At 46.6% G+C, this 61,707-nt stretch overlaps 1 protein-coding gene and 1 long non-coding RNA gene across 5 annotated transcripts; one reads left to right on the plus strand and one right to left on the minus strand.

The window, feature by feature from the left end:
- Nucleotides 1-14,389: 14,389 nt before the first annotated feature.
- LOC140896943 (uncharacterized) lies at nucleotides 14,390-18,080 on the minus strand. Of its 2 annotated transcripts, XR_012154648.2 has the most exons (3): nucleotides 17,826-18,080; nucleotides 15,907-16,076; nucleotides 14,390-14,971 (listed from the first exon to the last, which is right to left on the minus strand). It is a non-coding gene; the product is annotated as an uncharacterized LOC140896943 (long non-coding RNA). The 2 variants fall into 2 exon arrangements; XR_012154647.2 differs by lacking the exon at nucleotides 17,826-18,080 and having other exon boundaries at nucleotides 15,907-17,126.
- Nucleotides 18,081-18,168: 88 nt separating this feature from the next.
- On the plus strand, nucleotides 18,169-58,841 carry PIGU (phosphatidylinositol glycan anchor biosynthesis class U). Of its 3 annotated transcripts, none has more exons than XM_073309870.1 (12): nucleotides 18,169-18,398; nucleotides 21,506-21,570; nucleotides 22,938-22,997; nucleotides 24,394-24,456; nucleotides 26,413-26,522; nucleotides 28,620-28,720; nucleotides 31,423-31,520; nucleotides 34,532-34,686; nucleotides 35,861-36,004; nucleotides 41,558-41,682; nucleotides 44,311-44,453; nucleotides 50,435-51,613. In XM_073309870.1, the coding sequence occupies exons 1-12, from the start codon at nucleotides 18,269-18,271 to the stop codon at nucleotides 50,468-50,470; spliced, it is 1,230 nt and encodes a 409-aa protein (XP_073165971.1). In that variant the 5' UTR covers nucleotides 18,169-18,268; the 3' UTR covers nucleotides 50,471-51,613. The 3 variants fall into 3 exon arrangements, with proteins under 3 accessions (XP_073165971.1, XP_073165970.1, XP_073165972.1); XM_073309869.1 differs by lacking the exon at nucleotides 50,435-51,613 and adding an exon at nucleotides 58,292-58,841 and having other exon boundaries at nucleotides 18,170-18,398; XM_073309871.2 differs by lacking the exons at nucleotides 18,169-18,398; nucleotides 50,435-51,613 and adding exons at nucleotides 18,591-19,670; nucleotides 58,292-58,841.
- The last annotated feature ends 2,866 nt before the right edge of the window (nucleotides 58,842-61,707 follow it).

Raw genomic sequence — 61,707 nt, forward strand, 5'->3', positions numbered from 1 at the left:
AATGAATTGGGTCATGTGAACGCAAATATTTTCAAAGTGTATTAATTTGGACAAGATGTGGATTAACCCCTCCCACCCCACCTTCCTGGCAAACTCTCAGTTACTGTTCTGCGAGCCAGGGTGTGACTCCACAACACACCAACATGCCTGCTACACCTGAGCTGCTCTCCGGGACTTTCACTGTGCTGGAGCAGGGTCTACGCAGGACGTCACTGGGCAGGAAGCTGGCCCACAGTAGATTCACACCCTGGCTCGCAGCGCAGCAACTTGCCATGTAGACAAGCCCCCTGTCTCTCTTTGCTTTGCTGTAGAGCTCCCCCTCTTCCTCATGCCTGGAAGTTTCCTGCTGGAGTATTAAATAAACAGCCCACACATCCTCCCATCTTATGCCCTCCACTTATTTTCCTTTTAAAAGATGAATGCATACTTAACACCAAATGATAGATCCAGACAAATCACCAGCTTCCTCGCTCCTCTATGTCTGGGCATTTTGTGACCTTCAGAAGGGTTGGTCTCGGCTCTCAAAGGTGTAACCTCCCATTCTGTAGGTTTAGTTCAGTTTGGAAGGGTCCCCTCGCTATGGCTGTGGGGTGAGTACCATTGCTAGTGAAAGCTCATGGCAGCTGGGTTTGGAAGCAGCTGAAGGAGCTTCCTACTCCTGCTCTACTGATCACTTTGATCAGCCGCATCCATGGATGGCTGCTACTTCAACCATTCTATATCCGCTCTGGCTTGGACCAGGGGGCTGCTATCCCCAATGACGATAGCTGGAAGTGTCCCATATTGTCCGTCCTCCAGTTCGGTCAGAATTGGATCTCTTGGCTTAAGCTTGGCTATGCTTTGGGCTGCACTCTGGTGGTTTTAAGATGAGACTAAGACCTGTGGGATTTGGCATCTCTCTGCATTGTATTCTTTGAGGCGGGACAATTAGAGGAAGATTTCTCTCTCAAGGTGGCACCGTGGTTCTGGTCTGGCGGCCGGTAAGAAGAAGAGCTGCGCTTTCTCTGGTTGCTGAGGTGAGGTGAGGAGGGGCGCACAGCTCAGCGGAGCTAGGACTGAGTCTTTTTGTTATAGAAGTCTCTTAGCGTGCTCTCTGCATCAGCCCATTCCCTTAGGGGGACTGGAAGGAATTGCGTTTCTGACAAAGGGGTTTTCGCTGCCATGCATCTGTCTTCCAGCCAGGACGGCATGAAAGCTTGGAGGCCACATCTGGGCCCACTAAAAAGGATCAGCTACTGTTTCTGCCTTTTCTCCGTGGCAGGAGATATGGCTCCATTCAAAATTTCCCTTGCTGTTTTTGGACCTCCTCCCCACGCTCATAGCCCTGGTCTCTCTCTCCTCTCCCCCTGCACCTCTTCAATTTTGGGCTATAGTTTAGACACTATGCAAAATAAGGGCCAGATCCTGCAAAGCAAGCAGCCATTGCTCAGCTTGGGGCTGAAAGCAACACACGTACGGCTTGCAGGCTCGGCCCTGAAGACCTATTGTACTGCATCATTTCAAAGAAAATCGTTGGCTCCTGGAGTTTCTCTCTGTATTAATGTAATTGCCAATTGTGCATCCACCTGGGGTCCACATGGCCTCCACAGTGCTCTCAATGGCAAAGATGTCTGGTATCTAGAGAGAGACCTGGGCCAGTCAATCAGGCTTATTGATCAGGGACTTGATATGGCTCTACACAAAGAGAAGATGTACCAGTAACTCTAACGGTTTTCCGAGGAGCTGTTTTGTCCACTCCAACTCAGCAGGGCTTGAAGCATTCATCAGTGCTGTGGTCCCACCAAGGTAGTGGGTCATCATTGAAAGGTCCAGATGAGATAAAAGCCCCTTGTGATGGGAAGGCAGCACTCCAAAGCCATAGCAGGGCATTCAAAGGGGCTGTCCTTGGCTATTACTGCTGCCAGGAAGCCTTTTTTCCCCAGTGGCAACCAGCCAATTTTCAAAAATCTGATTCCCTTTCATAGCAGGTAACAGCTTCCTCCAGGCTGGATGAGGAGCAGGCTGTACGGAGGCTGGATGGAGATCACAATAACGCTCAAGCACTCTGCATGAGGGATCAAGTTGCAGCTTTCAACAGGTGGATGCCTTGTCTATGCTGATGAACACTGGACCCAAAATTCAGCATTGCAGCCCACCCTGTGGGAGCAGTAGGGGAAACTGTAGAACAGGCAGGGCTCAGGCATACTGACCACTAGGCTATGAATAAGAATTTACCGCAACCAAGGGTTCATTAAACACCACGGTGCCGTTGTGGGAGCACTGAGGATGCACTGCAGCTGGAGAAGTAGCAGGGTGCTAATTAAGTGACTAGGTGAGAATTTGAAAGATGGCAGAGAGGCTGGTATTGTGATGTGAGCGCTTGTCAGAGCAGAACACCGAGAACACATTCAAGATGTGTGGGTGGGCTGAGGATGAGCCTGTGTGGCATTGAGGCAGCTTGAAGTTTTGTTAGCCTTCAACTGGGTACATGGTTCCAGAGGCGTTCTGATTTCCCTCCGCATTTCTTTTCCTTCCCATGGGAGATACAGCTCTGTCTGTCTCAGCCACGTGTTCCCATCCTGGCTTGTGAACACTAAGGAAAAGGAACTTTCAGTTTTAACAGATGCAGTGCCTGTTTCTCTTCCATCAGTCAACTTCCCTTGGCATCAAATAAGAGCCCCACTGCGGCCAACGCTGAATTCCTTCTGTAGAAGAAAAAGATCCTATGTAGCTTAAAACCTTCATTTATGGTGGAATGGCACACACATCCCAGACGTACATCTTAACCTTCCCTTCCGTTTCTGCTCCCTACATCCAGTGCCGTGCAGTGGATGACCCTCCACCTGAATAAAGGTTTCTACAACCCGGGGGCTGTATATCAGTGGTGAGCATAGTAGTTGCCATGCATGGTAATCTGCACTCAGGTACCGTGCTGCTGGGAGATCAAATAGACAGACAGACAAACAGTTCTGGGAAACTTCTGGATGAAAGATGCTATGGGAAGATAAAGTATTGTTACAACACTGGGATGACAGTCCTATAAATAACAAGGAGTCCTTGTGGCACCTTAGAGACTAGCAAATTTATTTGGGCATAAGCTTTTGTGGGCTAAAACCCACTTCATCAGATGCATGGAGTGAAAAATACAGTAATCAGTATATATATACAGCACACGAAAAGATGGAAGTTGCCTTACCAAGTGTGGGGGGTCAGTGCTAACCAGGCCAATTCAATTAAGGTGAAAGTAGCCTATTCTCAACAGTTGGCAAGAAGGGGTGAATATCAAGAGAGGGAAAATTACTTCTATAGTGCTAACGAGGCCAATGCAATCAAGGTGAATATCGCTCATTTCCAACAGTTGACAAGAAGGTGTGAGTATCAGCAGAGGGAAAATTACTTTTTGTAGTGACCCATCCACTCTGTCTTTATTCAGGCCTAATTTGATGGTGTCCAGTTTGCAAATTAATTCCAGCTCTGCAATTTCTCGTTGAAGTCTGTTTTTGTTTTTTTGTTGTTGAAGAATTGCCATGTTTAAGTCTGTTATTGAATGTCCAGGGAGATTGAAGTGCTCTCCTACTGGTTTTTGAATGTTACAATTCTTGATGTCTGATTTGTGTCCATTTATTCTTCTGCGTAGAGACTGTCCGGTTTGGCCAACATCCATGGCAGAGGGGCATTGCTGGCACATGATGGCATATATCACATTGGTAGATGTGCAGGTGAATGAGCCCCTGATGGTGTGGCTGATGTGGTTAGGTACTATGATGGTGTCCCCTGAATAGATATGTGGACAGAGTTGGCCACAGGGTTTGTTGCAGGGATTGGTTCCTGAGTTAGTGTTTTTGTTGCGTGGTGTGTAGTTGCTGGTGAGGTACCCCAGAAGGGTACCCAGAAGTCACCTACTACAGGAGAGGTCCAACAAAGAAAGTAACAGAAAGCCACTAGCCATCACCTTCAGCCCCCAACTAAAACCTCTCCAGCGCATCATCAAGGATCTACAACCTATCCTGAAGGACGATCCCTTACTCTCACAGACAGTGGGAGAAAGGCCAGTCCTCGCTTACAGGCAGCCCCCCAACCTGAAGCAAATACTCACCAGCAACTACACACCACACAACAAAAGCACTAACCCAGTTTTTTATGCTTTTGTTAAAAAAAAAAAGTTACACTCTGAATAAACTGCCTATTATGTAAATGGATTGCACAATACTGACCTGAAAGAGAATTATTCATGCACTGGGTAGTGTGGTTAAGAAGCGAGAGAGAGATGAATAGCATATTGAAAAGGTGTATTTGTGTTTGCAGGCTATCTAGATTACTCATACTTCAGTACTCTGCTCAATATATTTCTTTTTCCATCCATCCCTTCCACTCACGTAATGCCTGAAAAACTAATTACATTTTGCTAATCGTTGAAGAATATCTTGATGCTCTGTTCATTGACTTTAATGGTGTAAGATCAGGACCTAAATAATGGGCTGATTAATTAGTCCTTCATAGCAGAATAATATAACCCCTACTGTGATAGACTCAGGCCAGTTGGGTACAGCAGAGTATTCGAAGGCAGATATACTGGACACTGGATAAGCAGTTTTCTGTTCCCTGACTGACCAGAGCAGGGGCTGCTTCAGGCTATGGTGGACACATGACTCCAATTAGCCTGCAAAGAGTCAGTTGAAGCAGTTAGGCTAATGTGAACACCTGACTCTAATTAAGGCCCCTCTGATACTATAAAAGGGCTCACTCCAGTCAGGCCGAAGAGAGCCGGGGAACCAGAAGAGAGGAAGTGCAGCTGAAGGGCTGGGTAATGAAGACACCCTCAAAGCACTGGAAAGGGAGCCCTAAGGTAAGGGTGAAGAAGGTGTTAAGAGAGAGAAGTGGGGGAGCTGTGGGGAAGTGGCCAAGGGAAATGTAACAACTCTGGCAGTGAAAGGTCGGCTGCCAACAGCTGCTACCAGTAGGGTCCCTGGGCCGGAACCCGGAGTAGAGGATGGGCCCAGGTTCCCCCCAACCTGCCACTACAGAAACACCATCTGGGAGGGGAAGACAGGCCCCTGTCAGGACAGGAAGCTAAACTGTTCTTGAATATAGCTCGTAGGGACAACAGAGACTGTGGGAGTTCTCTCACCAACCTTCTTGCTGGCTTATGATGAAAAGGGCTCAGTAGACTGTACCCTGGCCCTAGAGAGAGAAGGGCTACGTGGAGGGTCACAGTGAGCCTCTGAGGCTAGCGTAAATTGCCTGGAAGCACGGGACCCACGGGGACAAGGTCGGAGCTCTGCCACACTGCACACACGCACAATGCAGGGAATGCACGACTTTGATAGCAGAACACTATAACTGCCCATACTGCATACAAGGACTGCACAGTAACAGTGTATTTTCATTTGGAACAGAAGAGTAACGAAACGTAACTTTTTGGAAAGATTCAGATTCAAACACTGAGTCGTGCCCTGGGATCACAACACCATGACCATCTTGCAAAATGTTTTTTCGAAAACCCTGGAGCAAGAATGTAATAGAAATGAAAACTCATCCTGTTCCAATCTGATTACCAGTGGGATTCCGGAACATGAGTAAAAAGAAAAGGAATACTTGTGGCACCTTAGAGACTAACCAATTTTTTTGAGCATGAGCTTTCGTGAGCTACAGCTCACTTCATCGGATGCATGCCGTGGAAACTGCAGCAGACTTTATTTATACACAGAGAATATGAAAAAATACCTCCTCCCACCCCACTGTCCTGCTGGTAATAGCTTATCTAAAGTGATCATCAGGTGGGCCATTTCCAGCACAAATCCAGGTTTTCTCACCCTCCACCCCCCCACACAAATTCACTCTCCTGCTGGTGATAGCCCATCCAAAGTGACAACTCTTTACACAATGTGCATGATTGGCCCAACTTTATTATCATGCACATTGTGTAAAGAGTTGTCACTTTGGATGGGCTATCACCAGCAGGAGAGTGAATTTGTGTGGGGGGGTGGAGGGTGAGAGAACCTGGATTTGTGCTGGAAATGGCCCACCTGATGATCACTTTAGATAAGCTATTACCAGCAGGACAGTGGGGTGGGAGGAGGTATTTTTTCATATTCTCTGTGTATAAATAAAGTCTGCTGCAGTTTCCACGGCATGCATCCGATGAAGTGAGCTGTAGCTCACGAAAGCTCATGCTCAAATAAATTGGTTAGTCTCTAAGGTGCCACAAGTCCTCCTTTTCTTTTTGCGAATACAGACTAACACGGCTGTTACTCTGAAACGGAACATGAGTGTGTGCTGTAACTTGCAGCTTTACCCTGAGCTGATTGCGTCTACCTCGGACACGTGCCTTACAGCTCTTGCTCTTGTTTACCCTTCACTTGTGGAACTGGTAGGGTCAGTACAGCATTACTGCCTCAACTGGCACGCGTGTGTGTGTGTGTGTGTGTGTGTGACTTCTTTACATGGAAAGGTGCCCATGGCTGTCCTCAGGTGAGTCTTTGATTCAGAGACACTCACAGACTTACTCAGTGAATGTGCCCCGGGCTCTGACAAATCCTAAGGGTACATCCACACTTTGAGATGGGGGGTGTAATTTCCAGCTCGAGGAGACAGGTCTGCGCTAGCTCTGATGGAGCTAGCATGCTAAAAACAGTGCACTGTAAGCGTCGAAAATCAGCGGGTCCCAAACGCTTGCCTGGTGTCTCAGATGGGGATGTACTCTGGGCAGCCACCACCGCCCATGCTGTGCTCTATTTTTAGTGCACTAGAGCTAACCCTGGTGTGACATTTGAGATTCACCTGGGCCATTAAGGGGTTCAATCAACAGTGGCCTTGTAACTCTGGGTGCCTAGAGTGCTACACTGCTGTGGCTCACCGCCCTGACACCTATTGCTATCTGACACGCATGGAGCTCTCAGCAAGGCTTCCACTGCCCAGTTGCTCTTTGCAGGGGGACCTCAACAACCCTTCCATCCCCGAGTTGTTCCCACAACATGTCCTCCTGCGGTGCACATCCTCTCTCACTGTAGAGCTCCCAAAACCTTATCCAGTTCACGGCTCCTTTAAAGAGACGGTACGCAGCAGCCTTTTAGCTTAACTGGGGGTTAAAACACCCGCCCCTTCAATCATAGCACTGAGCTGGCTTACCGTAAAAGTCAAAGATGTTTGTTAACAAAAGGGCATAGGTTTAACTGGTACCAAGTAGAAGGAATAAGGATAGAGATGGTTACAAACAAACAAAAGTGAAAATATGCTACTAAGGCTGAAACTCAACCAAAAGAATTAGTGTCTTTTATTCACAGACGTTTCCTCACCATAGTCAATCTTCCAGCATGGCTGGGTAGTCCTTAGCCAGGATCCAAAGGTAGAGTTCACAGTTCTTGGGTTTTTTTGTCTCCTTAGGTGATGGATAACTTTGAGGTTCTCTCCCCATCTCTGTATAGTCCAGTAAACCTTAGAAATGTGTTATCTGGGATACACTTCAGAAGAAGGTTCCTTTCCTCTGCTGGGTGTAGACACCATGCTGGCTTCTCCTCCACTGGTGATTGGGGAGATTGGTCATCAATGCAGATGACCTTCCTCCAATCTCCAATACAAATGAATAGCCCACTGTTCTTGGCCACATCTCACTTGGGGTGTCAGCCCTTTTCCTTTGCCTAGTTTAAACACATTTTAGTCACATATTTCCAGCACATCTGTATCATTCTTTGTAGGTTAACTGTACACACACCATGCAAGAATATGAATGATCAGTGAGTTACTGGTTTTCCAATGCTATATTACACGTCGCGTTTCGGATAAATATCATGACCGCAGTGTGTGAGGTGCACTGAGATGGTCAGACCAGCTGAGACTCGCTGCTACATACCAGGGAACTCCTTGCCTTCTGGCATTAGGGTGCCCTCAGGGTCACAGCCAGTATGTCTCCTTTAGCTGGAAATCACACCTCCAGCCCAAAGTGTTCACATACCACACAGAAGGAGCAATCAAGCCCCTTTATGAAGATGAGACAGCTACAAACAATGGAGGGACTACCCAAGGCAGATGGCAGGTTACAACCTACAAGGACAAAGCTAAAAAGTACAGGCCACCGACTTTCCAATGTGCCGGGGGGTGCTTGACCTTCCGGCTCTGCTCCAGGCCCTGGTGCCACCCTGCCTCTTCTCACCCCTGCTCCACCCCCTTCCCCGGAGCGCAACGGGTCCTCACTTCTCCCCCTCCCTCCCAACCTCCTGCACGCAGCAAAACAACTGATCGCGGTGAGTGGGCGGTACAGGCTGGGATGGGGAGGTGCTGATCTGCAGGGCCCCCCAGCAGGCATGAAGCGCTGAGGGGGGTGGGAGGGAGCTGATGGGGGGCTGCCAATGGGTGCTCAGCACCCACCATTTTTTCCCTGTGGTTGCTCCAGCCCCGGAGCACCCACAGAGTTGGCACCTATGCTAAAAAGTTCAGCGTAAACACAGCCCAACTGCATTCACAATGGTGATGTGAAGCCCTGTGCACCACTGCGGGCACTTTTGTGTGTGGTTGTGTGGTGCGTTACAGGCATGCTCAGCAGTGTTCACCACTGCTGGCAATACCAGAGTACTCTCGTTTACACAAGGCTATTGGATTAACTAACTAATTCCTAACGAGGCTATAGTGAATAGCCTTGCCTCCAGGAGCTTTAAACTGAGATCTTCCATTGGTGGTAGAGTTAGGGGGAGCCCAAATGTAGACCAGCCACTGGCATTTTGTCTGGGCCTGCAAGCACTTCCAGCATTCCAGCCACTGATAGTAGTAAAATGATTTTAACAAAAAGCTCAGTACATACCTAGCCAATCTGTGAAACTCCTCAAATGCTTTGGGACCTTGGGATGAAAGGCGCCATTTTAATGTCCATTTTTAATAATACTGTAACATTCGTAGGTAGCAAACTTTCTGCATCAGCAAGGTACACAACAGGTTCTTCAGGAGATGAAGCACAAAATAACGTCTCCAAATGAGGGAGTTTTAAGGAGGAAGAAATTGATCTTTCCTGTACACCTGTGGCAGGAAACTGGGGCAATTCCCAAAGTCTTGTGAAAAGAACCATGGGTCTTTAATAACTGCAAGGGACCAAGGTGTTGATTAGCCCTGGGATCTCCTACTGGAGGAGTATCTGAGCAAACCTATGCTCCAGAAATAATGGCTGCATTTGTCATGAATTACTATTTTGACCTTTATCTATAGTTGGCTTTTGTGCTCCAATTAAGGAAAAACTGCTAGGGGCATGATTTTCCATCTGACTCACGGGCTCGTCTCTGGGTTATTTCTATTCCCCCTCATCTCTCAGGGGCGAGTCAGTCCCTGCTTCTGCGCAGTGCACATGGTATATCTGAGGCTGTCAAAATCAACATCGATGTGGTGGGTTTAATCATGACGCTGTATTCTGGCTATCCAGCAAAGTAGGGTTCTTTGGGGATTGCTATCCAGGAAGCTGGTTCAGAATTGTGTTATTCAGTTAGCGACCAGTTCTAGAAAGGACAAATGTGAGTCTGATCAGAAATCTCAGGGGAACATGGTTCACAAATGTGAGCACGGTGCTGTGCTGCAAACAAAACAGTCAGCATTTTCTACTCGCTCTTTACAGAATAAATCAAATCTGACTCCTAGGATTTGTCAGCCCTGATCCATCCTTGGGGCCATTTAGTCCAGTATGCTGCTTCCAGCAGTGCCCATGCAATACCCAATGCTAATAGGAGGCAAACTCTACAAATTGCTTCCACCGCCATCATGATGCACCAAGCCCTCTCTGGTCCTTGGGAGGAACGTTTCCTGCTTGACTGAGTGAACTGTGTTCCCCTGAAGCATGACAATGGATAATCCTTATTATTTTCTGGCCAGATTGTATCTGCCATTGTACAGGCACAAAAGGGGGAATGTAACCAGGATGCAGGGAGCCATCTGCTCTTTGTACACCCATGTGGGAAGCAGACGGACTATGGGGCAGATGGGTGAGCTCCGTTAGAAGTGCTCCATGCCCCAAATGGGGAGTGGCTGGAGGTTTGCAGGTCCCTGCCTACCATATTATTATTACTGTTTGTATTGTGGTAGCATCTAGGGGCTCTGATCATGAATGAGGGCCTCTCTGTTCTAGGCGCTGTACAAACACAGAACAAAGAGATGGCCCCTGCCCCAAAGGGCTAACAATCTACTTTCTACACCCATTAACGCTTGTCAGCTGGTGGTGGGGAGAAAGCATGCAGCACCCTTTTAAAGGCTCTTACCTGTGCTGACTTTGTCCCAGAAGCATTCTGCCTTTCTCAGCAACTGCAGAGGCGCAGAAATGGTGCATTTCTCCCTCTCCATCCCCACAAGTGGCCACAGTTCTACAATCTAGATCTAAGATTGTATAACTACAGTACGAATATTGTGGTCAGGATTTATAAATGTGGCCACATTATTTGACCGAGAATTCCACAGGACGACTGGATGCTATGAAAATAAGTATTTTCTTTGGCTGATTTAGTATTTACCACCATGTGAAGTATGTCTCTGTTTTCTAACATCTGAGTAGAACAGAGGGGCTGAGGTTTTTACCCTGTCTTTCAAGTTTTTTTAACAGATTACTTAAGTCCCTTCTTCTTGTTTCCGGACTAAATGATTGATCTCCTAGTTTTGGCAAAAGTACTAGAAAATGTAATCCAAAGAGCTTTCTTAACAAATATCCAGGAATATCTAACATCAGAGTTTTCCATTTGCTAGTTATAAGCCTGTAAATTAAGAAAATATATCTTACTTATTAATAAAGGGCAAACTACCCACCTTTATACATCGCTTCACAAAACACTGAGATCCAATCCTAAATCACCAGTGGTCTGTGGAAGGATGTAACAGTGCTTGGGTTTTGAGGAGATCTGAATAAAAATTGTGCTCTTTAGAATCATTTCCTTCAAACATGAAAGGGCTTGAGTACCTTGATTCAGCAAAGAAATAAAGGACATAATTTCCAAACCCCATACTGTCTCTGCAACCTAGAGATGACAGGAATTAAATGGATTACAGTGGCTGGCTGGCTGTGGCTTAGAGATCTCCTCTATGGAAGGTCTGCAGAATAAGGACACGATGCCACCTGTCGTCAAAGCAGCAGCCATACACAAAGCTCTTTCAGCCCAGGTTTATCCTACAGGCAGGTTGTTTATCAGCATCTGAAGGATAAACTAGAAAAGGTGGGATTTGGGTTTTTACCCTTGTAGATTCATTTTCTGCGTGAGGCCCCTCCACCAATTTTGGAATGAACTGTTTTTTTCCCCCACTTCCTTGTTGAGATTTTGGTGCCCCTGGAAAGAATTTGCACTGCTTTTACCAATCTAACCCAACACTACCTGGACGGAGACTCAGATGGGTTTACAGACTGGGGGGGGGGGGGTATCCCACTCAGAAACTGTATTTACAAGTAAGACCAAAATGTTTCTGGATGTGTGAGAGAGAAACACAATGGGCTATGCCTAGCAGTACCCATACCAGCACCTGGACAGCAGACCATGGAACCTCTTGGACAATGGTTCCCAAGACTCTAAGCCCAAAGGCCACAGTTCCAGAGGCACTCACATACTGGTGAATGAAGGGCTGGATGGAGATCCATGGTTGCTGCCTGGCAGAGGTGAACCCTGAGATGGCCTTGTCCTGAGCTGAGGGAAGCTATGTCCTTACTGGAATGAGCTTTCATGCCCAGGGTGAAAAGGGAAACTCAGCCAAAGAGGTTTTGTTTGTCTGTGTGACCAGCCACTCATCTCTTGTTGACCTCAATACTTTTCCTCCTTTCTGGGACCTCTGAAGGGCACCTAGTCTGCAATGGTCTCTCAACCTGTGCAGAGAGCAGTTCAGTGCTCTTATCCCACCTGAGGTATATGCCCCAGAGTCTTGTTGGGTGCAATGGGGCCAGGAGGCAGACAGATGGCAGCTGGAAGTTGATTCCTCTGAGAATCTTGTTGAACATTAAGAATAGGGAGGGTATGTCTACACTACGAAATTAGGTCGAATTTATAGAAGTCAGTTTTGTAGAAAGCGTTTTTATAAAGTCAATTCTGTGTGTCCCCACACAAATGCTCTAAGTGCATTTAGTCAGCGGAGTGCGTCCACAGTACTGAGGCAACCGTCGACTTCCAGAGCATTGCACTGTGGGTAGCTATCCCACAATTCCCGCAGTCTCTGCCACTCATTTGAATTCTGGGTAGAAATCCCCATGCCTGATGGGGCAAAAACATTGTCGTGGGTGGGTCTGGGTACATATCATCAGGCTCCCCCTTCCCTCCCTCCCTCCGTGAAAGCAATGGCAGACAATCGTTTCGCGCCTTTTTTCCTGGGTTACCCCTGCAGACGCCATACCACGGCAAGCATGGATCCCGCTCAGCTCACTGTCACCGTATGTCTCCTGGGTGCTGGCAGACGCGGTACTGCATTGCTACACAGCAGCAGCTCATTGCCTTTTGGCAGCATACTGTGCAGTATGACTGGTAGCCATCGCCGCTGTACTCCACGGTGCTCTTTTAGCCGATCTCGGTGAAGTCAGTCAGGGGCGCCTGGGCAGACATGGGAGTGACTCAGCCAGGTCATTTACCTTTTAAGTTTCGTCTCATGGAGATTCAGTCCTGCTGGCAGTCGTACTGCACTGTCTTCTGCCGAGCATCCAGGAGATGATGATGGCTAGCAGTTGTACTGCACCGTCTGCTGCCAGCAAGATGTATAAAGATAGATGAAGTGGATCAAAACAAGAAATAGACCAGATTTGTTTTTTATTCATTTGTATTCATTTTCTCCTCCCTCTGTGAAATCAACGGCCTGCTAAACCCAGGGTTTTGAGTTCTGTCCTTGGGGGCGGGGGCATTCTGTTTCTCCTTGATGCAAAGCCACTCCCTTTATTGATTTTAATTCCCTGTAAGCCAACCCTGTAAGCAATGTTGTCAGTCGCCCCTCCCTTGATCAGAGCAATGGCAGACAATCGTTTTGCGCCTTTTTTCAGCGCAGATGCCATAGCACTGGGAATATGGAACCCGCTCAGATCACCACGGCAATTATGAGCACTGCAAACACCGTACGCCTTATTCAGAAGGATATGCAGAACCATAACCTGCAAGAAAAGGAAAACCAGGAGAGGAGGAGGCAACTGCAGCGCGGTGACGAGAGTGATGAGGACATGGACATAGACTTCTCACAAAGTACGGGCCCCTGCAATGTGCCCATCATGTTGTCAGTTGGGCAGGTTCATGGCCTGGAACACCGATTCTGGGCCCAGGAAACAAGCACAGACTGGTGGGACCGCATAGTGTTACAGGTCTGGGACGATTCCCAGTGGCTGCAAAACTTTCGCATGCATAAGGGCACTTTCATGGAACTTTGTGACTTACTTTCCCCTGCCCTGAAACGCAAGAATACCAAGATGAGAGCAGCCCTCACAGTTGAGAAGCGAGTGGCGATAGCCCTGTGGAAGCTTGCAATGCCAGACAGCTACCAGTCAGTCGGGAATCAATTTGGAGTGGGCAAATCTACTGTGGGGGCTGCTGTGATGCAAGCAGCCCATGCAATCACTGAGCTGCTGATATCAAGGGTAGTGACCCTGGGAAATGTGCAGGTCATAGTGGATGGCTTTGCTGCAATGGGATTCCCTAACTGTGGTGGGGCGATAGACGGAACCCATATCCCTATCTTGGCACCGGAGCACCAAGGCAGCGAGTTCATAAACCGAAGGGTACTTTTCAATGGTGCTGCAAGCACTGGTGGATCACAAGGGACATTTCACCAACATCAATGTGGGATGGCCAGGAAAGGTACAGGATGCTCACATCTTCAGGAACTCTGGTCTGTTTCAACAGCTGCAGCAAAGGACTTACTTTCCAGACCAGAAAATAACCATTGGGGATGTTGAAATGCCTATAGTTATCCTTGGGGACCCAGCCTACCCCTTAATGCCATGGCTCATAAAGCCATACACAAGCAGCCTGGACAGTAGTCAGGAGCTGTTCAACTATAGGCTGAGCAAGTGCAGAATGGTGGTAGAATGTGCATTTGGGCGTTTAAAAGTGCGCTGGAGCAGTTTACTGAGTCGTTTAGACCTCAGCGAAACCAATATTCCCATTGTTATTACTGCTTGCTGTGCGCTCCACAATATCTGTGACAGTAAGGGGGAAATGTTTATGGCGGGTGGGAGGTTGAGGCAAATCGCCTGGCTGCTGATTATGCGCAGCCTTACACCGGGGCGGTTAGAAGAGTACAGGAGGGTGCGATGCACATCAGAGAAGCTTTGAGAACCAGTTTCAGGAATGGCCAGGCTATGGTGTGAAAGTTCTGTTTGTTTCTCCTTGACGGAAACCCCCCCGCACTCCCAGGTTCACTCTACTTTCCTGTAAGCTAAGCGCCCTCCCCTCCCCGCTTCAATCACCGCTTGCAGAGGCAATAAAGTCATTGTTGCTTCACATTCATGCATTCTTTATTTATTCATCACACAAATAGGGGGATAACTGCCAAGGTAGCTCGGGAGGGGTGGTGGAGGAGGGAAGGACAAGGCCACACAGCACTTTAAAACTTATTGAATGCCAGCCTTCTGTTGCTTGGGCAATCCTCTGGGGTGGAGTGGCTGGGTGGCCAGAGGGGGCCCCCCCCCACTGCATTCTTGGGCATCTGGGTAAGGAGGCTATGGAACTTGGGGAGGAGGGCGGTTGGATACACAGGGGCTGTAGCGGCGGTCTGTGGTCCTGCTGCCCTTCCTGCAGCTCAACGATATGCTGGAGTATATGAGTTTGATCCTCCAGAAGCCTGAGCATTGACTTCTGCCTTCTTTCAGCAAGCTGACGCCACCTACCATCTTCAGCCCGCCACCTCTCCTCGCAGTCATATTGTGTTTTCCTGCACTCTGAGATTGTCTGCCTCCACGTATTTTGCTGTGCTCTGTCAGTGTGGGAGGACAGCATGAGGTCAGAGAATATTTCATCATGAGTGCGGTTTTTTTGCCTTCTAATCTTCGCTAGCCTCTGGGAAGGAGAAACATATGCAGCTGGTGGAGGGAAAAAAAGGGAGAGTGGTAGTTAAAAAGACACATTTTATAGAACAATGGGTACACTTTCATGGTAAACCTTACTGTTAACATTACATAGCACATGTGCTTTCATTACAAGGTTGCATTTTGCCTCTTATTGAGGGTATGCCGGTTTGGTGTGAGAGATCACTCCCGCAGGGCCGGGCAACAGAATTCAGCTTGCAGGCAGCCATGGTAAGCCACAGTCTTTTGGCTTCTTTAACTTTCATAACATGTGGAAATGGTTTCAAACAGCAGCACCCTCATTTCTCATACGAAGTAGCTGTTGGGTTGGCCATTTAAAATGGGTTGGCATTTTAAAAGGAGGGGCTGCGGTTTCCGGGTTAACGTGCAGCAGAAACCCAACTAACCCCCTTCCCCACACCCAATTCTCTTGGATGATGGCTTCACCCCTCCCCCCACCATGTGGCTAACAGTGGGGAAGATTTCTGTTCAGCCACAGGCAAACAGCCCAGCAGGAACGGGCACCTCTGAATGTCTGCTTACTAAAACCACCCTATTTCAACCAGGTGGCCATGAATGATATCACTCTTCTGAGGGTAACACAGAGAGAGAAAGAATGGATGTTTTTTGAATGCCAGCAAACACCGGGACCATACGCTGCAATGCTTTGTTCTGCAATTATTCCCGACTACGTGCTACTGGCCTGGCGTGGTAAAGTGTCCTACCGAGGAGGATGGAATAAGACTGCCCTCCCCAGAAACCTTTTGCAAAGGCTTTGGGAGTACATCCAGGAGAGCTTTATGGAGATGACCCTGGAGGATTTCCGCTTCATCCCCAGACACGTTAGCAGACTTTTCCAGTAGCTTTACTGGCCGCAAATGCCAGGGCAAATTAATCATTAAACACACTTGCTTTTAAACCATGTATAATATTTACAAAGGTACACTCACCAGAGGTCCCTTCTCCGCCTTCAGGGTCCGGGAGCCCGCCTTGGGTGGGTTTGGGGGGTACAGGCTCCAGGTCAGGGTGACAAACAGATCCTGGCTGTTGGGGAAACCGGTTTCTCCGCTTCCTTGCTGTGAGTTATCTTCCTCACCCTCAAAACCCGCTTCCGTGTTGCCTTGGACAGAGTCAAAGCACAGGGTTGGGGTAGTGGTAGCTGCACTCCCTAGAATGGCATGCAGCTCATCATAGAAGCGGCATGTCTGGGGCTCTGAATCGGAGCGGCCATTTGCCTCTCTGGTTTTTTGGTAGGCTTGCCTGAGCTCCTTAATTTTCACGCAGCACTGCTGCGGGTCCCTGTTATAGCCTCTGTCCTTCATGCCACTGGAGATTTTTTTCAAATATTTTGGCATTTCGTCTTTTCAAACGGCATTCTGCCAGCACAGATTCGTCTCCCCATACAGTGATCAGATCCCGTATCTCCCGGTCGGACCATGCTGGAGCTCTTCAGCTATTCTGGGACTGCATGGTCACCTGTGCAGGTGAGCTCGCCACTCTGGCCAAACAGGAAATGAGATTCAAAAGTTCGCGGGCCTTTTCCTGTCTACCTGGCCAGCGCATCTGAGTTGAGAGCGCTGTCCAGAGCGGTCACAAGTGAGCACTCTGGGATAGCTCCCGGAGGCCAATACTGTTGAATTGCATCCAGAGTACCCCAAATTCGACCCAGCAAGGCCGATTTCAGCGCTAATCCCCTCGACGGCGTGGAGTAAAGAAATCGATTGTAAGAGCCCTTTAAGTCGAAAAAAAGGGCTTCATCGTGTGGACAGGTGCAGTGTTAAATTGAGGTAACGCTGCTAAATTTGACCTAGATTCATAGTGTAGACCAGGCCTTAGGGTTGCCAGGTGTCCAGTTTTTGACCAGAACATCTGGTCGAAAAGGGACCCTGGTGGCCGCTAACCGGCACATTCAAAGTCTGGTCAGAGGCACAGAGGGGCTAAGGCAGGCTCCTTGGATCCGCGCAGTACCCAGAAGCGGCGACATGTCCCTAGGTGTAGGAGCGGTCAGGGGGTTCCTGGTGCTGCCCCCGCCCTGAGAGCCAGCTCCACAGCTTGCCAGCTCCCATTGATCAGGAACCACAGCCAATGGGAGCTGCGGGGGCGCCGCCTGTGGGCCAAGGGCAGGGCGCAGAGCCTCCCTGACAGCCCCTGGGCCTAGGAGCCAGAGGACGTCGCCACTTCCAGGAGCCACCTCAGGTAAGTGCCACCTGGAGCCCGCCCCGCACCACAAACCCCCGCTCGCACTCCAACTCCCTCCTGGAGCCTGCACCCCAACTGCCTACCTGAGACCCCTCCCACACCCAAACTCCCTCCCAGAGCCCACACCCCCTCCTGCAACCCCTCCTGCACCCCAACCACCTGCCCCAGCCTGCAACCCCCTCCTGCATTTGGAACCCCCTCCTGCACTTTGAACCCCTCATCTCTGGCCCCACACCAGAGCCAGCACACCTGCCCCAGCCCTGAGCCCCCTCCTTCGCCCTAAATGTCTCATCCCCCTCCCTACCGCAGAGCCCTCACCCCCCCATCCCAATCTCCTGCTCCAGCCCAGAGCCCCCTCCTATACCCTGATCCTCTTATTTCTGGTCCTACCCCAGAGCTTGCATCCCCAGCCGGAGCGCTTGTCTCCTCCCGTTCCTCTGCCCCAGCCCCGTGAAAATGAGCAAGTGAGTGAAGGTAGGGGAAAGTGAGCGACAGAGGGATGGGGCAAGCAGGGGGAGGGACCTTGGAGACGGGACGGGGGCTCAGGGCAGGGGTTGGGGCAATGGTGTTTGGTTTTCTGCAAACAGAAAGTTGGCAACCCTACTGAGAGTGCTTCATCCAGAGAGGGGGAGCAGGGGTTGTGGCCATGGCAGAGGGGAGAGCCACCCACCAGGCTGCTGCAATGAGAAGCCAGGAAGAGGGCTAGAAGAGAGCAGAACCATGGGTAGACCCCTCCATGGATACGAAATGTGTATCTGCATCCGATCTGCAAGCACAGTCCACAGATAGATTTGCAGGGCTCTAACCAGGGGCACTCTCCCTGGAAGCCCCTTGAGGCTGAAGGGCTCCTCTCTGCCCTAAGTGTTGCAACCGCACTCAGCAGGGATTGGAAGCAGCTGGTCTGGGGACCCACCCACTAATTCGCATCCCTCCTAGGCTTGTCCCATTGCACTGCCCGTAGCTTGAGCGATGTCTCGGGAAGCGGAAGGCGACTGAGTAGCAGAGGATCTTGGGAGTTGTAGTCTTTTGTACGAGACTGACCCATAGGCGCCCCGCTCCTTAGCCCAAGCTGGGAACTACAACCCGCGCCGAGGTCGTTGTTCCCCCGCTAAGATGGCAGCTCCCTTGGTGCTGGGGATTGTGGTGGCCGTCACGGTCCGTGCCGTGCTGTATCGCTCCAGCCTGGCCGGGTTCATCTCCGAGCGGGTCGAGGTGGCGTCCCCTTTAAACGCCTGGAAGCGAGGTGAGACCTGCGGGGCAGCAGCCCCCCTCCTCCTCCCGGCCCCGGCGGAGCACCACCCCCCTCCTCCTCCCGGTCCCGAGGGAGCACCGCCCCCCCCGCACCTCCCCGCCCCCCGGCCCCGGGGGAGCACCGCCCCGGCCCCTCCCCCGCCCCCCTCCTTCCCCCGGCCCCGGGGGAGCACCGCCCCGCACCCCCGGCCCCGGGGGAGCAGCCCCCCAGCACCCGGCACCGCCCCGGGCTGGATGAATGGGCTGCGAGAGGCTGCCCCGGCCGGAGGCGAGCCCTGCAGGGCCGTGAGCCTCGCTGACAGGAGTGTCGGTTAACACGCGGTCCCGAGCGTGCAGCGCTTTGCAGACAAGCAGCGTGACAGGCCCCTGCCAGCAGGACTTCCTGGGCCGGGGGCGTTGGGGCTAAGCTGCGAGGGGCTAGAGCCCGGCAAGATGCGGCTCTCTCGAGCTGGAAACCGGCGCGTGTGTTTGTCGCTGGGTGCAAACCCTGGGCGTGAGAGTAGAGACGGGATCAAAGTACCCCCTGTAGGCAGGAGGCCGAGGCTCTTTGCAGAAGCCCTTGGACTGGGGCTGGCAGTCGCGGGGGTGGGGGGAGACAAGAAATCTCAGAGTAATTTCACTGTTTCTGGTTCTTCTTATAAAACCGGATTCAGTGGCCAAAAGAGGCTTGATGCCATCTCTTCTTTTCTGGTCTGGAACAGCTTGTGAGCCCCACCCCAGAATAGGCCCCTGTTTAGCGAGTTCTCCTGGAGGTGGGAGACCCTGTTCAAGTCTTTTCTCTCTCTTTGGCTACAGGGAGGGGAGGCAAATTGAACCTGGGTCTCCCACATCCCACTAGGCTTAAAGTGATAAGGTGGGCAGCACCACCACCTCCTGCTATTTTGTGTGGTGCATGATAGGTGCCTAACTCAGGGAAAGCCTATATTACAAAATTAAGTTGATTTAAGTTACATTGATATATGGTCACCGTGGGCTGACAGCCGGAGCCTGGGGTGATGTAAACAACACAGTGTCTACGCTGATGCTGCATCGACCTCACTACGTTGACCTAAGCACTATGCCTCTTGCGGAGGTGGAGTTATTAGTTTGGTGTAGTGGGTGACCCACATCAGTGGGAGCAACGTTGTAGCGTAGACGCTTACAGAGTTGTTGACCTAACTCTACAGCGTCGGCCATGGCTTGTTGTCGGAAGAAACGGCTTAGACACCTAAGCCGCCTGACTCCAGGAGAGAGGTTCCTAGTTGTGGATCACTAGCAGAAAGAGGTAGCTAACTCTGGCTGAGAGAGGAGAGTTTTAGTATATGCCCCTCTTCTTGTCCTCTTCCATTGGCTAGCCAAGGTGGGAAGCCACAAAGCTTGCTGGCTTTTATGGATTGCATTCTATAGGTGCCTGTCTCTTCCCATTCGGAGCCTAGGTGCCTAACTCAGGCTTTGTGGAGACCAATGCTATCCAAAGCTGGTTTAGCACTGGTGTGACTTCCACCAGTTCAGTGGTTTGACTTTCTTTAAAGCATCAGCAGCAATCATGTACAGCTTAATATTATTTTTCTTTAATTTTAAGAGTACAGTAAGTTTAGGCCTTAACAAGTTGTCTTAACTTCATATTTAATTTTAAATTGCTTTATTTTTCAAAGCAAAAATATATTTACTTTTATATAAAAAAGTCAGTTTTTTAATTACTAATTTTTTTTTTCATCCACCATGTCCTGAGCCCAGCATGGAGGTCATTGAGAGCACAGGAGAAACCGTCTCAATTCCAGTGCCCATGTTGCAGCATCCCTGAGCTGCAATTACAAGGAAGGTTGTGCTCAGCTCCATGCTGGAGCATGCTCAGTGCAGATGGAGTCTTTGAGAAATTTAACTGTGAAGCTCTAGCAAGTCCTTACTGAACATGTGTGATCTATGATCTTTCAAAGGCTTATAACTTGGCCAAACTTTCACTGGTTCAACAAAAGACACATCCCTGACACTAAGGCTCTGCTGCCAAATTTCAAGACCGTGCACTAAAGCATGGGGATAAGAACAGCCACACTGAGTCAAACCAGTGATCCATCTAGCCCAGTATCCTGTCTTCTAAAAGTGGCCAGTGCCAGGCGCTTTAGAGAGAATGAACAGAATAGGGCCATTTTGAGTGATTCCTTCCCCTCTCATCCAGTCCCAGCTTCTGCAAGTTGGAGGTGTAGGGACACCCGGAAAATGGAATTTCATCCTTGATTATCTTTGCTAATAGCCATTGATAAGAACACAGAGTTTCTCAAAGAAAAGGTCGCCAGAATTTTTTAATGTGGGCAAAACTACATATTTTTTTCAGAAGCCCCATTCTTGGAAACAGCTGAACCATTTTAGCTGAAATTTCCTTAAAACATTCAGCCTGAGGTATGCACCTATTAAGGAAAATTTCAGCCTGAATGCTTGAAGTTTGTCCGAATTGTAAGCAACTGGAAACGGTCTTATAATTGGAAGTGGTGGGCAGCCTTAAAAATAGGCAGTGCTACCAGCCCAACCTATAATAATTATTAATATAATATTTTTTTGTATTGTGTGCATCTGGTTCAGGACTGTAAAAGTGACTTTCAAGGCTGTCCCATGTCTCTCTAGCCAAACACAGTAGTTCCATTCAAAATGTAGTTTCCCTTCAAGATGTGCAACTTACTAATGGCTTGATGCCTGCTTAGGGAATGGAAGCTTTTATCAGCATGGACTAGGTATTAGTTTTGTGGGTGTGGCTGTTATTTCAGAAATGTAATGTGAGAAAATCAGAGACAGTAGCATGCCTTATCAATCAGACACATGAGAATTCTGTGTACAGTTAATTGAAAAACATTCCAACTGTAATATTTTTAACTGCCTGAAACAAATCATTACATCATAGCAGGTGGTGTCAGTTTTGACAAATTTGCATGGTAGAAATAAACCAGAAAACACCTAATTCTAGTTGCTCTGTCAGTTTTGTATGATTTTGTGTGATCTGTTCAGACAGAGATTCATTTTGAAATTCTTATGATCACAGATATTTTAAAAGCTATAATTCTGCCATTTGTGAGATTTGCTATATCTCCAGTCCACAGAATCCTAACGTGGATATCTTGTGTGTTTCAGTTGTTGAAGGGCTAGCTTTGCTGGATTTGGGTGTCTCACCCTATTCTGGAGATGTCTTCCATGAAGTAAGTGAACGTGTTTCATTTTTCTAGGATAATAATTCATATTATTTTATCTTATATACATACACAGTGCCTTTAAATGTCCAGCTATGTGTGTGTGTGTACTACTGTGTGAATTTCAAAAAATAAATAACTTGATTTATAAACTTCAGAATCATGTAGTTGTCTGTGTAACAAATATATGCATTGAGTAGCCCTGCTACAAAGTACCGTTCATGACAGCACAGCTGGCTGCTGCAAAATTGATTGACATTGTAACTGGTGATTATTACTGCATATGCAAAATTAAGACCAGGGGACTTCATTAGCTGCAAATATTCTGTTCACATGCAAATTTTCCTAGTAGAAAAGAGATCATAGAAATGCAGATATCGGTGTTATTGGCAGTCTGAACAGAATTGTTTTGGACAGAATTATTTTCATTTTCTAAACGTAATGCACTAGTGTATCAAGATAAGAAACAAACATCAGGTTATGACTCAATTCACAGGCGTCATCAACATATCGGTGTTGGGTTATCCGTGATCATGCATGTGCTGTGTGTCATCCAGGCTAGCACTAGTAACACTGGTACGGTTATTGGGTGGTGTGCTCCTGCATGTCCCTCCTATATTTTGCAGTAATATCAATGCCACCTTTGACATCCTGGTGCTCTTCCTGCTCCTCCATGTGAGGGCCTTTATCCTTCAAGCACTTATGCATCTGAGAAAATTTGTTCACATGGGTAGTTGTATGTGGACATTGCAGCTGGGAGGTATGATTCCTAGCATGGGCAGACAGACTCACGCTAGCTCAGCTCGAGCTAACATGCTAAACATAGCATTGTAGATGTTGTGGCATGGGCAGCAGCTTGAGCTAGCTGCTTGAACTTGGACCAGTGGATTGGGTGGGCTTGGATGCGGGCAGCTAGTCTGAGCTGCTACCTACGCAACAACATCCACGCTGCTATTTTTAGCATGCTAGCTCAGGGTGAGCTAGCGCAAGTCTGTCTACCCATGCTGGGAATCACAGATCCCAGCTGCAGTGTATATACGCCAGCAAAGCTCATATGCATAAAAGTGTAAATGCTTGCAAGATCAAGGCTATGGTCAGCTGGAGGAGAAGGGTTCAGAAATAAACCTGTGGTGCCAGCATCAGTGTAGTGACACCCTATAAACTGATTAATTCATTGCCTTCTTGGGGCAAACATTTTCTTTCCTTTTTAATGGCCTGATTTTGTGAATGCTACTGAGTATAGCTCTTAATGTTGTGAATAGTCTCAGTGAAGTAATTCATACTTCTCATGGTACTAAGAGTTTGCAGGCTTGGGGCCTGAGTTTGTAGGGGATTGATAAAATTTGACTGTGTCTTTCTCTTTCACTCTCTCTTAGACCCCGTTAATAATATACTTGTTTCATTTCCTGATTGAATATTCTGAATTGGTGTTCATGGTAAGTGTTGCTTCAATCTTATTTTAAAAAACAAAATAACCTGTTCCAGGAGGAATGCCCTTCTTTTTAAAAGCAAAAATATATTTAATTTTTTAAAATTATTGATTTTTATCCACCAAATCCTAGCCCAGCTGAGGGATCATTGAGATCAGTGAAGTGTTGAGAGTGCGCAGTTCCCAAAGCTTCCACCATTCACGTCAGTGAGAATTAAGGGCAATCAGCAGCTATGTGGATTAGGCCCCTAATGAGCCCAAGAGCTATTTAGAAAGAAAGACATGTCTATACATAAGCATGCTCAGTTTGCACCTCCCTCTCCCTCCAAATACTAATCTTCATTAGAACTTCCTGCCTGGATAAATGTCATCAAGGGGAAAAACAGGGACTTGACACAAACCCCTAACGCTGACCTGAAAAGGTAGGGGAGGGAGAGTTTTGTGCCCTATAGCAGTGGTTTTCAACATTTTTTTCATTTGCAGATCCCTAAAAAAATTTCAAATGGAGGTTTGGATCCCTTTGGAAATTTTAGATATGGTCTGCAGACTCCCAGGCTGAAAACCACTGTCCTAAATAAATAGGGTACAAACTCTGGTTTTCCACTGCAAGTGACTTTTAGTGAAGTATGTAGAGATTATATTTTCAAATTGTGAGCTTCTTATAGAAATCAATGGCAATGCTCTGGGGAGTTTAGTGGGAGTAGGAGCAGGTTCTGTCTGAGCACATTAGAGTTAAAAACACTCATGTGTAACGGTAAATTATTTTGTCTATTCCATAATACAAATAAACAAAAATCACCCAGCTAATTGCATCTATTCTCTGCAGCTCTGATGACAAAGGCAATCTAACACCTCTCACAAGGGCTAAAAATTGATTATAACACATGTATGGCAACCATTTCAAATTATTTGCTATGAGCCCTAGACAATTGATACTGTTATCTGGTGAGCAGTGGGTCAATTCAGGAGGCTGCTCTTCTGGTTCATTGGTGAATGTGTTCTTAGCCATATGTGCAGTGTCTAACATGCTGTCTCTGCTGTGGCTAGATCAGTGGTTCTGTAACTCTCTTATCTTTTGGGCCACTTGATGAGAGACCTCCTATTTTGTGAACAATTTCTCCTCTTCCGGAGGAAGCACTTCTTGCTTCTCAAAATATTCACTTCTCTGTACCCACCAGGAAGGGCTTAAAGAAACACTGCTACTTCATTGGCCATAGCTTAAGACCCACAGGGCTAGAATCTGCAGAGATGTTTCCATCTCACACCCTGAACTATTACCAATAGTAACTATGGTGAATGTTCAATTCAGAGTATTGGTGCAATATGGCATGTGGTGGTTGCATTTGCTACTGTTTTCCTTGTTTGAGTGACCAGTCAGTCTTTGCTTGCTTTCCTTTCTTTAGATAACTGATGTGCTAACTGCTGTTGCCCTCTACTTGGCCGTCCAGGACTTCAACAAAGTTGTGGTAAGCAGACTTGCAGAATCTGCCGATCTTTGTTCTCTCGACCAGTGCAAGTGTATTTCATTAAATGAAAATGTGAAGCAAGTCCAGGTCTACTCAGACAATGCGCTTATCAATATCTACTGATTAGCAATAGCTACGAAATCAGCAAAAAGGTCAGCAAACATGGATGCAGAATGTGGATGAGTCACCATTGACCCTGTTAACTTCTGCTGTTACATGTGTTTCACGGGGGTGGCTTCTAAGCATGATGTAGGTATTGTGGTGTTACTCAAGTTAACGTAATGGCTGTGCACTCATAGTTTTAATGACTATCTCTCACATGCATACCTCCTTTCATCTGAAAGGATCTTCAAGCATTTGAGAAACTGATATTGAAAGTATACCTTGGGATCAGGTCAACCATAAGTGAAATGCAGCCTCTTCTGGGGTGAAACATGGTAGCTGGTTGACCGTACACAGTGATGGTATGACAGGAATTTAAGTTTAAGTTTAAGACAGGAATTGAGGACTCCTTTTCAGTTGTAGTGAGAATTTTAGGTGTGCAAAACTAATTACTGCTGTAGGGATTTGGCAGGACAGTGGAGCTCTCAGTCTTAGGCCTGTTCCCACTACAGCTTTTAACCAGTTACTCACATGGTTGGCTTTGTCTCCACACGCAGCATGGTTAATTTACAGACCAAAAAGTACCTAACAGTAACTATAAGATTTATTAGCTGTAAAGAAGGTTGTAGTTTGAGTTCACATAATCCAGAATGGTGGAGGACCGATAATTCTGCTGCACTGGGCAAGAAATCTGACACCGGAGTGATTTAATCCCTATCGTTCCCTTCAAAATATTAATATATGGAATTTGAAGCTAGTGGCTCTCCCTGAGGAAGGAGTGCTTTCTTTCATAAATAATTTAATTGAGGCAATCTTTGCAAATAGGAGACTCTGTGTCTGTAACGGCAGTACAGTGTTCCCTAGTATCATGCTGGGACATTGATTCATTACCAATTTAAAGGAAGGGTATTACCATTTTCTGCGGCACCTATGTGTTCATTGGAGGTCTCTCATCTAAGCAGGGACCTGGCCTAACCTTGCTTAGCTTGGGAGAGCTGAAGAAATAATAGCACAAGGTGATATGGTTCCTGGTGTCTAAAAATCCTTACCAGTACAGCAGTTCTTCAGACTCTCTGTGGGAAGTTTCAGTAGATTTACAGATCACCTTCTTCACTTCTCTGGAGAACATATATTTTTAGTGGGGGAGATATGAAATATATTTTGGGTGCCCAGAGGAGATCTCTGACAGATGCTCTGAAGCAACGGGCATACACAGAGATGCACAATCCTGAGTGTAGCGTAGTGAATGGCTTTGTTTGTGTAGAACTTAGATGTTACATTGGGGGGTTTGTAAAGTTCACCATTCTTTGGTGACAATGCAGGCTTTAGAGAGTGCACGAAAGCTGCCATGTTGCATTTGAAAACACACTGTGCATTCAAAATGTACATCGAAATGACTCTTAATAACTGATTCAATAACTCCCTCGTTGCACACGCAAATCGAGCAAATATCACTATTACCGTTACTTAGGGCAACAAAATAAACTAAACTGGAAGCTATTTTGGAACTATGAGCTGAAAAAGCATTAGGAAATTGTCCAGGAAGTGCAAACACTTTGTTTTTATTCGAGCTCCTATATCTCCCCAGTACCTCTTCTGATTTCCCTGACTTGACAGAAAAATCCAAGTCTGGCATTCAATCATGTCTCTGCAATTTCAAGCAGAATGGTTTGGGTCAGGCAAAGTCAGTAGGGAGGGGAGTCAAAATTGGGCTTGTTAAGCATACCTTTGTCCTAAGTATCAGGTGACTAGCATCTCTATATAGACATCATGGTGATGGACATGGTTGAAGACCCTAGATAGATACAGTGTATTTCCATGTCTGACAGCTTTCGGTCTCTCTCTCTTGTTCAGTTTAAAAAACAGAAACTTCTAATAGAACTGGATCGGTATGCATCAGATGTGGCTGAACTCATCCGGACCCCGATGGAAATGCACTACATCCCCCTCAAGGTAGCACTGTTGTAAGTATTGCTTCTTGTAAGCAGATGCAAGAAACTTAGATTCCAAATCATCCCATGTTTTAATTTTTCTGTGTAGGGGTTTCAGCATTTTAGTTAAGTATTCTCTTTAGTTGCTTTCTCTTTCTAGGTACACAGAAAAAATGTGCCAAGCACTGTGTCTCCATAGTCGAGCAACAGACCGCTAATGCTTCTCCAAATTTGTTTCACATAGTAAAATACATTTTTTTTCAACCCCTTTCTTTTGGGGTTGACAATGTACAGTCTCTAATATGGAGAGATTGTAGTGTCTCTGTTGTTTAGGTTTGTGTTAAAAGCCCAATTTTTCCCATCTTCTAACTTCTTCAAAACTAAACCAGTGCATCCAAAATGTCTGTTGTGTTCCCCTTCCAGAAGAGAGCTCTTTTTTTTTTTTTTTTTTTGGTGAAAGTTTAGGGGTAATTGGGCAAGGTATTCCCAGGACATGACTATTTTGAAAACCCAGAAATTATTTTTAAGGGTCTGGGGTACTCGGTTTTCACCTAGTCATCTTTAATAACATTCCTCTGAGACATTATAAAAAACCCCATTATTCAGACCACATGCTCTAAGTTTTTGGAGTAAGTAAAGCTCTAATTAAAACACAGTATAGGAGACAGGTACTTAAAATGAAAAGAAACAAATCTATCTTTCTTGATCTGAATAAATCAGATAAACCTGGAGTCTGGAATTAATCAAAAGGGATCTGCCTCTTGGCTTTCCCTTACCATTGATGTCCTTTGATCAGAAGAAGGTTTTTCATAAAAGAAACATTAATGATTCTTTCCTGTCCTGATATGAATTGTATAGGTTAGTAAACCACCAACTCCCCCAGGGTGAGAAAGCTGAAACTTTCCTCTTTTTTTTCTTAACAAGGTAGACTATTTCTCCTTTTTATTACACTTGGTGCACAATATCACAAAGGAATACTGGAACTGCATCTTAGCATAACCTGCTGCATGTAATATCTCTCTGGTATTTGAAGTAGCCATTAATTTCAGGCCTATGAAAAGGCCAACCTTGGACTGTGAGAACCCAGTAGTATGATAAATATTCATAGGAGAGAACAGCTGGCAAATCATAATCCCCTCTCCTGTCTCCAAGGACTGACTTGTTACAATGGAGGTTGGTTGATCTGCTGTCTTGTTTATTGAATCAATAAACTATCAGAGCGTTTCTTTGCTCCTTGGAGCCCAGATAAATTAGACCGCTGCATCATTCATTTCAAATTTTCAGAGAGGAGCTGGTATCTTTAAAATATGGTTGCATTCTGAAGAGTGACTCTCAAAGAGCATTGTGGGGTTCTGTGTTTGCTATCTCTCAGTGATTACAGCTCAGATGTGCTCAGTTTACAAGTAAAAATTTTAAACTGCTAGCCCTGCAGAGTTACCCTGGGATCTGAGCATCAGCCTGGGTTCTCTGCTTCTTGCACATCCCACCTGCAATAAAGGTTTGTCAGACCAAATTAGGCCCTGCTGGGCACCTATGCAGTCACATTGCCTTCAGTGGGGTTGCACAGGTGTAACGGACTTGGACATAGGAAACAGTTCTGTTTATGCACAAGAAGGAATAGAATCCATCTTGCTGTCTGTTTAGCCATGTTGGCTCCTCAGGGCTAACAGGAGTAAAAAATGCAGCAGGAACTTATTTCAGTCACTAAAGTCAGCATATGTGACTTCGAATACAAAGGGGGAGCAGACCAGCTGAGTAACGAGGGCCATTTTTATTTGATCACGTTTCAGAACAGAATTGCATTTTAAATGAGCTCTTTTCCTTCTGTCATCTCCTGCTTCCCACTCTGCTCTCCCACAATCATCCCATCCTTAGCCATGACATGAAGTCCTGTTTACATACAAGTGCAGCATCTGATTTTGCACCATTTGAAAGGCATCAATTCAGCTGCATCCCTTTGAGGTTGAGAGGAAACCATACAATGTAAACGTTTTAAATAATCAAAAAGAAACAGCACATCGTTTCCATTTTCCTTTGATATTTCTCCCTTTGCTTTGGTATTTTTCTTTTTTCTTTTTTTTTTTTTTTGTTTAATGGCATGAGTGTAATTGAGTTTTTATTCTTTTTCAGTTATCTCTTAAATCCGTACACAGTGATGTCTTGTGTTGCAAAGTCCACCTGTGCCATCAACAATACTGTCATTGCATTCTTCATTTTGGCTACAATAAAAGGTAATGCACTGGGACAATCTTGCCCCGGCTCACATCTTTCTATAAATATTTGAACTGTGAGCTATTGGAAATGCAGTTAATACTAGACACATCACAGACTGGGTCAAGGCAATGTCAAAGGTCTGCTTTGAATCACTGAAGCAAAAGGCAAATGCATAGTTAAGTACAAGGTCTGTCATCCCAATATGTGTAAAAGTCTCTGGTCTTGTGAGGTGTGTCTACACTACACGCTCAGCTCAGGCTCGGACTCACGTTTGAGCTGAAGCCATCCTTCCATCCACACAGACACACACAGTCTGAATCGGGTCAGCAAGGACTTGGGACCCTGGGTCCTAACACCCTGGTAGGTGTGGGAGGGTCAGAGTCCGAGTCCTGCAGTGACTCGAGTCCAACCCCTGTCATTTTGCAGTGTGGACACAGCTCAAGCCACAGTCCCCAGTCAAAAGGTCTGCATGGTGCACTGTGGACCCATTGGAACAGCTATTAGATTCAAGTCCAGCAATTGCAGTTATTTACAATCAGTGTGGCCGCTCGAGCGCAGCCTGGGAAATGAGTCCACAAGCCTGGATCTCAGTGACACAAGTTCACAATGCAGTGAAGACGTTCCCTAAATATTGATTGATTCTTATGGATGGTGCCCTCTCTTGGACAACTTTGATTATTTTTCTATTTAGAAACCAGTCTGCCTCTGTCTTTTATATTTTGGGGAGGAGGTGGGGCACTGTTACTTCCTTTTTTTTTCTTCTTCTTCTTCTTCTTAAGGATATTTGCATGAGAGTTCACCTGTTTCTATTGTTTAACTCTCACCTGCAATCATAACCTTGTTTGATATCGGCAAATTGTGGTGTTACAGACATCTGTAGCTTCAGAGGAGAGAGAAGCAGCAGGAGCAGATGAACTCTAAGGTAGCTGCCAGCCTAGTGTAATCTATTCTATATCTTCTACTATTTAAAAAAATTAGGGACACTGGCATAATGTTCCTTTAATCTCATAGTTAAAGCTAAATTTCTCTTTCTAGTCTAAGTCAGCATCAGCAGAGCATCTGGGCGGCTCTGTAATATTTGCATAAGAAGATAGGGATTTCTCTAGTGGCCCAGACCAGTGGTCAGTCTATTCTGTTATCTTGTGTCCAATAGTGGCCAGTACCAGATGCCTCAGAGGAAGAAGGGACAAACTTCAGAATAAACAATTACAAGCTAATATACCTGTAAGGGAAGGTTCTTCCTACACCCCTATTTGGTTAGTGGTTGGACTATGCCATTGAAGCAGGAGCGTTTATATTTGAAACTACATTTGCAAAAATAAGTGAACAAGATCCACTTTGGTGTATTGCTCTATAATTGTTCACCTACTTATTGATACACAAAGTCGAATAATTCCCAGTGAGCTGCTCTATAGCAGTGTTTCCCAACGACTGGTCGATGAACTGATGCCAGTCCTTCAGAGCTCCCTGACATATTTTAGAAAGACAACAAGCCAGTCCCCAGTATCAAAAGGTTAAGAAACACTGCTCTGTAGTAATTGTCCCATGTGCTTGTTTCCTGAATCAGTATGTGGCAACCTCTAGTGTTGAAAGTGTGTTCAGGGGGAGACTCAGATTATGGGTAAAAGATTTTCTTGGAAGTTTTTGATATAACAATAGATTTCTGCATAGCAAGCCTTTGCACATAGATATCTCTAATCTAATACTCGCTGAAGCAGAGGACATGTAGGTTTCTGTCTAGGAGAATGTAGTTGTGAAAGGGAGAGGATTCTTCATTTTAGAAATCCCAGTGAAGGGTCTGTGCTGCTCATTCTCTTAAAGAGGATGGAAGTGAAGGAGAGAAGCTTATTTCTGTTTGTGATGCGGAGTGAACTAGTGTGATAGACTAGTTAGCCCTTTGGACTGAGCCACGACTCCTGCTTTCCAGTCCTTTCTTTGCCACTAACTTTGAACAAATTAATTAGGCCAAAATGTTCAGAAGTAGCTCCTGGTCAGGGGTGCTTTCTTTTATTGGTGTCCAACTGGAGATGCCTTGGGCCTGATCTGAGCACCCACAATTTCAGTTGAAGTTGATGAGCAGTGCAGGTACTCAGCAGTTAGCTCAGCCCAAAGGTGTCTGAAATTGGGCAACCAAAAATGTAGGCATTCAAAATTAGAGGTCACTTTTAACATTTTTAATTCAGCTCTGTGCCTAAATTTCCACATCTGTAAAATAGGGCTAATGCTACTTCCCTACCCTGACTTGTGAGGCTCAAGTAATGTTCGCAGAGCACTCTGAGACATTCCAGTGAAAACGGGCTCTCAAGTGCACAGTGTTAGTAGAACAGCTGCTTCATGCAGAAATGACTCCAGACTACACATTCTCCCACATAAATAGTGACTGACCTCTATGTATGAGACTTGGGTTATATGAATCTCTCTAGGTAGATTATAGGGATATAAACCACTTGCATCAATTATTGTTTCGTGCTATTGGCTGTTTGTCAGAGCCATTCTTCTTGTCTCAATGTCCCTGTAATATAGAGAGGGACAAGCTCCAGAACATGCTGAAATAGTTATTTTTACCCCTTCTAATTGGTTGTGATGTTCCGATGATCACAGCTGGTACTGTGCAGTACTTCCTCCAATTTGAGCAGTGACTCGATATTTAAAGGACTCTTTGAATATGACCCTCTTTATGATCATGGTTTGTTAACTGAGGTTTGTTTCTTCCCTGCAGGTAGTAACCTCCTCAGTGCTATATTCCTGGCTTTAGCAACATATCAGTCATTGTATCCTCTCACCTTGTTTGCACCAGCATTGCTGTATCTTCTACAGGTAAATAGTCTCTTAAGAGTAACTGTATTGGCTGTAACCTCTGACATCCTATGCAGGGCCAATTCCTATCAGCCAGCAATGGTGGTCCTGTGTCTAGGTGGTGGGAGGAGATGGTTGCTGTGAGATTCAGTGGCCAGTTCTCAAAATCTGGAAGGAAAAAAAAAATCTCATCCTTCCCCAGGCCAGTGGAGGTTTAACATCTTGCAGGAGTCACATGGATAGGAGGAGGAAAGCAGAAACTCATTTACTCCCTGCCTGCAAATTTGCAGGCAGTTCTCCTTACTGAAACACAAAGCTGTGTTTGGTGTTACGTGACCACCAAAGAGAATTTTGGAGCAGCAGAGTTTCTTCTATAGTGACTCCGCCTCAGTGCCATGAGGTATAGTGACAGTCCTTTTGCCTGAATTATCCAGGCCCAACAATGCACTGCAAAAGGCAGTGATAATGTCTAACTTGCCCCACAGTGCCAGGCATACACTTGCGGTACTTGCAAATATCTGCTTTCCCCAGCCTCATTCCTCCTCCATTAACAGAATGTTGATCAGATTGCACCAGGGATTCTGAAGAAGATGGTATCCTTAATTATTCATGGATGCCCAAAGTACTGCAAGACGAACACTGAGCCGCAAAGCAGATTAATTCATCAATAGGCCAAGAGCCACCTTCCCAAGACTGGAAAGGGGTATTAAAGCGAAGGCAACTCTTTGGTAATGATGTAAAAGAAAATGCATGCTGATAGCTACTGCAGAGAGCACGAAGCTGTGGAATAGAGAGGATGATGTAAAGAGACTATTCATGTTCACTGGAAGAAATGATAATTCACTGGAAATGGGTGTCTCCCTACTAATCTAATCTGTTTCTCTAGGTCAGCGGCAGGCAAACTTTTTGGCCTTACGGCCGCATCAGGTTTTGGAAATTGTATGGAGGGCTGGTCCGCAAACAGCCAGGCGTGGCCTGGCCCCCCCTCCCCCTCCCGAGACTCCTGCCCCATCCACACACACACACCCCACCCGCTCCCTGTCCCCTGACTGCCCCCACCCTTGACTGCCCCATGCCTCCCCATCCAACCCCTCCTCTCATTCCTGACTGCCACCCCCCCCCGGAACCCCTGACCCATCCACACACACACACCCCACCCGCTCCCTGTCCCCTGACTGCCCCCACTGCCCCATCCAACCCCTCCTCTCATTCCTGACTGCCCCCATTCAACCCCCCTGTTCCCTGACCGCCCCAACCCCATCCACACCCATGCCCCCTGACCACCCCCCCGAACTCCCCTGCCCTCTATTCAACCCCCCCGCCCCCTTACCGCGCTGCCTGGAGCACCGGTGGCTGGTGGCGCAGCTGCACCAGGACAGGCAGCAGCCAGCCACGCACGGCGCAGCACGGAGCACCGGCTCAGGCCACGGCTCTGCAGCTGCGCTGTCCCAGGAGCTCACAGCCCCGCCGCCCAGAGCATCGCGCCGGCGGCGCAGTGAGCTGAGGCTGCGCGGGGTGGGGCGGGGCTAGTCTCCCAGGCCAGGAGCTCAGGGGCCGGGCAGGAGGGTCCTGCGGGCCACAGTTTGCCCACCTCTGCTCTAGGTGCTCCTACCGTACCCATCACCATGGTATTCAGTATCTCCCTTTCCTTTCCCTGTGTCTGGGGTTTCAGGTGGCTTTATACCTGTCTTAAGTCTTCTGCTGATGTTGTGAGAGGTGACTTGACCAAGAGCCTAAATCATAAAGGGCCATATGGAAACTGATCAGTTGCTCATTTCATCTAGCTGGGAAAGCAAGGGGATGCTCCAAGGAAAGGCTTTGGATGCTAGTGAAAGGACTCTTACCCAGCATCTGTACAGAGATTTATCAGTAGTGTCTGAAAAAATCTTGCCAGGTCCCAGATGACTGTCCGTCATACTTTTCTACTGACATGACTCCCTCTGTGATTTTACAGTGGATGTTCATTACAGATTTCCCTGAAGCCCATTTTCAATTTCTTTAACTCTGAAAGAAAATGGAGAAGAGTCACTTACAGACTCTTCCTCCTTCCCCCGTGTAAATGTCTTTCAGTTTTCTCCAAAACATCCAGAAAATTTCATTGTTGTTTTAAATCTTTGCTGTAATGGAGCATCTACAAAGTCAAAACTATTTGTTAAATCTGAAAAGAGACCCTGCTGTTCTTTGGGGAGCTGTGAGTTCCCTGCATATGGTCCCAGTTATGCACTTCTCTTTATTTTAAGCAAAACATCTGCATGGCAGTGGCAGAGCATAAGCGTAGTGTTTCCAGAGATGGTTACCTGGGATGATACGCGAACATCTAATGACTTTGGGTTTATAAGGGGACTTTCAAAAGCATTCAGAGCTGCCAAAGGATGTTCTGTTTATCAGGATTTCTTGTTGAACTTTACAAACCTCACAAGGGAGGCAGTGCAGAATTAAATGGGTGCTCTCCTGCACTTTCTGTCTATCCTGCCAAGAAGTCTGTGTAAATTGGCTTGAGATGTTCCGGAAAGTTTTCTGATGTTAAATCTGCCATGGTTCAGAGGAACAGAGCACCCTTCCATCAGAGCCCTTTACAGCCATGAGTCAGAATAGCCTCTCAGGACCCTGGCAAGGCATGTACAGTACAAATGTGGGTGCCAAATGGCAAAGCAGCTTCACTGATTTAGAGCTGCTGAATTCTGGTAGAGCTTCTGTCAGAGGTGACCCAGATTTCCAAACCTGGCGTGCCTGCTTGGCTGCAGAGTTACCAAAATTCTGCACATACATCAGGGAATCACACACACCACATGGTCCCTTATGGTTACTTGAATGCGAAATTACCTGACTTTTCAGGCACAGTTCTGAAAGTACTAGGTAGAGTGTGTGATTTGATTGGCCAAGGCAGAGCACACTGGAGCAGAGTGTGCTGAATGCTGCTACTCCCATTGTAGCAGGGCCAGTATTTGCTGCTTTCTGTCAGCAGGGCAGGTCTTGTTAATAGAAAGCCACAGGATGTCCTCTTATTTTCCTTGTTTGTGTTTTGTTTCCAGAGTCAGTTCATACCAGTGAAACTGAAAAGCAAAGGCTTCTGGTTGTACACCACGCAATATGCAGCGCTGTATCTCTGTAGCTTGGTGGTGATTGTCTGCCTCTCGTTCTTCCTCCTCAACTCCTGGGACTTTATCCCATCTGTGTATGGTTTCATGTAAGTAGTTGTAATTTGTTTTCTGGGAATGCCCATATTATGATAGGCATTATTCATGCATACCAGAGACCCATTCCCTGTCCCAAAGAGTTTTCAGTCTCAGGAAAAATGTACCAGCAATGCAGGGGAAACAAACCCACACACTAAGAACAAAAATATATAACCCAAGTTCCATTAAACCATCACAGCAAGAACTAAAGCAGTGGCACTTAACGAGGGGTACGTGTACCCCTGAGTGTGCAGCGGTCTTCCAAGGGGACGTCAACTCATCTAGATATTTGCCTAATTTTACAACAGGCTACATAAAAAGCCCTAGCAAAGTCAGTTCAAACTAAAATTTCATACAGACAGTGACTTGTTTATACTGCTCTATGTACTATATACTGAAATATAAGTACAATATTTATATTCCAGTTGATTTATTTTATCATTATATGGTAAAAATGAGAGTAAACAATTTTTCAGTAACCGTGTGCTGTGACACTTCTGTATTTTGTTGTCTGATTTTGTAAGCAAGTAGTTTTTAAGTGAGGTGAAACTTGGGGTACACAAGACAAATCAGACTCCTGCAAGGGGTACAGTCGTCTGGAAAGGTTGAGAGCCACTGAACTAGAGAAGACTAACTAGGTGGAGAGAAGGTACTGAGTTTCTTCAGTCTCCCTTTAATTAACTAGAAGTTTCTTGGCATGTGCTTTGGATTAGCCAAATTGACCAGTAGGTGTCACTGTTGGTGGACTCCACAGGAGTAAAACTGTAAGTGTGTTTAACTGTATAAAATGGCCTTAAAGAGACATTAAGGAAAAAGTTAGATGCTGATGTTTAAATATCTTGGGGATCATAGATGTTCAATAAGTGGATACAGCCTTTTTCTTGTACACTCTGCCTCAGTTTCATGTGTCACCTTCAGTTTTGTACTGCTGCGATGAACTTTCTCCGACTAGTTAAAGATGCAACTAGTGCTGACAGTTAGAAGGACTGACGCCAATTATGGAGGGTGATTTCCCTCCCTGAGTTTTCTCCCCTTTGGTTTCCTCACAATGCGTTGTTAGACATAGCACCCCACCACTACGTCTCCTTCCAGTGGCACACAATGATTCAGTAATTTCATAGAAGCAAGTAAGTCAAATACCAACTGCTTTAAAATGTTACCTTGATTTTTCTCTTTAAATTTCAGCCTTTCCGTTCCAGATCTGACTCCCAACATTGGCCTCTTCTGGTACTTCTTTGCAGAGATGTTTGAACACTTCAGTCTGTTCTTCGTGTGTGTATTTCAGATCAATGTCTTCTTCTACACCATTCCTTTAGCAGTAAAGCTAAAGTAAGTGTATTTATTTGCTATCCCTTTTGTCTCTGTGATCTGCCAACCTAAGGAGTCGCTACTATTCTGTCTCTGTTGGCAGGAGTGGGAATGATAGAGGCTTTCTCTTCTTGATATACTTCCTACACCAAAAATGATTTCGGCCCACAAAGCCCGCTGTTATGTCACTGTCCAGTAAAGACCCGTGTAGGTCAGTGTCGGACATCTGGAGCTGTGAAATGAAAAAGAGCAGAATTAGGTTTTATATCAGCTCTTTCCTTCTCACTTCCTAAAGTGATGGTGCTCTTCTCTCAAGGAGGGAAGGGTGTTAAGTCTTTGGTGTACTGAAAATGTACCTCATATCCTTTAAGAACCCTGCATATCCTTTAAGAACCTTTTTACTTGTTCCCTAGAATAGTGGGATGCAGCCTTTTCTGTAGAGAAGCACATTGCTTCATGTAACACTGGGATGTACAAGATACTCAAACTTTCCAGGGAGGTAATACTGCAGAATGGTTAGAGCAAGGGACTGGTTGCCAGGACTTCATGGATTCTGTTCCTGGCTCTGAATCAGCTCTGTGGCCTGGAACAATTCTGCTACCTCGTCCCGTGCCTTAGTTTCCCCATTGATAAAATGGGGATAAGAATATACCACCTTCAAGGCAGAAGCTGTGTGCGGCTCAGTCCATTAATGTTTGTAAAGTGCTTTCATGAAATTCTCTGTGCAAGGACAAGATCGTCTTAATACCTAGTTTTCTGAAGAAGGTGCTGCCCTCGTTGCCTGTGTCAAGGCTTGAGACTGTTGCTGCTCCTGTATGGGGAATCGTGGAAGCTCCCACACTTCTCCCCTCCTAGCATGCACTGTCCTCTTCTGCTATGGAGCTATGAAGATTGTTTCATTGCAGATTGCCCTAGACGTGCAGGCAGTTTTCTGAGGTAATAGCTGATGTGTGTTTCCTGCCTCCGTTGGAGCCATGCCATTCCCTCCCTGTCTGCCAGTCTGGAAGGCTAAGAATAGTGTGTGATCATGGGTGGTGACAGGCAAACACAACCGTGCCCTGCGAATTCAGGGTGAGGAAACATCTTTGTATCTCTTGGCTGTAAGGCATTAGCATCACTGTGGGGCCATAGGTGCTGGAGCCGGGGGGGAGGAGTGGGGAGTGCCGGTGCCCCTCCACTTTTGAGAACTTAGGCTTGGCAGGGGCACGAGTGGGGACCCTGAGGGTCCAGGCCCCCCACTTGGCCCTGGATCAGAGCTGGGTGGCGTAATGGCAAAGTCCCTTCCCTGCTGGCATGACAGAGGGCAGCTGGGCCAAATTAGAGTGAGTGGCGTTGTGACCTGATGCATAAGAGTCACAACTCCAGTTGTTCCCCCCCACTTTTGCAGTCTTTCCAGCATCCCTATGCAGGGCTTCCCAGGACCAGCGTTTCCCAAGACCAGAGGTGGGCAAACTATATGGCCCACGGGCCACATCTGGCCAGTGGGACCCTCCTGCCTGGCCCCCTGAGCTCCTGGTCCAGGAGGCTAGCCCCCGGCCCCTCCCCTGCTGTCCCCTCTCCCCCGCAGCCTCAGCTCACTGCACCGCCGGCGCGATGCTCTGGGCGGCAGGGCTGTGAGCTCCTGGGGCAGCGCAGCTGCAGAGCCGTGGCCTGAGCCGGTGCTCCGTGCTGCGCCGTGCGTGGCTGGCTGCTGCCTGTCCTGGTGCAGCTGCACCACCAGCCACCGGTGCTCCAGGCAGCGCTGTAAGGAGCAGGGAGTGGGGGTGTGTGGTCAGGGGGCATGGGGTGTGGATGGGGTCGGGGCGGTCAGAGGGCGGGGAACAGGGAGGTTGAATGAATGGGGGCAGTCAGGGGCAGGGGTTCCAGGAACAGTCAGGGGACAGGGAGAAGGGGTGGTTGGATGGGGCAGGGATCCCAGGGGGGCAGTCAGGAATGAGAGGAGGAGAGGATGGGGCAGCAGGGAGCAGTCAGGGGCAGGGGTTCTGGGGGCAGTCAGGGTACAGGGAGCTGGGGTGTGTGGATGGGGCAGGGGTCGGGGGGCCATCAGGGAACGGGGGGGTGGATGGGGCAGGAGTCCTGGGGGGGGCCATCAGGGAACGGAGGGGGGGATGGGGCAGGAGTCCTGGGGGGGGCCATCAGGGAACGGAGGGGGGGATGGGGCAGGAGTCCTGGGGGGGCCATCAGGGAACAGGGGGGTTGGATGGGGCAGGAGTCTGGGGGAGGGGGCATCAGGGGGTGAGAAGCGGGGGATGGGGGCAGGGGCCAGGTCATGCCTGGCTGTTTGGAACGACACAGCCTCCCCTAACCGGCCCTCCATACAATTTCCTGATGTGGCCCTCAGGCCAAAAAGTTTGCCTGCCCCTGCCCAAGAGGCTGCTGCGGTGAACCACTTCTCCAGGATATTTCACAGCATCCTCTCCCCTTCTTCACCAGTACCAAGAATAGCTGTGCTGGGCCCGTTCTTACAGCTGTCTGGGAACTGGCTGCTGTCTGTGCTTTAGGAGTCCTCTCTTTTTAAGAACATGTCAGTCCAGTTTCAGCCTTGCTTTTTGAATGTTGTATAAACAGCTCTAAAGACCAAAAAAAAAAAAAAAAGCTCTCATTGTGCCTAAAGCATGCAAGGTTCCAGTGCCATAGTCTGAAAGTCAAATATGAAGGTCATTCTGGAACATTCAGTGTCTCTTCTTTATTTTAATTTTTTTTCAGTACTGCAAAGCCAGTTCGTTTGAATTAAAAATAGGGCTGTCATGAGATTAAAAATATAATTGTGATTAATGGCACAATTAAAAATTAATCGTGCAATTAATCGCACTGTTAAACAATAATAGAATACCATTTATTTGAATATTTTTGGATGTTTTGTACGTTTTCAAATATATTGATTTCAATTACAACATGGAATACAAAGTGTACAGTGCTCACTTTATATTTTTTTATTACAAGTATTTGCACTGTAAAAAAACAAAAGAAATAGTATTTTTTCAATTCACCTAATACAAGTACTGTAGTGCAATCTCTTTATCATGAAAGTTGAACTTACAAATGTAGAATTGTGTACCAAAAAAAAACTGCATTCAAAAATAAAACGATGTAAAATTTTAGAGCCTGCAAACCCACTCAGTCCTATTTCTTGTTCAGCCAATTGCTCAGACAAACAAGATTGTTTACATTTGCAGGAGATAATGCTGCCCAGGTCTTGTTTACAGTGTCACCTGAAAGTGAGAACAGGCATTCTCATGGCACTGTTGTAGCCAGCATTGTAAGATATTTACTTGCCAGATGCACTAAATATTCATATCCCTTCCTGCTTCAACAACCATTCCAGAGGACATGTATCCATGCTGGTGACGGGTTTTGCTGGATAACAGTCCAAAGCAGTGTGGACCAACGCATGTTCATTTTCATTATCTGAGTCAGATGCCACCAGTAGAAGGTTGATTTTCTTTTTTGGTGGTTCGGGTTCTGTAGTTTCCACATCGGAGTGTTGCTCTTTTAAGACTTCTGAAAGCAAGCTCCACACCTTGTCCCTCTCAGATTTTGAAAGGCACTTCAGATTCTTAAACCTTGTGTCAAGTGCTGTGTCTATCCTTAGAAATCTCACATTGGTACCTTCTTTGCGTTTTGTCAACTCTGCTGTGAACATGTTCTTAAAACGAACATGTGCTGGGTCATCATCCGAGACTGCTGTAACATGAACTGTATGGCAAAATGCAGGTAAAACAGAACAGGGGACGTACAATTCTCCCTCAAGGAGTTCAGTCACAAATTTCATTAACGCTATTTTTTTTTTTAATGAGCATCATCAGCATGGAAACATGTCCTCTGGAATGGTGGCCGAAGCATGAAGGAGCATATGAATGTTTAGCATATCTGGCACATAAATACCTTGGAATGCTGGCTACAAATGTGCCATGCCAAATGTCTGTTCTCACTTTGTGGTGACTTATTTGTAAATAAGACGAGGGCAACATTTTCGCCTGTAAATGTAAACAAACTTTTGTCTGAGCGATTGGATGAACAGAAGTAGGACTGAGTGGACTTGTAGGCTCTGAAGTTTTACATTGTTTTGTTTTTGAGTGCAGTTATGTAACAACAAAAAAATCTGCATTTTTAAGTTCCACTTTCACGACAAAGAGATTGCACTACAGAACTTGTATGAGGTGAATTGAAAAATACTGTTTCTTTTGTTTATCATTTTTACAATGCAAATATTTGTATTAAAAAATAATATACACTAATTTCAATTACAACACAGAATAGAATATATATAAAGTATGTAGAATAATATGCAAAATATTTAAATAATTTCAATTGGTATTCTGTTGTTTTAACAGTGTGATTAAAACAGCGATTAATCATGATTAATTTTTAATCATGTGAGTTAACTGCAGTTAATCAACAGCCCTAATTAAAAACAAACTGTGCTTTAGAGCCTGATGCTTTCTACATACTCTGGCCCTCTGTCTCATGCTTGTAAGGGAGACCAGGTGAGTGAGGTAATATCTCTTATTGGAACAAGCTGTTGATGAGAGAGAAAAGCTTTTGAACCACGCAGTGCTCTTCTTCAGGTCCGACACGGCTACAACTACTTATGCTTGTAAAACAGGCAGAATGCTGCACTGTGGAGATCCTTGTAAATATGTCTCTTACACATGTACCAAATGCTTGCACTGTCATAAATTCAATATATAGGTCATTATTTTCACCTACAGCCTTTGTCTGTGACACATACTTTCATTCCTGGAGGAAGAGGTCTATCTGTGGAATGTGAATTGTAAAATACCCATGCATATGCTTGTGTTGGAGTAGTTATGCAGGAAGCTGGCTGAATATTTCTGATTGAGGAGATGCTGAATTCTTACCCTAATACATATTGACCCATAGGTAGGGTTATGTCATACAGTAGTCAAAAACATGGACTTGGGAGTGGGGGGGCAGCTGGAGGGGATGCTTGATCACAGCTGGCAGTTAAGATGGATCATGCTGTGGATTGGACATCAGGACACTCAAAGCCAGTTCTGTAAAGTCCTTCATTGCAAAAGTAAAGTAAAAGGTTCAGGAAAGTTACTAAAGGGTTGTGATAAGAACTGTGCCATTCTGTTTGAAAGCAGCCCAGTAACTGTCTGGATTTCAGATGGTACTGTTATATGATGACTTGGAATGTATTCAGCTGCTGTTCTCATATGCCATAGGGTGAATCTGTCAGGCAGGGAGCTTCTCAAAACAGTCCTTGTGGGGCAAAAGCATCTCCGAGTGAAGTAGCATTGGTTGCTCTTCCTACCACAACAGAAGGCAGCACTTGAAAGGCCTGGACACAACAGGATGATTGTGTAAATGTGTGCAATGTGTGTGCCCAAAGTATCCATGTGTAGGTACACAAATGCCCTTGGAATACTCCTCTGCAAGTTGACTCAATGCTTGCAGCCCAGCGCACTGGGAGATTTGCTGGGGAAACAGATCAAGAGCGTGTATGTTCATGTGTCCTGCCAATCCTGGGCACCAGCTTTCAGAGACAAATGCTGCTGCTCCTCCAGTACCTGTCATATCCAGTCACTGCCTTTTTCCTTTCTCTAGGGAGCACCCCATCTTCTTCTTGTTCGTTCAGCTTGCCATCATTTCTATCTTCAAGTCCTACCCAACCGTGGGAGACGTAGCGCTATACATGGCCTTCCTTCCGCTCTGGAGCCACCTTTACAGATGTAAGTTCTTTGTGTTTGATTCTTCCCTCCCTCCATTCTTCCACAGTCCCTGCGGCACTCTCAATCCAAACCTTGGTTTGTTGACATGGCTGAGGTGAGGGGCTTAGGTCAGCTCTACACTCCAGACTTACATCGGTATAACAGCATTGCTCAGGAGTATGCAAAATCCACACTCCTGAGCAATGTAGTTATACCGACCTAACCCCCAGGGTTGAGAGTGCTATGTCGGCAGGAGAGCTTCTCCCATTGACATAACTACTGCTCTCATGGAGGTGAGTTAACTACGCCGACGGGAGAAGCTCTCCCATCAGAGTAGAAGCATCTTCACTTAAGCGCTACAGCAGTGCAACTGCGCCAGTGAAGTGTTTTAAGAGTAGACCTGCCCCAAAACTCTTCATTGCAGGATGAAGATAGGAAAACCAGAAGAGGCCTGGGGCTATGCAATACAACTGCATGCCACAGGGGGCACTGTCCCTCTTGGACTGTTCATTGCTTGGAAGGAAACAAGTCTGATCAATACAAACCATGAACTTTGTGGGGAGAGTTTCTGACTTCTGTGAGCAACTTTCCCTCCTTCCTTGCCCAGGTTGTTCTGAGGATTAATTGCTTGTCTGTAAAGTTCTTTGAGATCCTTGCATGAAGGATGCTTCATGAGTGCAAAGTATTTATCATCATATCATTGATATAAAGTACAGGCACCCTTTGAATTGGGTTGGGAGTGTCTCTAATCTCAGTTTCTGGCTCTGGTAATCTGAGCACCAGTCCCACAGTTAATCCAGTCACTAAACTCTCCATTCTAACACTTAGTTCTGTGTTTTGTACAGTGCCTGGAACATTGGTGTCCTGGTCCAGGATGAGGGCTCCTAGGTGCTACAGTAATACAAATGATAATTCACAGTTGTCAGTTTGTTGTGTGAGAGAGATCACACTCAAAATGTGTGCTGACTGGATCACCCCATTTAGCCAAGCCATTGGCCTCTCTTAGACCACAAAGACCGTTTCTAGCCCCTGAGCATTGGACTTGGTATAACTGTCAGGTAGCTTACAGCTCATTTTCACAGGCTCCTATTCCATGACGTACCACCTCAGGATGACTTTCAATGTCTGCTGAGATAATGTTTCAGCAGCTAATGAGCCTGGCAGTGTAACATTCCAGGAAAATTTGTGTTGCTTCCTGGAGTGACTGGTTTGGGGTGGCTATGGCAGTCAGTACCAGCCAACCGTGCCTGGCTGTTCTTTGGATTGTGTCAATCCATTGCTAACCCAAACATGACCTCAATCTCCTTAATAAGCAATTTCAGCCTTAAGACAAAGGGGCCTAGTTAGGCCTGGAAATGTGAAACCTCCCATCTTTGTTTCCCTTTGGCTTTTGTAATCCAAAACGGGGGGTTTGGTTCACAAGACTCACACCCTCGCCTCTCCGCTCCGGTTATTTCTATGAAGCTTTTGAAATCATTACATGTTGTTTGAAAATCCAAGCTAATCCTAAAACCTCAAAAAGGAACAAGAAGAAGAATGAAGAGGATTGAAAGGTTATGTAGTCAGGGCTTCATTATAGTGACCCATGGCTGGTTCTCTGTAGCAGCACTAGCTACTAGTAGGTGGGGCTTTTTACCTCCTTTGAGGACAGCTGCTCCTCCAGTCTTGGAATTACTATAGCAGAGGATAAAACAGCCTTGATAATATAGCCCAGTAACTCCATCAGTTAGACTTGATCCCTTAGGCAGCCAGGCCTGATAGACCAAGGCAGCACGTTTCCAAAACATCTTGGTTCAGCGTGGGTGAGCTGGGAGCTCCAGGCACATACAGCCAAGGGACCATGGCTACCCGAGAAGGACAATCATGGTTCAGTACCTCACTGGAGGCTTTTAAGAACAGGTTAGACAAACACTGGTCAGGAATGGTCTAGTTATTACGTAGTCCTGCCTTAAGTGCAGAAGGGTGGATTACATGGCCTGTTGAAGTCTTTTCCAGTCCTACACTTCTATGATTCTATTATCCTGCAATGTCCTATTATAGTTATGAAAAGGGAATTCATATATTAAGGGGAGAATAGTCTGCATCCTTTATGACAACATTGGCAGCCAGTTGGAAAGCTCCCCTGGGTTCCAGGCTAATCCAAAGTGATTTGGGTACCTTCAATAATTGATCACTTCGGCTCTCCTGTAGGTAAGCACAGTAACCTGATTGGATGCTGGGGTGAGGTGTAATATCCCTCTCAGAGAATGAGCTTTAATGGCTCATTAAACAGTGAGCAGGGGCTCACTGCCCCTGCTGCTGTTGAGGGGTCTCTCGCTTTTGCTGTCATCAGAGCAGCACTTGCTGGAAACCAGGAAGTAGAAGCAAGAGCCTCAAAAGGGGGGATTCAATCTAAAATTAAACAGGCAAAATTATTTTCTTTTAAAGAAAAATCCCAGTTGTTTTATTATCCGCAATAGCGGGATTATTATAGCAAATATTTATCATTATGAAAGGTTGTGCTGGTGGAGAGAAACACCCTCTAATTAGTGCCTCCAAGTTGCTGGGTGGTGCTGTAGACATGCTAAGCACCATCCTCAGATGACATGAGGTCAGCTGCTTGTTAGTATCTCAACTACACTGTTATAATATCCTTGTTTTTTCTTACAGTCCTTCGGAACATCTTTATCCTCTCCTGCGTGCTCATTGTCTGCTCCCTGCTGTTCCCAGTGCTCTGGCATCTCTGGATTTACGCAGGAAGTGCCAATTCCAATTTTTATTATGCCATCACGTTGACGTTCAATGTAGGGCAGGTTAGTAAAATGAGGCAATTGGCAACACTTGTGCAGCACAGCTGGGTGCCTGGTTACGTGACTGTCAAATAAGCGATATCTGGCTCTCAACTAGGGGTCCGGGGCCCCCTGGGGGGCCATGAGCAGGTTTCAAGGGATCCTCCAAAATAAACCAGAAACAGGGCCAGCATTAGACTCACTGGGGCTCGGGGCAGAAAGCCGAAGCCCAAGCTGTGGGGGGCTGAAGCCAAAGCCCGAGCAACTCTGCTTTGCAGGGCGTCCTGTGGTGCAGGGCCACAGGGTGTTGCTCTGCTTGATACCCTCTAGTGCCAGCCCTGGCTTTTAATCTACTGTATATGCATAAAAACAGTTGTGGTAGAGGTGGGCCATGGAGGCTTTTATAGCGTGCTGGGGGGCGGGCGGGCCTCAGAAAGAAAAAGGTTGAGAACTCCTTTGTTACAGAATATGGTCCATTTTGTGCATCCTGCACTGATTGTAGCAAGCATCCTGGCTCTCTTGTCAAGCTGAGATTGTCACTGCCAAGAGCTTAGTCACGAGGCTCTAACACATTAAGAAGAAGCAGAACTGTTCTGTCTGATTACTTGAACCATATCTTAATGTTCTGTGCAGTTTATGCTGCAAAATATACAGCCTGTAGCTTGGAAACAGAGGAAGGATCCCAGGTGCCTGGTTTGGAAGCTGGCAGATTTGTAAAACAGCAGTAAAAGCTTCTATTTAAGTTAACGTCCTAAAAAGGAAAGTTCATACCCAAAAGCACCCAGATAATCTTCTTTCCTCCTCTTGAGCTCAAGTTCTGCAAGGTGCTGGTCATCCCCAGTTCCCATTGACTTCACTGAGATTGAACATGCTCAGCACCTCATGGGATTGAGACCCTTGTCCACAATTTCGGCAACCTGCTAATTTCTTTTTCCTCTTTGTAAACTAGTATTTGCCGGCAATAGACAGATCCCCCAAACTTCGTCCACACTTCTCCCATTTACAGCTTGTGTGCAGAAAACTTAAAGGAGTAACTAAGCCATTTCATATTGCTGATCTTCACCGAGCCTTGCGTCAATTTCACATGCAGAACAATTAGACTTTGTTCCTCCTTTGAAGAAACTGAATGTTCTTTTCATGTTAAAAATTAGACCACCTCTAACATTTTGGCACTCTGGGTGTGTGTGCGTCACCTTGTACTAGACAGGCAAGCTTACTGAGAGGCCAGAAATGAGCCTTTTGTGCAGTTGAAACACAGTAGATTTATAAAGGGTGAAAGTTCTGAAACCTGAAAGCAAACAGTGGTAAGAGTGGGGGTAATGGCTATAAAGATACTGATCAAAATAGCATAATCAGTGGGTCATAGGAGAAATCAGGGGCAGATGGTGGTTCTTTAGCCCTCTAAATATGCACGTTGCTAATGTATGAGGGGAGCAGTAAAATTGCAATTTCATGTAGTTTTGTAAATGGAAAGAGAATGCATAGAGGGTTGTGTTCTCAGTCTTACTGGATCACTTCAGACTTCCATAGTTTCTTGTGCAATTTCTATGCTCAGAAATTTTGGCTGTCTGTTCTCCCAAACACTTTTCTGAACACCTGTCAGAAACAACCAATCCCTAGTGCAGTAAGCAGTTTCACCTCTTGTGCAGAGGAGTAGGTGTGCAAGGAAAGGCTGTCCAAATCAGCAGAGATGATTGGTCTGGAGAGAGGACCACAAGGTTGAAAGTCATGAATTCCTGAATTTTGTTCCCAATTCTTCCTCTGTCTGTAACTTTAGGCAAGTCATTTCCATTCTTTCTGCCTCCGTTTCTCCCTCTGTAAAATGGGAATAATACTTACCTGTCTCACAGGGGTGTTGCGGGGACTGACTTAAATTAACAGTTGGAAAGCACTTTGTGATCCTGGATGAAAGTTGATGTGGACATACAGAGCAGGAGTATTTGCCTGCTAGCTGGAAGGATCATCAGGTTTAAGACAGGAATCAGTGGCCCACATTGACTAATGTATCTTTCTTTCTGGTGGGCTGGGGAGACACAACAGAAGGGTTGGCAGGCCTCCTTCTTATGCTCCCACTAGTGCTTCTGTCCAAAAACAAGCCCAAACACAGGTGTGTGGTCTGAGTCAGCACCAGTGTCCACTTACTGCTGTTAGACGTGGATAGCACTTAGTGATGCTAAGGATGGTGATTTAATCGTGCTGATGTCTTAACGGTCCCAGCTGGGACTGAAAATTAACAGTTGACTGATGATCACTGTAGGAAGCACATTTGTCTGCTGAGTGGCAGACTCCAGCTGCGCACGTTAACATGCCCACCATTCCTGCTGTTGAAGTATAGCCTACAGGTCCAGTGGGACCTCCAATGAAACAATGGTAGGCAGCAATCTTCTCACATCCAGTGAGATTCTGCTTGTTTGTAACACAGCACCATGAGAGAAATTGTCCCTATTGCTGGAAGGGATGGGTTTAGTTTGTGGAAAGACCCATATCTCTGCTGGAGTCAGGGAGTTGGATTGCCTCAACAATGTTCCCAATACCTGACATAGCAAGTTAGCGCATTATTAAAAGTGATGACTCACTAAAAGCAAGATTTCAGAGTAGCAGCTGTGTTAGTCTGTATTCACAAAAAGAAAAGGAGTACTTGTGGCACCTTAGAGACTAATAAATTTATTTGAGCATGCTCGGGGGTCGCATAACTTTGCGACCCCCAAGCATGCTCAGATAAATTTGTTAGTCTCTAAGGTGCCACAAGTACTCCTTTTCTAAAAGCAAGATGTTTCTTTTGCCCTTCAGGTCACAAACAGATGATAGAGTGGTTCTCTAGCTGTCACTAAGCCCTCAGAGCTGCAGACGGAGTTCTGTAGGCACTCCTACTGCGTGCCTCCCTTTTTTCCCCTCCCACACATGTTTATGTCCAGTGGATCCCTGTAGTCTCCCCATCTGATTTGACCTACCTTACCCCGCAATCTCCAGGGACCCTCTGTGCTTAGTGGAAGGTAGAATGTGTGGAACCCTGTATGTGAACTCCCTGATCCTCCATGCAGACAGAGCCACATCAGTTCCATTGCACCCAAGCCCTAAGCACTCATGATAGGGTAGGAGTTGCCCCAGTGAGAGTTGTACCTTCCTGTCTCTGTCGCCTTATTTATAATGGCAAAGGCACGCTCGCTTCCCTTTTCAGTTCACTCTCATTCTCTCAGTAACTTTTCCATTTTTATTCTTGGTTCTAAACGTTGGGTTCTTTACACTGTATTACTCATGCAGCTGGAAGGTATCCACAGTGGGGCTTGCTGAGCTTTCTGCCACTGTGAACCGTTCATCCTAGAAATCTTCAAGAAATGCTGCAATGTCTCCCTTTTTGGGACAGGAATATGCTGACTTGGCAGTAACTTCAGGGTTTTTCTGGGGTTAATAGTCACGTGAACTGCTCCCCTCAGGTCATTAATCTCCAGGAATTGCCATGCAATAGCATGAGTATTGCAAGCTGAAAGCAGGGATCTCTTTACTGATGACGTTGGTTCAGTTGGAATGTATAGAGTATTACTAGATAATAAATGCCCTATACATTTTTAATCAATTTAATTAAGTATTACAGGTTTGAATATAATTAAGGGGACCTTAAGTAACTTAGCTTGATTTGATTTATTAAGCGATGGTTAACACAAAAGAGAAGTATATATTACCAAGTTTGTAGAACCATGCCTTGCAACCTGATGACAATTTTTTTAAATACTGTCTTGGTTTTGTCTATTATACCCAACTTGTTTAAGTTTCATTACTGTAGGTTTTTTTCCCCCAGCCTGCAAATATTTTATTTTAGTATATTTCCTAACTCATTACATTTATAAATGTCTAACTACATGACTGAACATCTGTGATTTGTCCTTCACATTTGGCTAACTCATACCTCTGTTATTGTGGTTAGTATGTTTAAAAATACATATTAGTCTTAGGAAATATGACAAAGGTTGTCATAAGCCAGTACTTTTCCACTCTTAACGTTACTACAACGCATCATAAGACTCTTGCTTACAAACATGCTATAAAGCCTCTGGGAGAGCCTTGCCTACAAGTCAACAACATTCACCAGTCGGGTACCTTGAATCTTCACTTGGCATTCTGTTCAGCAGAATGTGATGTGATGTGTAGCATCCCTAACTTGTTAGAGAGGCATCCACAGTCTTGGCTGCTTTTATGACTTGACATCAAGAGCGGGGATTTTCTGTTGCAGATAGCATAAGAGCTACAGAGACCAGCTTCCCCGCTGTTAGCGAGAACTGCCCAGTGTCACATGCCACATATTGGCACATAGTCCTTCTCCCACATAGATCCCTGAATGTTGTATCCCTTCGCATGACCATCACCCCTTTCTGTGATTCTTTCCCTGTTGGCAGAGTCTGGTGGGAGACTCAGTCAACAGAAGACCCTCTGCAGTGCTCATCCTCAGTCTTGTCACTTTTCAATAGAGCTGAGTGAAATGCTTCAGACAAAACTTGTTTTTTCCCCAAAGAATGCAGTTTCAGGTCAGATTGGCAGCTCGTTTCAGCTGAAATTAAAAAAAGAAAAATTCCAGAAATGTCAGAACAAATTGTATCAAAACAAAACATTTCATTTTGTGGGGCTAGATTCACAAGAGGAATAAGGTGCTATTCACAAAATGGAGGAGGGGAGGAGCTGCCATCACTTCCCCCCTACCACTAGCCCTGTAGTTAGGGCTCTCACTGGGGATGTGGGAGACCCACGTTTGAAACCTGCTCTGGAGTTGTAGGGACTTGAACCCAGGCTTCCCCCAGGTTAGTGCCCTAACCCCTAGACTCTAGGGTATCCTGGGGTGGGATTCTCTCTGGCTGTCCTGTTGAAGCTGTTCCACTTTGTATAAAATTCTTGAATGGCTAATGTGCCAGACAGGGGGAGAGAGTGACTCCATATCCTGGTGGTTAGGGTACTCCCCTAGGGGAGTACCCTCTCCCATCCCAAGTGAGTGCCAATCCTACTGGGCTATTGGGCATAAGGGATGTCACCACCATCTAGGCCTTCATTTCCTTTCCCTTTATAAAAACAAAGTTTAAAATACCCAAAACGTTTTTGTCTGATCCAAAATGGAATTTTTCTGACTTTTTCAATTCTCTGAAAATTCTGAAAAAGTTTGTTTTGAGTTCAACCCTATTCCTGGAATTGACAGCGAATTGAAAAATTAGTTACTCTCTCAGCTTTTCTTGTCAGGTCTGCTTTAAAAGGCAGGAAGGGTAGCACCAAAGCAGTCTTGTCTGTGACCTCAGCATTCCTGTTGGCTTTTTAAGGATTCCCTTCCTGTCTTGACTTTCAGGTTCTCAAAACTGGCGCGTCCCTGGGCTTTAATAATTCTGGCCTTCAGTGCTGTCCTGCAGATAGTATGTTGCAGTCATCAGAGGGCTGTTAATGACTGACCAAGCTGCATTCTGGCCAGCCATCATCTTAAAGTTCCAAAACACAAACACACAATACCCATTAAAGCTTTAAACAGAAATAATTGCTCTCCTGAAATGAGCAGTTCCTTGGACATCTATCCTTTTATTTATTTTTGGGAGGGTGCTGTGTCTGCAAGGTATCTAGAATTATTTTGCTATTACATTCAAGAAAACAAATTGGAATCCGTTTTTCTGCCTGGCACCTTCAGTTTGATTAAGTGACTGTGTAGGGTCAGGCAGCAGACAATATCACTTTGTGCTGTGATGTTGTTAGAAGGTCAGGCCAGGTCAGTGCTTGAATAGGAGACCTCCAAGGGATGCCTAGGTGCTGCAGGTAGTGATGCTAGAGATGTGGGCCATGGTGACACTGCTTCTTTCTGAGTGAGTGCAGAACCAATACATCGGCATGGTACTAGGCTGTTGCAGGTGCTGTTGAGGTCCTGGCCACTTGTGATCATTAAAGTTTGCATGGAAATCTTTGGAGAGGGAACGGTCGTAAAAGTGACTTGGCCACATTCCAGCATGGGTAATTATGTTCTGCTCTCTTTAATTCCCTTGCAGTTTCAGCAAGACAAAGAATTCTTCTTCACTTGCTAACCGGTTGTATAGCTTTGCTGCATGTTGTTAAACAGCTTCCTTGTTTCACCCTGCATCTTATCATCACTTCACTAGTGGATGGAGTTCTCCCTTGTATATAGTCTCCATCTCCATTTCAGTTTGCAGCATGCCTGGGGAGCCAACAGGGTGAAAAATAACGTGATAGTAATGCAAGAGCATGAATTGTCTGTGTGCGACCTTTGTTTGCTGAACTGCCAAAAACCCTTTTACCCCTCCAGAGTGTTGCTGTGTAAACCTTTCTTGAGATCCTTGTGCACAGATTTCCTAGCCAGTGATACAGCAAGCCAGCAAAGCTTGAGTTGAAGGCAACTAATTATTTGCCCACTGATGTGGTCTGGGGGGAGCAGTGGTTTTCTGTCATTTAACAGTTATCTTGAGTTGTTTTCATGTAGACTTTCCAAACTGGCCAGCTGCATTTGTAACTTCCCCCTCCTCAGCAAGATGCATTACCAAGAATAACAGCAGTTACATAAAAAATAATACCTAGGGTGGTCATAAAGCTATAAATACTACATATCTGCATCCATTGAGGTCAATGGCAAAAGGGCCATTATGAGACTTTTGTACAGGCCTTATGAGACTTAAGTACAATTTCAAAAGCACCTAAGTTACTTAAGAGCCAGAGTCTCAGAGAAGATCAACAGGACTTGGGCGCTTTTGAAAATGTTTCCTTAGTCATCTCATCACCCAGGAAGTATGTGTTTGTCATATGAGAATCATCTATCTCACAAAGTTATTTCCTTAACAAAGGAGGATCTTCAGTTTATATTGCATTAAATCCATTGATCAAATGCATTTTAACACAAAATTATTCAAAATAGAATACAAAGTTAACCTTTGTTTTGTGAAAATTCTTTCATCTGTGTCTTAAAATGCTTTTCAGAGTGTAAATAACAAGTAAAGACAGAGAGAAATCAGATATATTAAACAAGGAGAAAAGATCCATTTTCAGGTAGGTTATGAAAGTGGAGGAGTTATGAGTTATGTTAGAGTATAAGTGGATGAGACGTTCAGATACAGGACTCCAAGGGCTGCACAGGAGAAGGCTCTTGTGTCAACAGTGGCAAGATTGTGTAAAGACAAGATTTGCACAACTTTCCTTTAGTTATGTTTGTATTTCTTTAACGGTTCTTCAATCAGTTGAATGCATTTTATGCCTTAAAGTGAAATACAGTAGGGCTTAGACCACTTTAATCCAAACTCTGCAGATTGCTTGGAGATTTCAGTTTTGAGGAGAAGCCAGAAAAGATGGCGGGATTTTTTTTATTATTATTTATTTATATCCAGAGCAAGTTTTAGGCTAAAGTTGGGATGTGGGGGAGATTGGAACCTTCCCCACAAGTAGCAGCCTCTCACGCTCTGTCTAGTTGAAGGAGCAATGGTTGGTTGCTGTGTGTCTCAGAATCATACGGGCTCCTAAAACCTCTACTGGATTGTACTCATTTTCTAAAGGAAGAACAAGAGCAATCTCTAAGCAAAAACCCTAAGGCTAAATTCAAACAAAACACAGGAAGCAGTTTAAAGCTTTTGCTGTCCTGCTCAAGATACATTAGAAGTTGCCTGTTACCCACGTTCACATCACATCTGTTCCCCGGGGTGCTGTCCTCTTTTAACCCGTGGGCTTTTAGTGTAAGGTGCGTGCAGCAGTTTTTCACAAGCTGCAGCGTATCAGCACAAAGTTTAAAGGGTATGGGAAATAAACCACCTCTTTGTAAGATCCCATAACTCTTGGCTGTTTTAACAAGAGCTAACATGTTGCTGTAATGTCACAGGCGGACTTCTTTGGGAGCCTTCCCAAAAAGGAGCTGTGACTAGCGCTTTGGTTACTGTCCGTGAGAGCGACATGTCACCGAGGTCCATAAAGGGAAGGAATGAAAATAGGGATTCCCAAAGGGTTGTTTCTTGTGCCTTTGTTTTTGGCATTTGTGATGTCTTCATTCACACTGGCAGGGAAGCCAGGGCATCTGCAGCTTGACTTGGCCAGAGCTGGTTATCTGAAGTGACTGGCCTCGCTTCTCAGAAAGGCGAAGGGCTGTGAGGAATGGCAAAGGAGCAAAAGGTTGGGATTCAGGAAGCCCTGAGATCTAGCCTTGGCTCTGTCATGGGCGTTTTTAAGAATTTATGTGAGAGCAACATGTAACGGCCCCAGTCAGGGCATTGTACAGTCACAGTGTACTGAGGAGTTACTGTAGCCAAATCGCTTCATCTCTTTGTGCCTTAGAGTCTTCATCTGTAGACGATGGATAACAACACTCACCCACCTCACTGGAGAATGGTGAGGGCTGATATTCCGACAGCGCCTTGGCCATGGTCTTGGATTACTTTTACCATTATTTTGTGAGCTTCAGTCCCCTCTTGGGCCTGCCTTTTCCAGGGAGAAGCCCTCCCCCCTACTTGGGGTTGAGGGTTGCAGGGAGTTGGTCCACCCTGGGACTCTACCTGTTCTGTCCTTCTGTCAGGGCAGCAGTATTGTTTTAACCGTTACTCACATGCTAATCAATGCCAGATTAGCGCTATTGTTGCATGCAAAAAGCTGTATTAATATAACACTGTGGCTTAGATTATAAAGGCACAGAAATCAAGAAATCAAAGTTATGTTCCCTGCAGCAGTCATAACTCAGACCCCTTCTGTGCATTAAAAAGGTTCCATTAAAATCAACACTTCCCACCGTACCATGGTGTCTAAGATACCCCGCTTACCTCCTGTTCTAAGTATACTGCTGTGTGGTAACTGATTATCGACTTTCTAAGATGGCCATTGTATAAAATTTGTATTCTAGGTAGTGGTGACTCTAGGGCTTTTAATATAGCTGTGCTGTTCCTGTGGGAAGTATCCCTGCATGCTCCATGAGGGGGTGAAATCTGAAGGGAGGCAGGTGAGAAGTGCCTGTGTGATAGGGGACTGTGCTATTGGAGGGAAAGATTACCCACCCTGTGGCCATGTGCCCCCCCACCCTCCCATCTGAGCTTTGCAGTGCCAGTCCCTCCTTGGGGCTGGCAGCCTATTCGCTGTGCTGTCACACATGGGAGATTCAGCCCCGGAACAATCTGACCTTGAACTTAATGTGTGCTCATCAGAGCACCCACTCACTTGTGTATTTATTTCAGCAGACAGCCTGGTTGGTGCACATTAAAATGCACTGTCACTAGTAATAGTACCTAGCTCTGATGTATCGCTTTTTGTTAGTAGATCGCAAAGCATTTTACAAATGAGGTCAGTTTCCTTATCCGTATTTTACAGATGGGGAAACTGAGGCACAGAGCAGTGAAATGACTTGCCCGAGGTCACCCAACTGCCCTTTGGCAGAGGCAGGAATAGATCCTAGGCCTCCTGAGTCCCAGACCAGAGTTCTGGCCACTAGGCAACACTGCCTCCCTCACCAACAATTCTGCCACACCTCTGGGACTCCTTAGGGCGCCAGCAAAATTACACATACAACCTGTGATGGAAACCAGTTACAACACAATTGTCCCCGTTCTGTTTCGCAGTGTAGACTGGCCCTTACAGTCGGTCTGCCCTGTCATTAATAGCAAGAGGATGCTGCAGGCAGAGAGGTGTATTGCCCCATAGAGCCCCATGTTACACTTCCAAGGATAGCTGAGAGGTAGAAATGCCATCCAGGGACTCTCAGCTCTCTAGCACGGAGATGTTTTCTCATTGCACATATGATGCCGCTCTCAGAGTTGTTTGGCTGCAGCAGAGCTGTGTGTTCACAGGAGCGCTCGTGCTTTTAACAGTTGGAAGATGTGAATATTTCAGTCACGGGCCAAAACAAGTCTTGCAGCAAATGAGTGATTTGTGGACTAACCTGGTAGTTCAGGACAAGGCAGATTTATAGACAATATTATACATTTCTGTGGTGCCTCTGTATGAGGCTGTTGAAGCGTTTTCCAGATGTTAATGAGTTGAGCCTCACAATCTCATGGCTGAGGTGATTTAACCTCATATGGAGAATCTGGGGAACGCAGGGGCTGTGACTTGCCTAGGTTCTGAGTTCTAGTCCTGGCACTGCCATGGCTTGGTGTGGGGTCTGGAGAAAGCCACTTAACTTCTGTTTCCCCAACTGTGAAATGGGACTGTTCTGAGGCTTCATTAATGTCTGTACAGCACCCTGCAAAAGAAGAGTATCATGTAAGTGCTAGGCATTCCTGTCATCACTGAAATTACCCTGTGGGGAAAACCTGAGGTGGCTGTTACTGGCAGCTCTGGAGAGAGTGGGACCAGCTGTCGTGTGCGTCTCTCTTTTACTAGAATATTGCAGTGTCTGACAGGTCACCCTTGTGGCCAGTACGACTGCAAACCCTTCCTGAGTCACTTTTCTTCCTTCCTCTGCCCAGGTATTTCTTAGCAAGATGCTAGGAGAGGGAAATGGCCTAAATTAAACACGTGTAGCTTCCCTGCTCAGGACTTTAACCAATTGAAAATCGCCAGCTCTCAAGGCTTAAACAAGTGGAGTTTGACAGAAACTCCCCCCCCATAAGACATTGCAGAGCGAAGGGTGGTATTTTGGGTTTTACACTTTCTTCTGAAGCATCCAGCTTTGCCCATTATTAGAGATGGGATGCCACATGAGACGGAGCATTAGCTTCTTCCACTGCAGCGAGTCTGGCGTGTTGGGATTCCCTCCGAGATCTTTTTCAGCTTATTCAGACACCTTGTCCAGTACCGGGAGAAAACTTCATCCAGTTCTCTGGGATCCAAAAAAACTCAGTTTGACTCCAGATTTCATCACTCAGGTGTCTTTATTTGGCATACAGCAAAACTGCTCTGAGATGATCAGACTCAAGCATAATGAGTACATAAGAACGGCCATGCTGCGTCAGATCAATTGTCCATCTAGCCCAGTATCCTGTCTTCTGACAGTGGCCAATGCCAGGTGCCCCAGAGGGAATGATCAGAACAGGTAATCATCAAGTGATCAATCCCCTGTTGCCCATTCCCAGCTTCTGGCAAACAAAGGCTAGGGACACCATCCCTGCCCATTCTGCTAATAGCCATTGATGGACCTATCCATCAATGGGTATAGAGTGTACCACACACCCAAAGTTACACAGAAATCCTTTCCCTTCATATACATTTACACATCTCATTGCATTTACTATATATTACATCATACATTTTTGGACTGGCGTGTTTACTTTGCAGGAACCAGTCCCTGTGCAGCATGGTCTGTCCATGCATGTCCACATTCGACCTACTCCTTACCTCATCTTTACATCCATAACTAATCTTGTCCATTGTTAGTAAATGGTTCCCTGGGTGTTCTCCCTCTTATCTTCGCTGGCTCAGACATAGTGTGTGTTTCAACCTAATGATCCGTTTACCTCCTTAATTCTGTCCTCCAAGAAATGAGTCCTCCTTCCAGGAGTTAATTACTCATTACTTAATTAGTTAGCTACATGGGGCTCCTAAAAGTTCCATACAGCTGGAGTCGTTTGTGGTGACAATGGATGGGAATTATTTCCCCATCTGTGCTAGAGAAAATAAATATTCCAGGAAGAAACCCTTGGAAAGAGGGTGTGTATTTACTACACATAAGGTCCGGGCTTGTGTCTTGGCATGTCCATGCATAAGCAAGGCTGCCAGTCGAAGGGAAGATTAGTGGAAGCTTTGTGCTGGTGCAGCTAATGAGTAGATTACCTTCCTGGAAGGTGTTGCAGCCCTGGGGGATCACCTGTTGTCAGCATCCTTCATGCAAGGGAACACTGATTTCCCCTGGAAGCAGATAACATTAACTACGGGTGTCTTTGCCACTGCCGCGCATGGGACTTAGAACCTCTTTTGCTTGAGGCTGTTGACACCTCCTGTGTGGCTGTTCACTAGTGAGAGCGGCCTGTCCAACGAGCCGTGCCCTAGCCCCTGCTTGAAGGAATCGGCCTTGGCTGGGAGCAGCGTCATCCTTGTCAGCAAGCCGCTGTGTTGTCGCAGGGTGTTAGAGATGAGATCCTTAAGCTGCAGATCTCTTCAGGGATAAAGAGTCAGGGTGGGGAAGGGGATGCAGGAGATGTAGGAGCTAGAAGCCGAATTGTTTTTTCAGATCAAAAGGCTTTTACAGCCTTCCGGGGAAGTGTTGACTCATCTTAGTGAAGTGAGCACTGCGGGAGAGAGTGGGAGATCTGAGCCTGTGACCAGAAGCCAGGAACTTGTGCTCAAATACCATGGCGATGGGTGAATGCTGTTGACAGACTCCTGAACGCAGCTTTGACACAGCTTCTGTCTGTGGCTATAGGCAAGACACACAAGCCATCTGTGCCTCAAATACAGCCGTGTGTAAAGTATGCACCTCCCGTAGGTGTGTGGGGAATGTTAAGTCCATGATTGCAACATGTCGTTGCAGCGAGGGGCTGCTGAGGGCCTCGGATCAAAGAGTAGCTGTGCTCCTGTTGGCACTGCAGTCTGACAGCAGCTGCACCTGGCTCCTGCTTTCTCTTCTCCTTGGGCACAGCCAGCCTTCTCCAGCCTTCTTCCACACCCCACTTCAGGCACTGCCTCCCAGCTCCTTCTCTCCCAGCCTTGCCCTAGCTCTCTGCTGCCTTGTGCTTTCCCCTTCCGTCTCCGCCAGCCCCACTGACCACCCAAACTTCCGCAATCCCCTGCACTTCCCACTCCATCAGACCCGCCCCAGCCCGCCCATCTGCAGCCACATGACCTGCCCCACCACCAAGCTGCCACCTGCTGACAGTGCAGCTCCCTTCGTACCTCTCACACCCAGCCCATCACCCCATTCCCTTGATCCAGTCAGCACCCAGAAGGGCTGTCAGGTGAAATTCCATCTTGAATGAATTCACTGAGTAGCATAATGAATGCTCGGGAAGTGCTTTGCAGCTGTGACACGCTGTTGTTCGGTGGTTACAGTGATTACTACCCCTGTACAGTGCTATAAAGGCCTCCAGCTCCAGAATGGGTCAGGGTCACTGGTGAATGTGACTGCTTTGTTCCCAGGCAGACTGCATCCAAGCGCTGATGGGCAGATATGGGGACAATGGTATCAGTGGATGAATGGCAAGTGGGTAAATAATAAATAGTGTTTTAAGAATGACCAAACTTTGGCACTCACCGAAAGCCAGTCCCTGTTGTGGGAGCTGCCCGGGTTGGCAGTTACAGAAAACAAGCCCTCCCTAAATGCTGGAGTTCAGGCCTTCCCCATGGAACTGTTCATTGAGTCAGCTCTTGAGTTTTCACAAACAACGGTGCCTTGTAAAGTACACTTGTACAGGACCCAGCACAATGGGGCCTCACTGCAAAATATAGATTCATTGGGGAGAGAGGGTAGTTGTTAGTGGCTGGGACTCCTGTGGTCTCTTTCCCACTCTGCCACTGACTTGCTATACTAACCTGGGCAAGTCACTTAGGCCCAAATTTTGAAAGGTGTATAGGCATTGCTTTGCTCAGTATGCGACACCTAAATACCTTTAAAAAGCTGGGCCTTAGTCTTCCTGTAATTTACCCGTCAGTACAATGTGTATTGGAAACATTGAAGTTCCAAAAGCCTCTATCTCGTTTCATTTTGTATTAGACCCTGAGCATTTGTGGCTTTTCTTCTAGTCCTTCCTAGGCTCTTGTCCTCTCTGAATAAAACAGTAACTCAGAAGTGATCAGACCTTAAACTAAAGACCATTAGAAGTAATCAGCGTGGGGTTCTGAGTTGGGAGAGGTCGGATTGGGTCGTCACTGCTCTCCTGAATGAGAGACAAGGTTGGGAATGATATGGGAAAGAGAGCTTTGCATCAGTGGTCTGTAAAACTAGCTAGTCTTTGGTATGAAGTGTCACTTACACCCTGTACATTTCACTTCTGCAGATCCTGCTCATCTCTGATTATTTCTACGCCTTCCTCCGGCGAGAGTACTACCTCACTCACGGCCTGTACTTGACAAGGAAAGACGGGACGGAGGCCATGCTGGTTCTGAAATAATCACCCTGCCCTGCATGACTTGGGGGATGGACCTCTATACAAAACACGCAAAGCTTGGGGTGGGTGGGGAGGGTTCCCTGAGAGTGGTCTGACTGGTGGGATGTTACCTACTGCGGAGGAAGAAAGGGCTGAGGTTTGGATGGGATTACCCTCTTTGGCAGTGACGTTGAGTTCAGAGCCAAGACCATAATAACTGGCCAAAACCTGCGCTGCTAGGGCCACGTGGCCTCTGTTGAAGCACCTCCCTTCCTCCTTCAGCTGTGCTTTCTGCTACTACACCAACCATCAGTCCTGGGCAGTCCCAGGGCTGCATCTCAGGCCCAGAGAGTTAAGGCCATAAACCCTTTAATTTATTATCATCACTTGTGGGGAAAGTCACTGGAGATGTATGTTTCTCTTTCTGGAACTGAATGCCACTGGAAATCTCTTCATAGACTGCTTTTGTTCCTCCTCCTTCATTGCTTTCCTCAGTAATGCTCCTGCTTGGCGTGCAGCAAGCTCTGGGGACTTGGCTTTGACTGACTTAGACACTTGTTTCTTCATTCTGTCGTTGCATCTGGAAATCAGTGTGTCTCTTAAACAGTGGACAGCTCCTGCAGTGAATAGAGGATCCAGGGGACAACCTATTGGCTTTCCATAGCAGAGAGAAAGTGATAGCATGAACCATCTGGGAGGGATTTACAGTAAAATCACCAAACTGAAACACAAACCACCAGGAAGAGGGGGAAGGGAAGTGAATGCAGGGAGAGGGAGGGTTGGGGATAGTCTGGGGGTTTCCCTTTAAGGGAAAAGAGAGACCATCCCTTTGGAAGCTGGACAGCAGCACTGGGAGGTTTCAGGGGAACAGACAAAATAATAGAAATAACATCACTTATTGAATCCATGCAGAGCGTGGCTGCATGTGGAATACAGAGTGTCACCCCACCCCCTCTTTTATTATTTGGGGCTTGTGTTTAGATCCTTGAGCTGCCCCGCTCTGGGATTTTGGGAGAGAGGCCAGGAGGGAGAATTCCTCTCTCTAGAAATACAAATCCAAACCAGAAGGCGCCTCTTAGTACTTTGGGGTGCCTGGGCTCCAAATGGGCTGCAGCCTCTTAGCAAGGAGAGCCATTTACCCAAAGTGTTATTCCCTCGCACCTAGAGCAGCATTAAAATGGGGCTACTCTCAGAAAAGTGACTATGCAAAAACGGCATCTCACTCCCCAGCGCTGGTCCCTGTGTGCCAGAGCCACCCGCTGTAGGGACCAAGATAAGTTTTGCTGCTGCTCTTAACTCTTCAGACCTGACACAGCTCCAAGAAACCAAGCAGGATCCGAGCCAGGGTCCTTGGCACTGGTGCCGGCAACACAAGCCAGAGAGAACCCAGCTCACCTCTCAGAACCCAAGGGGGCGCGAAGGGCTGCTCATTCGAAACCCCCTTTCATCGTTTTGGTTTTACACCGAGCACGTTAAGCGGAGAACGATTGAGACATGGTCATGCACACCCCTGCCCAGGCCCCTTTTACAGAGTCACTCCGCTGGCCGTGGTGCCCTTTCTCCTACATTTGCTGTCTCGTCAGGCCGGTGTTCAAATGGCTTTTTGTAAGAAAACTACAAACTCTTGCCTTACTGCACTACTGTTGGCACTTGGGTAGGCGGTTTTGGGCCGAGTCCAACCTGCTGTACACAACACCCAGCCACTCCCGCGTGGGAATTCCCCCGGAAGAGACCGGCTCCTGGCCCCAGCTGCAGAAGGGCGCTCAGAACCAGCTCTCCCCTCGGCTCTCAGGTGTTTGGGACACATCACAAAGTGGATAATAAATCATGCAAGTTTCAAATGCTTCCCGAGTGCTCTGTGCAGCAGTGATGCTGCGGGGACGAGGGGCTCCTTACCCTCTGCCCCAGGCCATTGTTTTGGGCTTGTGCTTGGAGGAAACCTCAGGGTCCCGCGGTTTAAATAAATCCAGGACTCTTCTTGTTCCAAGGTCTGAATTGCCTTAAATTGTGCTTAATGTAATTCTAGGTAAGGAGCCCAGAGGCTGCCCTATCTGGCAGGAAGGGAGCAGGACCAACTTCCAGGAGTGGGGCAAGCAGGTGGCTTTGGGCTAGATTCCCGGCTGGTATGGTCCCAGCACAGGTGCTTAGGCCAACTGAATTTGCACCCTTGAAAGTTGTCTGAAACTCGGCCTTCCAAGTCATCAGCTTTTCCTGCTCTGCGAGGGCGAGCTGGTTAGTCCTGCCCAAATGGCAGCCTCCAAAGGCCAAGTCAGAGCAAGTGACGGCAGGAGATACTGCCGTGGCAAAAGGTGTCCCAGAGTGCTCTTTGGGGGTGAGACTTGGGCACTATTAGAATGACAAGTTGAGTGAGGGGATAGCCTTTATTGGAGCAAGTTCTGCTGGGGAGGGGGAGACAAGCTTTCAAGCCACACAGAGCTCTGCTAAAGCCAATCGTTAATGTAACTGACAGTCTGGCTTCCCTGCCTAGTTGAAATGTGTCCCAGTTTTACCATGGGTCTCCCTCTTCCCCCCCCTTCCCCCTTTCATCCTCTTAATCCTAATCTCGGCTGGCACACGGGAGCTCTGGAGCTGCAGTGTCCTGCCATGGGCAGTTGTCATGGCAGCAGCCACTTTCTCTCCCATGTGTTACAGGGTCTCAGTGTGGGATAAAGGAGGTTTGTTTTGTTCCAAAGCGGATTGCCTGGCACAGGCTTCTTCTCATGAGGCACCTCCCCCTGACCTGTGGAAGGCAGGATCCTGAGTTCAGACCCAGCTGCTCTGGCGGATTATATAAAACCTAGGGTAATTGGCTGACCCTTTGTTGATGCTTTTTTAGAAAACATTTCTGCCCATCTTGGACATCCTTGAGGTTTGCAGAATTAGACACACAGGGAAGCCCAGCAGCCTCGATCTCTTTCTGTCGGATTACCCAGAATGGGCATGTTTCCTCCAAGAACTGGGCCCCATCTGGGCTGGAGGGAGGGGTGAGTTGTGGGTATGAAACAGAGCTTACATGTGTGTCTATTGGGGTCAAAATCAGAAACACCCACCTTTTTCCCCTCAGAATGGCTGAAATCTTAACTGAGATCTCTCCAGGCCTGCGGCTGGGGTCACGTTTTCGCAGCCTTGGCTTGATTGCTTTAAACCCCCACCATGTTGCAGAAAAGGCTCTATGCAGCCTGTCGGATGCTGGAGCTGGCCAGCTGAATGTTTGAGTGGCAGCTCCAATGTGTGGGGCACAAACTGCCCTCTGGCTGGGACTCCCCCATCATGGAACGTGTAATGGATTTTCTCTTGCAATGACATTTTTGCTGCTTTCAGCTCCA

The sequence above is a fragment of the Lepidochelys kempii genome, chromosome 13, assembly GCF_965140285.1.
Source record: "Lepidochelys kempii isolate rLepKem1 chromosome 13, rLepKem1.hap1, whole genome shotgun sequence".
Classification (NCBI taxonomy): Eukaryota; Metazoa; Chordata; order Testudines; family Cheloniidae; genus Lepidochelys; species Lepidochelys kempii.

Coding starts and splice junctions, on each gene's coding strand:
- PIGU (XM_073309869.1), top strand. CDS start 18,269: ATGGCAGCTCCCTTGGTGCTGGGGATTGTGGTGGCCGTCACGGTCCGT. Junction 31,521..34,531: donor CATTGCTGTATCTTCTACAG/GTAAATAGTCTC, acceptor TTTTGTTTCCAG/AGTCAGTTCATACCAGTGAA. Junction 34,687..35,860: donor CCATCTGTGTATGGTTTCAT/GTAAGTAGTTGT, acceptor TTTAAATTTCAG/CCTTTCCGTTCCAGATCTGA.